Below are 65633 nucleotides of genomic sequence, written 5' to 3'. Positions count from 1 at the left end.
CTGCTTTCTGGAATGTTTAGTCCCAGAGAGGCCCTTTTCAAAAGAAGGTTGTGATCACAGAAAGGAATAACCAGAGCAGGGCACACTGGGAGCCGTGGCGTTACGGCGCTGAGGCCCGGAAAGCGGACACGCGATGCTTCCTGGGACTTGAAGTCCAAGGTTTTCCTCCGCGGTCGAACCAGAGTCCCGGGAGGCGAGTGCTGCAGAGAGCCTTGGCGCAGCCTGCTGGGAGTTGTAGTCTTCTTGTTCCCTAATGCCCCGCACGTTGCTGGGAAATCTGGCCATCCTTGGTACTACATGCCCCAGAAGCCCATGCGCAGCAGGGGGGCGGGGCAGGGCCGGAGGCTGGGGTGCCGCCTCCTCTGCAACGCCGGGGCCGGAGTCTTAGAACCCAGGGCCCGTAGGGGTCCCCGCGGCTGCCGCGATGCAGAAATACGAGAAACTCGAGAAGATTGGGGAAGGTAATGGGACTACGAGATGTTCCCGCAAGATCTTCCTCTACAGACCCTTCAGCATTCCTGCAGCCCTGGCTCCTCTCCCGTCAGCAATACCCACAGGCTCCGACCTCAGCCCTGGCTGCAGCCTTGGCCCCGAGCTCAACACTCCTTGCAGACACCTATCCTTCCCGTTAGCATTTCCCGCAGACGCCCCTTCCCAGCCTTAGCACTTCCTGGAGACCTCCTTGCCGACCTTAGCACTTCCTGCATCTCCTGCCCCTAGCCTCAGCACCACTTGCAGAGCCTCACCTACCCCACAGCCTCAGTTGTCGATGCAGACCTCCGACCTCATTTCTGCCGGCCCTCACTCTTCTCCCAGGCCTGCTCCCTATTTCCAGACCCTCCGGAAAGCACCGCCTTCCTTACAGATCTCCTTACCCCGGCAGCTGCAGCCTCTCCCTGCTGCAGACACCCTTGAGCCATTTGCAGGCACCTTCTCTGCCCCATCCTCCCTCAGAGCTCCTCCATGCTGAGCCTTCACCCTGAATCTCTCCCCTTATTCCTCCAGGCTTCACAAATAACACACTCCCACGCTGCCTGCTCGCCGGACAGGGACTTCCTGGGGTGGGAAGGGTGTCCCATCTTTTACCCTCACTCCTGACCTTCTTCCTCTAGGCACCTACGGAACAGTATTCAAGGCCAAAAACCGGGAGACCCATGAGATCGTGGCTCTGAAACGGGTGAGGCTGGATGACGATGATGAGGTAGGACTGGGACATTGGGGCCAGGGAGGGGGTTGAGGGCCCAGGTTGGGTGGGATGTGACTGTTGCCCGCCCGGCCCCCTCCCATGTGTAGGGAGTGCCGAGTTCAGCCCTTCGGGAAATCTGCCTACTCAAAGAGCTGAAGCACAAGAACATCGTCAGGTGTGTAGATGGGCAGGGTCCTCCTTGCCTGTGCGGTCAGTTGGAGGGGGGGGGGGCTTCAGAGATGGGCTGGGCTGATACTGGGATCAGGGTTGGGCTGATATAGGGACATGAGGCCGAAATTTGCAGCCCTGCCTGACTGAGTCCTTCCTCCTCCCTAGGCTTCATGATGTCCTGCATAGCGACAAGAAGCTGACTTTGGTTTTTGAGTTCTGTGACCAGGTGAAAGGGGGACTTGGGGGACAGTAGCCTTGGGAGGGCATAGGGGCCCACACTAGGTTAAACTCTGTCCCGTTTCCCACCCCCATCCCTTTTTAGGACCTTAAGAAGTATTTCGACAGCTGTAATGGTGACCTGGATCCTGAAATTGTGAAGGTGAGGGGCTGGTATCCCGGAGACTCAATGAGGCGGGGTGGGAGTCAGTCTTCAGTCTCTGCACTCTCTGAGCACCAAGTTCAGGCCCTGAGCGGGGATACGCTGGAATGTCAGGGAATGAAAAAACCCTGTTTCTGCCCTCCAGGAGCCTCCCTCTTTGCAAGCATCTTCACATGGTCTCTTTGATCTGACAGTGACACTCTGATATCAGTGATGTGATTTGCACTTGAGATATGAAAAATGAGATTCAAAGAGATACGTTCGTTCATTCATTCATTCATTCATTCATCCAACAAATACCTATTGGATGCTTTGCTGTGTGCCAGGCACTGTTCTAGGCCCAAGACCAAGTGCCTTGCGCCAGGTTCCAGGGGAAGCAGTGCTGATTAATGATATAGCACAGTATATATATTGATGGCTCCGAGGTGTGTGCTTACATGAGGCCAGGTAGGGGAGAGATCAGTGGGAAGGTAAGAAGGCCCACTAGGCTGTAAGTTCCAGAAAGATTCTGACCGGGGCCCCCGTGCATTGTTCACTTATTTATACCTAGCACAGTACAAAGCAGGTCCTCCATAGCGAATGAATGATGTTGTTGAAAGATGGGTGGGGTTTTGAGGCAAAGCAGAGGGTGAAGAGGGGAGTGTGGCCCACCGCAGGGGGCGGCTTCCCATCCAGAAGGTCTGATGCCCTCCCCTACTCCTCCCTCCCCCCACAGTCATTCCTCTTCCAGCTGCTGAAAGGCCTGGGATTCTGTCACAGTCGCAACGTGCTGCACAGGGACCTGAAGCCCCAGAACCTCCTAATAAACAGGGTACCTCCTGGGGAGAAGGTGGGAGACGGGGGAGGCTCAAGTCACAGGCTGGCTGGCACAAGTGATGAGGGGAGCTGGGCTGGGAGGCGGAGGCAGGGGGCCTGCCCTGAGACTGTTGAAAACCCCTCTCCGTGTCCCTTCCCATCCCCCCTCAGAATGGGGAGCTGAAATTGGCTGATTTTGGCTTGGCTCGAGCCTTTGGGATCCCTGTTCGCTGTTACTCAGCCGAGGTGAGCTGGGGGTGTGGTGAGGTGTGGGATATGGGGCGGAGGGAGAGGGTCCCCTCCCAGCATCTTTCCTCTCCTACTCCAGGACCCAAAACATTATTTCCCCTCCTGACTGAGCCCCTCCTCCCCAGTCCTTTAACTGCGGGGTTGCTGTGGGTGGGATCTTCTCCAGGTGGTCACGCTGTGGTACCGCCCACCGGATGTCCTCTTCGGGGCCAAGTTGTACTCCACATCCATCGACATGTGGTCAGCCGGCTGCATATTCGCAGGTGACGAGCTGGGGTTCTGCAGAGACACTTTCTCTCCCATTCAGGTGGACACATAGAGACTGGAGTATCTCCTCTGGGGAAGGCCTTTGGGGATGGGGATGGGAAGCACAGAGGGTGCGATGGGAACGAGGGGTTCTTCACGTGCCCCCTCCTCTCACACCCTGCTCCTCTCCCAGAACTGGCCAATGCCGGGCGGCCTCTTTTCCCTGGCAATGATGTCGATGACCAGTTGAAGAGGATCTTCCGATATCCTTCGACATTTCCCTTCCCCTCGAGCTCTCTGAAGGGGAGTATGGGGGGTGGGGGCACCTGGCTGGCTCTGTCGGTAGAGCATGTGACTCTTGATCTCAAGGGTCGTGAGTTTGAGCCCCACGTTGGGTCTAGAGTTTACTTTAAAAAAAAAAAAAAGCCCGTGGAGCTCCAGAGTGCAAGAAGCGAGGGTGATGATGGGCTGGGCCAGGATAGCACATGGCTTTGGGCGAGGGGATGGAGGGCAGAGGGTGGTGGACACCCCGATGTTCTCAGGCCTGATGGAGGCTGCCACTTGGAGAGCGTATGACCTGTAGACAAGGAGGGTTCCCTGGGGGAAGAAGCCAGGAGCATACTCCTCCAGCTGAGAAGTGAATCCTTGGGACAAAGGAGCCAAAATCAGCAGCAGGATTATTTGTGGGCATAGGAGAGGGCTGACTGGGTCATCAGGAGCAGACATCAGGGTTGAAGTCAGAGTAGCGTACATGTGTAAAGTGCCTGGCGCAGCGGGGACACCATGGGTGTGCTGGGCCCGGCCTCTGTCATGAGCTGTGGGATCAAGTGAGGGGTCTGGGGATGGGCATGAGGAACCCCCACCCCCAGGAGGAGAAGAGCCCCTTACCTGCCCCTTTCCACCTGAGTGATCCTTGACCCCATGGACACGCTTCTGGGGACACCAACTGAGGAGCAGTGGCCTGCCATGACCAAGCTGCCAGACTATAAGGTGTCATGGGGAATGTGGGGGTGGGGGGGTCCTTTTTACTTCACAGCTCTAGCAGCTCCAAGCCCCCATACCTCTGGTCTGACTCTCCCTGCCCTCCCACAGCCCTACCCGATGTACCCGGCCACAACGTCCCTGGTGAATGTCGTACCCAAGCTCAATGCCACGGGGAGGGACCTGCTACAGGTAACTGAGGGCAGGGGTAGAGGGTGGGGTCCAGACACTTGTCAGGGGGGCTGAGGGAGCATGGGGCTCCAGGTGGTCGACCCAGCCTGAACCCTCCATGCCTTTCTTCCGTGCCTTCAGAACCTCCTGAAGTGTAACCCCGTCCAGCGCATCTCAGCAGAAGAGGCCCTGCAGCACCCCTACTTCTCCGACTTCTGCCCCCCATAGGTGCCAGCACCTTGGCCAGGCTGGGGCCTGGCTGATTTAAGCCCCCTCCTGGGAGGGGAGGAAAAGCAGGGGATGCACGGGGTGCTGAGCCCTGGCTGTGCTGGGCCTGGCCAGGGTGGAGGTGCCCTGGCCCATGTTCTTCACTCCCTCCATGGACTTTATTTAATTTCATAAATTGGCTCCTTTCCCACAGTCTGGCTGATGTGGTGATAGAGTGGTTCTGAGAGGGGGCAGGCTGGGGCCGGGGTCTCTGCTCTGCCTTACCGCCCTCTACGGCCTTGCTTCCAGCTCAGACCCAGCCCAGCTCTCCAGTCCTTGCTCCACTACCCGAAGTGGGTGCTGGAGGCTCTGACCCTCACCCCGATGGCTGGGCTCGGAGGCAGCACCACCCCCACCCCCGTGTCTATGCTGGCACCTACCCCCCTTCCTCCCTCTGCCCAGGAGCACCAGTCCTGAGGGGTTCGGCAGCCAGTGTCAGAGTAAGGATGGGGAAAAGAGGACCAGGCCTTTGCATGGTTCTCCCTGTCTCACATGTACATCATCCCCAGCCCTTCCTTTTTCATCGGCCCCCCCATCCCCAGGCCTGCAGGCTGGGGCCAGGAGAGACCCAGAGAGGTGTGAGATTAGGAACCCCCTTTCCCCTGCCCCTAGTTTCCCAATATTTGGGATACAGAGAAAGAGCAGGGACAGTGGGCAGTAGTTGGGGCCGGGACATATTCTTCCTGGCAGGAGTGGGAAGGGAGGGCCCCCCGCCACCGTCTCGAGCTGGGCCCTCTGCTCTCTGGGGAGGTTGGGGAAACAGCCGTTCGCATGGAGACAGGTGGTATGCTGCCACTTGGTCTCAAATACGAGAAAAGAGTCCTGAACGTCTTCCCAGGCAGGACAGCAGCTTGCGTTCTTGGAAGTGGGTAGTTCCTCCTGTCCTCTCCCTGCCTGCTCCCCTACTTCTTGCCAGGCTCTGGGGCAGCGCCTTCTTCCAGCTGTTCCCTTGTGGTACCCCAACCATAACTGTCCTCCTGCTGACTCCTCTCTGCCATGACACCTGGCTTTGGGCTCCATTCTCTCTGAGATGCAGTTCTGATCAGCTCATTCACACGGAGCTGCAGATGACCGATACCCTCTTACTACTCTTTTTTCCCGGAGAGATTTGTGGTGGGTGACTGGGACCCACCTACATTTCAGACACTGCCCACTGGATGCTGGCTGGCAGAGGTCTTCTTCGGCCTGAGTAGGGCTGACCTTGGCCTGACCGGTCTGCCTGTGAGAGAACTAGCTGAGGCTGATGCACTAGAACTTTATTTGGGGTGAAGATGGCAGAGACACGAGCAGGCGAGGCATGTCCAGGATGTCAGGGTGCAACCCTGAAGACAGACGCCGGGTCTAGAGCCGTGTGACAAGGTAGCAGGTGCGGTGGGAGGCTGACAAAGTCTTGGTGACGGCACAGGGAGGGGTGGGAGGCCTGGGGGACCCAGACCACAGCGCTGGGACAGGAGGCCTCGTACCCACTGCCCTGCCACCCTGAACCTGAATGTCACCCTCTAGACGGGACCTGCCCCTCCTCCCTTGAAATAGGGGGCCATTTCTTGTTACCTGGGGCCCAGGCTGAGGTGGGGACCTGGGGTTCCGTGGCTGCCCAGCCCTTCCTGAAGCTGTGGGAGGGAAAGGGTCAGAGGTGGGGAGGAGTCCTCCCTCCCAGGACCAGCCAAGGTCACTGCATGCTCCTCCCCCACCAGTCTTTCCTCAGCTGGGTAGGGCTGGTGTTCTAGGCTTCAGGGGGAGGGCTGAGCATCCATGTTGGAGATGGCAAAGAAGGAAGAAGGGGTTGTTACCCGAATGGTGCTAGAATGCCTTTGGGAGTGCTTTCGGTTCCAGAAGTATCCCAGGACCCTGTCTCGGAACACCTGGGGGCAGGCAGTGGGGGGAAGTGGCCAGTGCACATCCTCCTCCTATGGCCTGATTCCTTTCCCCTCCCCCAGCTGGGGCCCAGGCCCACCTCACAGAGGTAGTCCAGGATCTCAAGGATGGTGAGCAGGCTGGCTCCAATGAACAGCCCCATCTGGCCTCCAATGTCACCTGCAGAGCCCAGGTTACCCATCAGCTCACAGCCACATGCCCTGCCCACACCTCCCCAGACTCCTGGGTGTCCTGTGTGGGCGCGCGTGCACACACACACACACACACACACACACACCAAGCAGTTCTGACACTTCATAGGCCTTCCTCTGCTCCACCGTCTCATAGTTGAGGGCCTCAAAGAAGATGTCCAGCACCAGCACATTGTCTCTGGAGGAAAAGAGGACAGGAAAGCTCGCTGGACCCCGGCTGGCTCCAGCTGCAGGCAGGAAACAGGTGCGCGATCCATCTCCCGTCTGTGACTCCTGAGAGCCCTGGGGCGGGCGTCATGGCCCCCGTTTGCAGGAGAGGTGGTGTCAGAAGGTTCGCGCGCTTGCCCAGAGGCCCGGGAGCCCTGCGGTGATGTGCAGCCTGGTGTCCCAGCCGGGTGTGCGCGCGAAGGCTCGCCCGCAGGAGGGTGCCCGCCCCGCCCCCGCCGGCTCGGCTCACGCGATGTAGGCCTCGCTGCGGTTGTGTTTCCGGGCCAGGTAGCGGGCGGAGGCGCGGCTCGGGATCCGCACCATGGAGAGCTCCTTGGCGTAGCGCGTGCTGGCGCACGGGTTGGGGCAGGTGCACGCGTCCTTCCGCAGCATGGCGTCTAGGGGCCACAGTCGCCTGGGTCAGGGCCACTCCGGGTCGCGGGCGGAGCCCAGCAGGGGCGGGGATGCGGGACAGGTTTGCGCCTTACCGAGCGCCGGATTGGCGCAGTCTTTGTACTGCTGAGGGCTGCACACTGGCGCGCCGCCTGGGGTGGTGGGGGAGGAGACAGCTTCAGGAAGGGCCCCCTAGGCTCCTTTGCCCCCACCCGGACCCCCTCCTCCGCCCCCACCAGCCCCTTACCAGGCATATGCATCATTCGGCAGCCGCACTTCCGAGCCACATAGCGCATCTCACAGGCTAGGCGACACCCCATTAGACTATAGGGAGGGTGGGGGCCTGCGCTGGGGCTGGGGGGACCCAGGGGACCCGAAGGTTCCGGCTCAAAGTCAGGGTCCACAGATGCGGAGCTGCAGTCGCCCCAGGGTGGGGGCAGGAAGCTCAGCTGTAGTTGGTTGGGTTAAGGAGGCACCCAGGTACAATGTGAGCTGTAATTGTGCGGGCATGTGGAGGGATGGGGCCCCCAGGACGGTCTGAGGTGTTGTGGGCTGAACGGGGGGTTGGGGGCCTTGGGGGGGTGGGGGTGGGGATACTTGCTGCTGCTGGCAGGACACAAAGGTCTGGTAGCCAGGTGCTGCCCCGAAGCCCAGCTGGTCGATGGTGGGCGGCTCCTCCTGGCTGTGGATCTGCACTCGGATCCCCACCTCAAACAGGGTCTCCTCTGAAGGGGAAAGGGGGACCCTGAGGCCTGTGTCTCAGGACACCCCCTGCTGCAGCCCTCTCTCCCCAGGACTGCGACCAACCAACCCTACCCCCTTCTCACAGGAAAGGATATGCTTTGGGGTCCTTCCTAGTGCCTCCTCTCCTTCCCAGAGCCTTTTGTACCCCATCTGTGCCACCCTTCCAGCCTGACCCGTGTGCCCCCATACCCATGTCCCTCCACACGGGCAGATACTCATCCTGCTGCACATCCAGCATGATCTCCAGCCCGTTGCCCATGCCGCCCTTGGGAGTGGTGAGAAGCTCTGCCCCATCGGCGCCCGAGTTAAAGGTGTAGCACTGACCCATCCGGGTGAAGATCTACGGGTGAGTAGACAGGGGACAGACCTCACCAGGGTAAAGGAGCCCAGCCAGCCTTTTTACCCAGGCAAACATGAGAACGACGAGACCTCTCCTCTCCCTGCCCTCCATTTGGTCTCTTTGACCACTGAACCCACATCTCAGTGCCCTCAGTCCGTCCCTCATACCGGCACATAGAGTCAGACCCTCATGGGCTCCCATCACTCCAGCCCCTCCTCCCCTTCCCAGACCCCCCAGCCCCCAGCCCAGGGCACAGCCTATGGGACAAGTGTTTCTTTGGAGAATGGCAAGAAAGGAAGGGGGTCTCGGTTGCCGTCCTCCAGGACTAGCAGAACGTTGAAGAGGTAGAGGGAAAGCAAGCCGACTCCCCCAGGCAGAGGGCTCTTCTGCCCTAGAGCAGTCCCACTGGATTCCCCCGAGCCCCCAGCAGCAGGGTCTCCACAGACCAGAACTTGAGCCCAGAGCCAGCCTGGGTGAGTGCCCTGTGCTGGGAATCACGACCTTGCACACTGCGGTCCAGCTGAGTGACCGGGAGGGGACCCCAAGGAGCACAGTCTCCTGGGCTGAACAGAAAGGCCCTGGTGGGGTGGGGAGCCCGTGGCCTGGCTGGGAAGGGAAGGGTCCCTGGCATGGGTGTTAAGGTCCCCTGGCTTTGGAGGAGCCTGGGCTGGCATGACTGGGGGATGGCGGGTCCTGGACAGGGACGAGCCGGGTGCCCGGCGGCCCCGGGCCGGCGACCAGCTCACCACGGTGAAGTTCTCAGGCCCGCACGGCCAGCCTCGGTAGCGACAGTCCAGCAGCATGTCCTCCAGGCTGTGCCCGGCCCTGGCGTACAGTCGAGCCATGTCAAAGGTGGGACTGGGCATGAAGCCGGGCGGCGCGGGGGGCTGGCCCAGGGCGCGCAGGAAGGCGGCATGCTCGGCGGGCTCCACGCCCAGCAGCGCGGGCCCGGCCCAGTGCAGGTCGTTGGGTGTGAGGCGGGAGCGGCGCAGCGGGTTGATGTTGCACAGGGTGACGGCGGGGAAGGTGAGCCGGTGGCTTTCGCGCTCGTCCAGGGCCGTCTCGTGGTGGAACTCCCCATAGTAGCGCACCCTCTCAGCCACTTGGTAGAGGAAGGCGGCCAGCGACAGGAGCACAGCGGTGGCCCACAGCCCTCGGCGAGGCGTCAGGCTCCCGGGGCCAAAGACGTGGCCCAGCCCATGCAGGGTGCAGCTGCTGGCGAACACGCGGATGTCCGAAGCTGGCCGCCGGGCCTCCTGCGGCCCGGGATGGGGCTTCATGGCTGAGGCCCAGGGTGGGGGACCCTGAGAGGGCCGGGGAGCGGTGACCAGGCTGCAGGGGCTTGGAAGGAGGAAAGAGGGTCAGTCTGAGGACCGGGAAGGGCTGACAGGATTCGGGTGGCCAGGTGGGGGTCACTGTGGGTGAGGCGAGGGGAGGAGAGGATGGGGGAGAGGAGCCCAGCCCGAGAGGTGGGGTGGCACTGGGGCAGCAGGTTTGGCTCGACGGTCTCCAGGAACAAGCTGGGGCTGGGGGCGCGGCCAGAGAGACCAGGTAGGGCGCAGCCGAGGTGGGAAGCAGGGGCCGCTATGCTGGAGGCTGCTCTGCTGAGCCGGAGCTGCCGCAGAGGATTGGGTTACAGCAGTGAGGGGGCCGGGGGCCCGCGGAGCAGTCTGGGGGGCAGGGAAGGTCCCTGGGGGCCCAGGCTGAGCCATTAGTGCAGTGTGTTGGGGGGGGCCGCGGCTGGGGAGACCAGAGGCGCCAGCAGGAAACCACAGCAATCCTGGGTAAGGCTTGAAGGGAGCCTGGAGAGAAATTGGGGCTGGGGGCGCCTTAATGGCCCTTTGGGCTCCCGGCTGCAGCCCTTGCGGTTGGGTTGAGGGTCGGTTGCCGACCCTCGGCCCAGTCTCTCCCTCCTTTTGTCTCTCTTCCCTTCCCACTAACCTCACTCGGGATAATCTGTTCCTTTACAAAGAGAGGAGTTGGCTGTTGACCAAGCTGGAAAGCAGTGGGAAGTTCGGCATCAGCAGACTCCTGGCCATCCAGCAGGGCACGCTGGATGGCCAGGGCTCTGCACGTCCCCTGCCCGGGGGTGGTCTGTCTCCGGTGACCCTCTTCCCACCTCCCCATGCTGAGTGAGGCCCTCCTGTCTGAGAGGCTGGCCTCTGCCGAGGTGGTTGTGGCTCACCTGCCCCCCTCCCAGGGAACACAGGTGCCCTACACATCCTTTTTCACTTACAAACATGTTCTGCGTACCAGGCAATACCTAGGACCTGGAAAACTTCCCCATTTTTTCAATGGCTGTATTTGATTCCATTGTGTGGATGTAACAACGTTCATCCAATCACATCCCTGTGATGAACACGGGGGGTTTCCAGTCTTCCAGTGCAAACAATGGTGCTCTCAATACCATTGCACAGATGTAAATTTCCAGAAATAGAGCCACTGGGTCAAGAGGCAACTGTATGTGTAATTTGGTAGATACCACAAAATTCCCCTCTGTGGGAGCTTTGCCCTCCTATCAGTAACACGGCAGGCAGTGTACCTGTTCTGCAGCAGGTGCTTTTTTTTTTTTTTTAAGATTTTATTTATTTGAGAGAGAGAATGAGATAGAGAGCATGAGGGGGGGAGGGTCAGAGAGAGAGGCAGACTCCCTGCTGAGCAGGGAGCCCGATGCGGGACTCGATCCCAGGACTCCAGGATCATGACCTGAGCTGAAGGCAGTTGCTTAACCAACTGAGCCACCCAGGCGCCCCTGTGCTTTTCTTTCTTTCTCTTTCTTTCCTTTTTTTTTTAAGTAGGCTCCACGACCAATGTGGGACTTGAACTCACAACCCTGAGATCCAGAGTTACACGCTCTACCTGCTGAGCCAGCCAGGGGCCCCTGCCGGGGGTGGGGGGGCTTTCCTAAAGGAAGAGATACAGTGTCCCTGACCCAGCGGGGTGCCCTGAGCCTAGCGTGGCAATGCTGGCCTCAAGAGGGCGGAGGGGGGCATCTGATTGAAGACACTGCAGATGATCCAGAGGGGATGATGGGCCGGGCGAGGGGAGGACTCCCAGCAGCTGGAGCAGACGCCTCCCCAAAGTAGAGTGGCAGTCTGCAAGGTCAGCACCAACTGGCCTGCAGCAGCCCGAGGGGGTCCTGCTGATCCAAGGCCCAGGGACGGAGGGCAGCAGCAGGAGGGGCCAGAGGGCTGAGGGCTGCGGGGGGTCAGCCCAGACCCCCCACGTGGAGGATGGCTGGGGCCTGGGCCTCGTCGTTGTCCAGCCCTGCATTCGGTTGAATGCTCACCTGCCTCCGTGTATCTGGGAGTGGGGAGATGCTACACTGTCGGCCTGAGAGAATGCGGGTTTATCTCCGTTAATTTATTTATTGAAGCTTATTTCTACTCCATCTCTTTCCACAAAGCCTGTGAGGCTGCCAGGTTCACGCTGGCGGGCTCTTGGCCGTGAGCGGAAGAAACACGGCTCGCCAGCTGACCACGATCACACCATGCTGCAATCACCCGTCCACCCGTCCGTCCTCCAAGACTGCAGCTCCACGGGGGCAGGGACACCCTCCTCCCTGTCGCAGGCCAGGCGTGGTGGCACACAGTAGGGGCTTAATGAACACGTTATCTTGGGAGGAGGAAGTAAATACGTTTATTGTACAGATGTGGCCGGCTTCTGAGGCCGTAGCATTGAGTTTGAAGTACTTTACCACAGATTATTCCATTTCTCATTTTTAAAAAGATTTATTAGGGAAAGAGAGGTCGTGCACGTGCGCACACGAGTGGGAGGCGCAGGAGAGGGAGAGAATCTCAAGCAGACTCTGCACTGAGTGTGGAGCCCGACATGGGGCTCGATCCCAGGACCCCGAGATCAGGACCTGAGCCGAAACCCAGAGTCAGACACTCAATCGACTGCGCCACCAGGCGCCCCGCTCTCAGGATGAAGTACTGCAGGCTTGTGACCCGCGGGGAACAGTGGCAGGAGGCAAGGTCGAGGCTGAGGCTGCAGGGCAAGTGTGAGGCTGGCTGCAGAGCCTTCCAACTCCAGGCTCCCACAGATCGCACTACTTCCCTAGCTGGGGGGGGGGGGCGCGAGGGCGGCAGGATTGGGAGAGGCCCCCTAAAGAGGTCAGCAGAGACCCAGAATTTTCTCTGGGCGGCTGGGGCTGGAGCTGGTGGAGCAGGAGCTCGCCTCTGCTGCCTCTCCCTCGAAGGAGGGGTGAGGCAGGCCGGTGCGGACTTGGCTAGGGAGCTGGGGAGGCGTTTGGTGGCAAAGCCCCCCAGAGCCCGCGCCCCACTTCCTGGCCTGTGGCTGCCCTGGCACGCGACCTCTGCTCAGTAAGGAAGCAGGATATCACACCAGGGGGGCTGCGGCCCTGGGACATTTCAGGTGCTTTGTCCCCAAAGTAGCATCTGGTCCTAAACCACACCCGGAAGAGGCTGCAGGGACTCGGCCCCGGCTCTGCACACCTGAGCCACTGCCGACTGCTCGTCCCACACATCGCGGCCGCCCCGGAAACATGGCCTTGCCCTCGGATAAATCCACAGGACAAAGCCACTTGATTTTGTATTTTGTCAGCCTGGGGGCTAAGTTTTAACTTCTCCCTTGCAGTTTGGTGACTGTTAGCACCATATGACCCGCGCGGCTGGAGTTTGGGCTATGTGTCAGCTTCGTCTCCTTCAGAGCGGGCGGGCTGTCCACAATCTCATGGGCGACAGAGTCCAGGTGCATGGGACCAGGGCAGTGGTAAGACAGCCTGGTAAGCCGGAAGCTCCTTGTGGAATAGACCATGGCATGCCCCGCCCCTCCTACCCCTTTCCCAAGGGCTGGGGGCAGGTGTCCCAAGCCACCTGTTCTGTTGGATGGGGGTGTGGGGGGTGGGGATGAAATCTAGAAAAAGGACCGTCTTAATGGAGTAGGGAGAAGGAAGGGAAGCTGTTCTCAGGATGGGGACTGTAGGCTCGAGGGGCTGGTCTCCTTCTCCCACGGCTCAGAGAGGCAGTGGGGACAGAGGAGAGTGGGGAGTCAGGGTCCAGGAAGGTGGGGTCTGGCATGGGTGTGGACCACTCTAGTGTGAACTCCCATTCCCCCTCCCTGAGCCTGACTGGAGCTGGGCCTGGACAGCTTTAGGCTATCAGGTAGAGGGGAGACTTGGCAAGGTTCCTGAGAGGGGTTGGGAGGGTCTGGGCAGAGGGAGGGAACAGAGCAGGGGCCTGGGGACTCTGCCTCCTCCTCCGTGCAGCCCAGTGATTCCTGGCTCTTGCAGGAGGGAGGCAGCCTGGCGGAAGGAGGGGGGCGTGGATGGGAGCAGTCCCAACCTCCCCCACTGCAGCGCTAGGCCCAGGGCTCATCGTGAGCAGGGGCGGGGCAGCAGCCTGCACAGGGGCACACTGGCCGTCCTGGGTGCTTGGTCCCCAGGTGTTCCCGGAGCTGAGCCTCGGCCCTGGGCACCAAAGCTCAGCAGCAACCAGACCTCAGACAGCGGCTCTCAGGACCTGGGGTGGCGGTTCCTGGGGCCTCTGGGCACCTCAGGAGCTGGGGCATCCAGGGCCTGTCTCCGGATGAGCTCTGCATACAGCCCGCCCTTCTTCAGGAGCTCTTCATGGGTCCCCACCTGGAGAGAGGAAGGAGGTGCAGGTGATCACTCCAACCCAGTTCAGAGCCCTAGGTGGGCTGGCTGCTTATCAGCCGTTGGGCTGTCTCCTAAGCTAGTGTCCCTTCTGAGGACGCTATGAACCCAAACACAGCTTGTTTCAGATAGCCACTGGCACGTCTGTATTCGTTAGCGCCACCTGTCTACGTAGCCGGGTTTTGGAAGAGCGTCTGAATCCTTCTATCTCCCTTACGGAGTCCAAAGACTCCAGCTTTTACTCGAATGGGGCCTCCCGGCCTTGCTGCAGACCCAGCGTCTGGAGAGCTGCTCCTGGCCGGCCCCTGACCAGCGTCCCTCATGCTGCCTCCTCTGCACCTCGGCCCCTAGGCCCTTCTGTTCGGCACTCTATACTTCCCTGAGTCCTTTCCCTTTGGTCCTGGGAGCCATGACGGAGCTCGACTATCCCCATGGGGCAGAGGAAGAAACGGGCCCTGAAAGACCAGGCCAGGAGCTCCTGAACCCACACAGGGTGCTGCTTCCAGAATACGGCCCCAGGCCCCTAGGGCCAGGCCAGAACCTCCCACGGCTCAGCTGAGCCATGCTTTCCGCTCTGTCCACGGCTGAAGCTGTCCCAACCCAGCGAGCCGCTGCCCGGCCCCCAGCTGACCTCGCAGACTCGGCCGTGGGCCATGACGACGATGTGGTGGGCCCCACGCACGGTGCTGAGCCGGTGGGCGATGACGAGCACCGTGCGGCCGGCGCTGGCGCGGTCCAGGGCCTCCTGCACCACCCGCTCGGACTCCGAGTCTAGAGCGCTGGTCGCCTCATCCAGGATCAGCACCGCGGGCTGCTTGATGAGGGCGCGGGCGATGGCTAGGCGCTGCTTCTGGCCGCCAGACAGGGTTGCGCCCCGCTCACCTGGGGGGAAGGGGACAGGGCAGGGCCTAAAGTGATCTTCACAAAGGGGGGCCAGGGCCACCTGAAACTTCCCATCCGGCCCCTCAGGCGCCCCCCACCCTGCACTGGCACCATGCACATTTGTCCTGCCTCTGATTCCTCAGCATCCTGATCCCATAACCCTGTGCAAATGCACGAATGCGCTCACACCAGACAGCAGGAGCTGTGCACGCGTGGGACTCAGTGCACCCCAGAGTCACCGCGTGCCCCCCCATACCAGGGCAGGGTTTCTGAGCCGGGCTGGGGCCTGCCCTACCCTGGCCCGCTGGGTCTCTGCTGCTGGGGGGATGTCCAGGACCCGGATGTGGGCCCTGGAGCGGGGTGATGGTCTGCCACGGCACATTTGGGCAAGACCACCCTTGGGGTCTACGATGTCCACAACAAACAGCAGAGGTGGCAGCCTGGGAGCTAAAGAGAGCACCACGATGACAGCAGTCGGAAACCAGTGGGGGCAGATGGGCCGCAGGTGGGCCTGGGAGTGTGCCAGGCTCAGAGGTACACGGAAGGTGCCGCTCTAGAGAGGTGTGGGGACGACTCCTCTCCTCAGGGTAGTGTGGAGTCTGAGCAGTGAGCAGAATCGGCTGGATCAGCAACAGAACATGAACAGTGGCTAAAGACGGGGTGGGGGGTGCCACTTGGCAGGGCTGAAGCTCCGCTAGACTGAGGCCTAAGTTTCAAGAAGAGTTGAAAACCCTAGCTATGCCTACACCTTGACACGTGCCGGAACATTCTGTAACAGAGCCAAGACTCTGGATGAAAAACCTGGCCCTGAAGGTTGAAAAGAAGACCCCTGAGATGAATGCACACAGCTGTAAGCTGCGACGTGAATATTCTAGTGTGAGGCTGTGATATTTCAATGTTTCCAGAACCACCGAAGCCCTTTCCTGGGAAGTCAGAAGGCAGACCCATTCAGCCACATCAAGCCCCATGGGTAACTAGACGGAAACATTTTCAAATTAAGGAATAAAAGGCAGGAATGACATGGGAGCCAGAAGCGCAAGGAATTTCGAGGCAATAATACCATGCTTCTGGCTGGGTCTCAGGACATGGGGGCCCCTGGCGAGCTCTGAAGAGTCCCAACACCATGGATCCTTTGTGTCCCTGGCCGGGTCTGGTACGTGTACTCCCTGCGGCGTCCCCGTCTCTGCAGCCTGTGTGTGACTGGACCACAGAACCATGTCCACCCGCCTAGGCCACGGGTCTAGTCTTCCCTGATGCCAGGTCTCTGTTCCTGCCCCCTGGATTCTCACACCGTGGGCCCTGCAGACCCGAGCAGGATGCCGTCCCCGGACTCACCGACGATGGTGTTGTAACCCTCTGGGAAGCTGGTGATGAACTCGTGGGCGTTGGCTTCCCGGGCAGCAGCATAAACCTCTTCATCTGTGGCTCCCAGCTTCCCAAAGCGGATGTTCTCCATGATTGTTGTTCCAAACAGGACTGGCTCCTGCAGGTGAGGGCTCCACATGGAACATTCTGACTTTGACCCAAACCCCAGAGGGGTACATTGGGAAAGGTGATTTTGGCCACACCAGAACTGCCCTCTTGGAGGACAAGTAGGGGCAGTTCAAAGTTACAAGTCAAATAAGAACGGAGATCTAACAAAGTGGGGAGAGGCCGAGCTCCCTGCAAGGCACAGGGTCCCTCAGGAGTGGGATGGGAAGGTGGCTGGGAGAGCAAGGCCAGCTGGCCTGGCAAAGCCCCTCCTCTCTGGAGAGATGGGGAGAGAGGGGGTCTGTATTCTGGCTTTCTCCTGCAGCGGTAGGAGGTAAGGGTGCCCTCTTTATCCACTCAGAGAGGGGAAGGCAGACACTCGCTCGGCAGCACCACCTCAAACAGAAGGAAAGGGGAAGGGCTGAGGGCTTCAGGGTGGGGCTGTGGGCCTTGCTTAGTGGGGGGCGGGGGTCTCTAGACCTCTGGACACCACAGGTTTGTCAGAGAACCCAGAGATCCTCAAACAGCCTCCCACCCCACCTGCTCGGATGGCTTTAGTTGAGGAGCAGAGTTCCTACCCTGTAGACAAGGACAGAGCTGCGGTGGGCTGGCATGGGGAAGCCTCAGGTCCCCTGACCACTGGGGGACCAGTGAAGAAGGCCAGAGCCCTCCCACCCCCGCCCCGCCAAAGAGAACAGGGGGTGATGGGGGTGGGAAGGAAAGGACAAGGTCTGGGAGGTTAAAGACACATGTCCCAGGTGAGCCTGTGCAGAGAGGTAAGCCTCTCCTCTCCCCACCTGGCTGATGAAGCCAATGACCTGGCCCCGGAGCCAGGAGGGATCAAGGGTACGCAGGTCCCGTCCATCCAGCGTCACTACGCCCGCCGTGGGGTCGTAGAAGCGCTCAAGCAGGGAAGCCACGGTGGTCTTTCCTGGGGAATTGGGGTCGGGGAGATGGGGTGGTTAGGGACATCATGCCAGGAAAGGGGGACCCCTGGTGCGGTCCCGTAAGTCATGGGGTGGGAGGGTGGTGGGTTCCTCTCACCTCCGCCGGACTGGCCCACGAGGGCCACAATCTTGCCAGGGGGCAGGGTGAGGGTGAAGTCCCGCAGCACCTGGAAGCTGGGGCGGCTGGGGTAACTGGGAGGAGCCAAGAGAGACCCTCAGTCAGACCAGGTTCCCGGCCCCTCCTCAAGTCTCACTGGACCCTGAGGGGGACTCGGTTACAGGGAGACACTGACCCGCAGGTCCTCAGCCCAAAGGGAACGACCCCGCCCCCACCCGCCAATGCTAACCTGAAGCAGACGTTGTGGAACGTGATGGCCCCGCGCAGGTGCTCTCGGGGGACGGAGCAGCCCCCAGACAGTGGGATGCATGGGCTCAGAGTCATGTACTCAAAGACCCGGCCCCCCGCGCTGAGCCCCCGCACCACCTGGGGAGGGGGTTGAAGTCTGCGGTGAGGGAGGGCTGGGGTCTGAGGGAAGGGCCGGCAGCGCCGCCCCATCTCCTGGACTCCCACACGCAGGCAGGGCAGGGGCTCGGGGCGTCCCCTCCACCTGACACCTGCTCCCCCCGCACACAGGTGACGTGGCTGACAGGGCTCCAGCCCAGATCCCATGTCCACACCCTGGGGCCCGCCCCCGACTGCCACTCACCTGGCCAAACAGGACAGAGAGGTTGGCCATGGACCTGTGGGGAGGAGAGAAAGGTTGAAAAAGCGGGGACAAGAGCCCAAGAGAAGACCGGCGCCAGAGAGGAGGGTGTGGGTCTCAGCTGCACTCCAGAGGGGGCGGCGGGAGACATGCTGGCTGAGGCTCGGGAACAGGCAGCCTGAAGGCGAAGCCCGACAACGCTCCTGCCATCTGGGCCGGCGGCAGCCCTGGGGTCCAGCAACGCTAGAGAGTCCGCTGGCAAGTCACTTCGCCCTGGAGCCACGCTATCTCCTTATTCTCTCCTCGGCCCCATGAAGCTGACGACTGTCAGGGGCCTCAGGACGGGGCTGCAGCAGGCAGGCACAGGGCCGCGGGGCTGGACTCTGCGCCGCCGCAGCGTGAAGGCTGGCTCCCGGAACATGAGGGGGTGCCCACGCCACAGGCCAAGGTCAGCTCTGGCGCGACGGACTCCTGGGGGAGCAAGGGCTAATTAAGGTGGAAACACGGACGTGAATCCCTTCACAGAAAGAAAACCGAAGCCACTGGACTGTGTGTGCGGTGGGGGTGGGGGAGGGAGAACTCTGGGGGGACCCCAAGACAAAACTCCAGAGACATCCCAGTGTGGGCCTGCCCCACGTAAGGCATGGCACGCGTGCTCTGTCCAGACAGAGGTCGCCTCCTCTGCCCTGCGGGGCCGTCGCTGCTGGAAGGTGAGTCATGCTTCTCAGTCACCAGCCCCTGACTGGGCGCGCGTCTGTGAGTGTGCCCGCAGGTCCTTCCCGAACAGGAAAGACGGACTCTCTTGAAGAGGAAAATCACTTCTTCCAGCCGCAGGGGTGAGGAGGGGGAGGAGCCTGCAAGGAAGTGGTCCTGGCGGGCGCAGCGAGCTAGCGGCATTGGCCAATGTGAGTGCAGAGGCATCGAGCAAGGAAGAGCCAGGACAGTGAGCTCCCCGCGGATAAGAAGGGAGAACATCCTCCACCGGAGATCTGGAAGCCAGTAAGGCCTGGCGGCGGTGCCCGGCAGCAACTAAAAACCAGATGCCCAGGACTCGGTGGTGTGTGATGCCCTTACTCTCAGAGATGGCTCAGAAGGCAGGCCTTGGCTCTCCTAAGAGGCCTGGCGGGGGGGCGGGCCACTCCCAGCAGGGCCCAGGCCTGGATGCAGACCAGGCGGCCTGACCCTGACTGGGGCCCATCTGGATGCCTCCCCGTCTCCTCCAGAGACCCGGTGCCACAACAAGAACACCTAGAATGGGGTCTACAGGTTGAGGCTCCCTCTCTCCCCTCCCTTCCCCTGCAGGACCCCAGAAGGAAATACACCAGCCTCCTTAATAAAATAGACCTAATTCCTCTAAAGTGGGTGGTGAAGAATGTCCAGGTGGTGATCGGCTCCTGAAGGACGGGCCCAAGGCCTGTCGCTGTGGGAGCAGCTCCCTCTAGCAGCCCGAGAGAGGTAGTACAGATGGACTCCCTAGGCTTTCCTGTTTGTAATAAAGCTCTGCTAACTCGCAAGGCAGTGCAGTGGGGAGGAAAGGAAAGGGTCTGAACTCGGGCCACAGGGGGACGTGGGGTCCCAGGGGAAGGCGGGCCTGAAGGAGGAGGGCCAGGCTTGGGAGGTGTAGGGAAAGGGAGACTTTCCCACCACTGCCCGTGGAGGGCCCACACCGTGGAGGGCCATGTGGGGACCGTATGAATAGAACCAGTGGGATTCATCAGGGTCTTCAGGACCAGAGCAAGAGGCCAGGGCTCAGTCTGGGGTTGGTGCCAAGTCCCATCTCTACAACAGTCAAGAGCTTCCTAGTCCCCAGACTGGAGGAGGGATGAGGCCGCCTAGGGTCTGAACTTCAGAGAAAGTCTGAATGGGCTCATATTAGGAAGCCCTGGACAAAAACGGGGCTGAGGGTGGGAGTCTTGGGATGGGCTCCACTCTGCCTGGGACAGTGATGAGGCTGGTGGTGAGGGATGCTGTAGGAAACGGGTGGTAAGACACGATGCACAGCCCGGCCACACATGCCATGAGACTCAGACACCATGGGGAAGGGGCACGGAGGGGTGTCTGGGGCGATACCGTACTTTCTTGACATGGTTGACAGTAATGCCGGGCTCTATTCTTCAGTGATTTATTATAGCATATTCGCTCTTCAGTTATTTATCATAACATCTATTCGTGCTTTATGTACTTTTACACACAGCGTGTGGGGGAGACAAAGGGATGAGAAACGGCAGCAGGAACTGCTCGTGGTTAGCTCCGAAGAGAAAGGGACGGGGAGGCCTTGGGGGTGTTGAACAAAGGGAACCGAGAGCTCTGGGCAGTCAGGCCCAGCGGAGCAGGCAGACCTCAGAGCCATGAACGCACTGAGCTCCAGGGTGGGCAGGGCAGGAGAGGGGGCGAGCTTCTCCTCCCTGGGAAGGTCAGGCAGAGGACAGCAGGGGAGCTCTTAAAGAGCAAGTCAAAGGTGGTCTATCCACACATGGAATCCTACTCAGCCTTAACAAGGCAGGCAATCCTGCTGCGGGCTGGGCCACGGATGCACCTGGGAGACATTACGCTGAGTGAACTAGGCCCGTCACAGAAGGACAGGCGCTGTGTGGTTGCACTTACGGGAGGGACCCAAAGTGGGCAGAACACAGAGCCAGAGGGTGTCAGGGGCCCTAGTGGTTAACGGGCCCAATGCTTCAGGTCTGCAGGATGAAGGAGTGCTGGCGACCGATGGCGGCGTGACGTGCGCAGAACGCGACTAACGTCTGCGCTAAAAACTGGTCAAGGTGGTACATTTTACATTACGTGTATTTTACCACAATTACCCATTTTTTAAAAAAGCTGTCACGGGCACTTCTGAGCTGTTTAGGCAGCCGAAGAGGACAGCCGCATTCCCGAGCTTCCGGTCGGTGCAGGAGGCTGCAGGGGGCCCTCCTCTCGGCGCCTGCTTCCCTGAGGAAACTGGGCGGCCAGGGGCTGGGCAGCAGTCCCCAGAGCAGGCTGCCACCCCCTGTCCCGTGACCCAGCAGGGCTCCTCCAGGATGGGAACAGCCTCACACTCACCTCTGCACCGTCTGGGAGGCCACCAGGAAGGACATGAGGTCTCCCCCTGTTAGCTGCTGTCCAGCCACGAGGGAGCCCCCAATAAACAGGGTGCCCAAGACCATGCCTGCACAGGGGAAAGGGCCAGGTGGTTAGCAAGAAGTGACTAGGAGCCGAGGACAGAGCCCAGCCCAGGTGTTAGACCCCAGTTCCAGTCCCTGCTGTGCCTCTGACTGTCACCAAGTCACTTCAGTGGTGTCTGCCTTTGTTTCTTCATTTGGAAATGAGGCATGGGGCGGGGGGGGGGGGGCAGCACTTGGGCAGATGGCACTGGGCAGATGTCTGAAGGACATCCCTCACCACCTCCCTCGTGGGAGCTGTTCCTTGCCTGCCTTGCTGGGACCGTCCTTCGCTGCTCCACGCTCATCCCCAGCCATGACTGGGTGCTCCCACGCCCCGGGGAGCGGGGGGGACTTGCTCACTCACAGTTGAAGGCGATGTTGGAGAGCCCTTGGAACAAGGCAATGCCTTGACCCAGCTCCTCCGCCTTACAGCGGGACTCCTCCAGCTCTGCTCCGTAGCGTCTGGGGAGAGAGGCCAAGCCCGGCCGTCAGGAAGCAGCCAGGGCGGGGTGCAGGGCTGGTGGGGTGCGTTCGGGGAGTCCTCCCTGCTTCAAGTCCTTCCCCGTCCGGGACTCACTCCTCTTCTCGGTGCTCCATGGCGAAGGCCCGCACAGTCCGAACATTGCCCAGGGCTTCATCCGCTACGCCCGTTGCCCTGGCGACCTGCAAGGAGTCCAGGAAGTAGAGAGCGAGGTCGAAGCTGGGGAGGGATGGCAGGGCAGAGAGAAATGGGGCCGGTGAGGAGGATGGGCAGGAAAGCCAGTACCTGCTCCTGACACTGGCGAGACAATTTTCGGAGAGCTGAGCCCATCAGGGTGCCAACTCCCATGAGGGTGGGTGTGGCCACCATCAGCAGCAGCGTGAGGCGGGGGGACAGCATGGACAGGGACACCAGGCAGCCAGCCACCTGGGTGCAGCTTCGCAGCCCCTGGGGAGAGGAGGAAGGCAGGAAGGTAGTTTGGCAATAGCAACCTGACAGGGGGGGACTTTACCAAGGGTCTGCTGGCTATTGCGTTACCCTCACAAGGCCAAGGCCATAGGTCTGAGCCCTGGGAGGCCAAATGGCAGTCCACCCAGTCATAAAATGGAACCCTTTCTCTACTAGCAGGCATGAAAGGGTTGGGTGAGAATGTCTAAGGACCACGGCATCCTTCCCCTAGATAAATCCCAGTTGGCTTTGTTTTTTGCTCAAGGAACTGAACAAAAAGAATTGAATAGGGATGTCATCCAGGGACTGCTATGGGCCAGTGTCCTGGCATGACCCAGCAGGCACGGGGACAGTGTGGGTGGATGAGGATGGGATATCAGTAATACAGTAAAAAGCCTTCACTCATTCTCCGTAACACTTGTCAGCATGCCAGGCATTCTGGGGGTACGGGAGGCCAGGGTGATTTTGCTTTTGGCAAGCTGGTCCAGGAAAGGCTCTTGTCTGAGTCCTTGGGAAGGTTTTCCGGGGAGGTAGAATTTCAGAACAGGAGAGAAACAGTCTGTCCTGACCTTGGACGATGCCACGGCACCTCCCTTCCGTGAACTTCCCCATTCCCTCACCCATACCCTCACAGGACGGCAGGCTTTTCACTTGGTGTGAGCCTAGGCTCAGGGCCCAGCAGCAAGGCAGGATGGGGCTGGCCTGGTGTGTCTACACTAGATGGTGTGCATGTGTGTGTGTGTACATACAGGGGGACCTGGGGAACTGACCTGGGAGATGACGAGTTTGAAAGATGATTTAAACTCCTGCACATCAGTTGTCAACCGGCTCACCAGCTGCCCTGTCTTTTTAGCATCAAAGAAAGCAATATCTTGTCTGATGGTAGGTCAAGGGCACAGGAGGTCAGGGAAAAGAGGGAGACATGAGTTCAGGATGAGCTGCCCCCCCTCCGGGCCATCAGTCAGCCGTACCCCCACCCTGTAGCTGGCAGTACCGGAGCAGGTTGCTGAAGAGGGTCCTCCTCATGTCCACGGCCATGCGCTCGCCGATGCGGGACAGCAGCACCAGGTACCCGAAGGTCAACAGCCCCTGGGAGAGAGGCCGAGGCACTCAGGGGCGCCTGGGAGGCTCCTCTGGGTGCCCCCAGGCCCTCCCTCCTGCCGTACCTGAACGCCATAGAGGATGAGCAGGGAGGTGCTGAGATGCCGGGACTCAGTCAGAAAGCTCCCCACGTGATCCCTCGTGTACTTGGCCACGATCTCCACCAGCTGGCCCAGAAGCAGGGGGATCTGCACATTCACCAGGGCCGCACCCAGTGCCAGCTTGGGGGGCGGGCAGACCTTTAGAAGGGGCCAGCTTCTTCCCCATCCCTGGCCCTGACCTTGGCCCTCCCTCCCCTACAGCAGTTCCTGCTTTGGCTACTTCTCTGTTTCTTTGAGACAGTTGAGTTAAAGGCCAGGCTGCCAGCCCCAGGGGACCCCTGTACCCTGCACACCAGCTGCTCTGTGCAGGATCTCCTGGTATCCCTTGGCTTCCAGTCCCCCCAAGCCAGCCAGCCCTTGCGCTTCCTGAGGCCTATTCTGAGACTTGGTGAGGCAGACAAGCCGTCCCCATGCAGCTTGCAAACCCCTGACTGGCTCCTCTCCTGTCCCTGAGGTGGGGGAAAGAAGAGGGGCATCTCACCACGATGGCTGCCCCCAGGACCAGCAGGTGGGGGCGCAGAAACTGCCAGAAGAGCTTCCAGTTAAAGTGGGACTCCCCAACATGAGGTCTGGAGCAGGCAGGAGGGGCCTCTTCCGCCTCACACAGTGCCACAAGGCCAAGGCGGGGGCACTTACTCCACACCACAGGGCCTAGAAGGATGCCCCCAACCCAGCGCCAGGCAGAGGGTCTTTGGCTGGGGGCTGGAGGCGCTCGAAGGAGGTGGGCCCGGAGCTGGGACCTCAGCTGGGCCACAGCCCTGAGGAGGGAGGAGCCATGGCGGCCGTGAGAGGACCTGCAGGGAGAGAACAGCATCGATGGCTCGAGGCCCCGACTGTCCCTCAAAGGAACAATACAGCTGCCCAGCTCCGGGCTGAGCCCTCCGGACAGCACCTCTTCCATAGGGTCCTGTGCTGCCTTTCCCAGGGCTGTTCTTTGGCAACCTCAGTTTCTGAGAGGAACGCAAACAGGCCAAAGAGTGGCGGAATGAGACAGCAGCCAGTAATCAGGCCGGAGACGTGTTCTCCCTGTGACGTCACACAGCGGGGCCTTCTCAGCCTCCACGGGCCCCTCTGGTCAGTGACCATCTCCAACCCATGGCTCCTTCTTAGAGCAGGACATCACTTTGGATGGCAGCTCGTCTACAGGTGCTCCTTTTCCAGATGAGGACGCAGAAGTCCCGAGGGAATCTGGCTCGGAGAGGCAAGAGAGGGCGAGCACCTCCCCTGAGCCTGGCTCCGTGCTTGCTTGCAGTGGCCGGCCTGGCAGGCGAGGCCCCCACCTCCCCAATCCATGGCCTGCTGCATTTGATCTTCCATTCCCTGGGAGGGAGATGCCCTTACTCTCACTTGATAAAAGAAAATGTCATGGGGGCTGAGAGAGCTGGAATACTTTGTCCCCCAGCAGCAGAATGGGGACAAGAGGAGACCCCCGATTCCAGAATCCAGGCTTGTTCTACTCTGCCATGTGTGCGGTGACCAAGGCCGTGTGCGGCAGGGCCTGGACAGGCCCCAAGTCTCCTGCCCGCCGGTCAGTGCTCCTTGCACCCCTCACCCTGGCTCCTCCCAGGCCTTGAGGGCTTATGTGACAACATACTCCCTATCAGCCAAAGGAGAAAAAAAGAAATAAAAATCCAAGTAATAGATCTTGTCACCTCAGATAGGCCAAAATCACCTTCTGTGTTCTGTGGTTTCCATATGGATCCATGGTTGGGTTGAGTGCTTACTGGCTGCCAGTGCTCTGCCGGGAGGCACTGGGAACACAGGCAAACGGGACAGACCCAGTAAGTACCCTCACGGAGGTTGGGTTTTAGTGCGGAGGACAAGCAGCTAACGACAAAGCTTGCTGAGTGTGGAAAGGGCACGGCAGGGCCCCCAGGGAGCACGGAGCAGGCGCTCCTCCTCCTGTCTGAGGGAGTCAGGAAGGGCCTTCCTGATGAGACTGAGGGTGAATGGGAAGGAGCTGGCCAAATGAAGGGGGTGTGTGTGTGTGTGTGTGTGTGTGTGTGTGTGTGAATTTACATCTTAAAGATCATAGCAGGGACGCCTGGGTGGCTCAGACGGTTAAGTGGTTAAGCGTCTGCCTTCGGCTCAGGTCATGATCCCAGAGTCCTGTGATCAAGTCCACATCGGACTCCCTGCTCAGAGAAAAGCCTTCTTCTCCCTCTCTCTCTGCTGCTCTCTCTGCCAAATAAATTAATAAAATTAAAAAAAAAAAAATCAGAGCAGAGAGGAGAAGGCTGGAGAGGGACAAGATTGGCTACAGGGAGCTTGTTAGAAGTAGAAGTTACCTGGCCAGGAGTATGTGGTGGGATGCTCAAAGATTCAAATGAGGTTGGGTGCCTGGGTGGCACAGTCAGTTAAGCGGCTGACTCTTGGTTTCGACTCAGGTCATGACCTCAAGGTCCTGGGATCAAGCCCCGTGCGTTGGGCCCTGTGCGTTGGGCCCCGCGAGTTGGGCTCCACGCTTGTTGGGGAGTCTGCTTGAGGATTCTCTCTCCTTCTCCCTCTGCCCCTCTCCCCACTCGCGCATGTGCTCTTTCAAATAAATAAATCTTAAAAAAAAAATACTCCCTTTGAAAAAAAAAGATTCAAATGACGTTACTGATGGGGAGGGACTTTTAAAAAACGAATAGAATGAGGTTTTCCCTTTACTCTGATAGTCTTCAGTATTTTCAGACGCTCCTAACTCATCTCCACCTCATCCTTCCCTAATTTCAGGGAGGCCTGGGTGGCTTCTTGCCACCTCTATGTTGTGCCTTCTTCCATCCCGTTCCACCTGCCTGGTTTTTATGTCTTGTTTTCCACTGTGTACTTTAGGTCTGTCTTAAATTTTAGACAGAGAAGCTCGCCCTGCTTCCAATTTCCCCATTAGACTTTATATTCCTTGAGGCAGGAAGCTCTATCCTATTCACATTGCATCCCCAGCACTTAGCAAAACTCTTGTACGTAACAGATGTTCAGCAAATGCTTATGTTTGTTGAGTGCATGCCCTCATTAGAAATGCAGAGGAGAAAAATTTGACCTGACCTGCTACTGCACTGTTTGCAAAGTTTTAGACTTACTGAGGCCAACAATAAGAGATATGTTGTGCACTGCCACCCAGTATGATAAACATGTCACACAAAGTTGAAATGTTTCACAAAACAATACTTTCCCTAATTTGTTACACATGTATTCTATTATATTCACTTTTCTTTTGGAACTTGAACTCATGACCCTGAGATCAAGTGTCACGTGCTCTATAGGCGCCCCCTATTATATTCACTTCTATTTTTTTTATTAATGATTTCATTCATTTATTTGAGAAAGAAAGTGTGTGAGAGAGAAAGCCCGAGGGGGGGAGGATCAGAGGGAGAAGCAGGCTCCCCGCTGAGCAGGAAGCCCCATGGGGGACTCGATCCGGGGACTCCAGGATCATGACCTGAGCCGAAGGCAGACGCTTAACCGACTGAGCCACCCAGGCACCCCTTATATGCGCTTCTAAATGATCTTGACCCACCAAATTCATTTTAAGATCTCTTGTTGTGACTTGCACGTTTGAAAGACACTGCACTTGTGAACACAGAAATACTTGGATATTATTTGATGTCTTTCCCTGGGTTTCTCTCTGGTTTAAATGATATCAACACCCTTACTCTTTTCCTAAGGACTGTTCTCAAGCTTTTTAATAATTCACCATGGCTACTTTCCAGCTTCTCTCATCTTCTCCAAACCAAGACTCTAAGCAGGGCTTGGTCACTGCCAAGAACTGGGGGATTACTTCCCAGCAACGGACCTTCTAGCTGCAGCCTGGCCCAGCTCTTGCCCTCTTTCAATCAGATGGGCTATCCAAATGACACAAGTTCACATCGACCCACCACTGCCAGTCTGCTGCCTGGCTGGCCTGCAGGTTATTCACTCCAGGATGAGAAAGGAATCAGTCCTTTCTCATAAAGCATTTACACTGGAGTCGCAGTTTCAGGGTCCACGTTCGTTTCCCACCCGCGTCTCTCTCTTTGAACCATGTGTAGAGTGAACACACAAAACACACATGTACGCGTTTCTAGATTGACTTTCTTTATCTCTGATGAAAGTATCCTTATCTAGGAACCATTTATGTTCAGCTCATATTGAATCTCAGGAGCAACACCAACACTAAATGTCTCTGGACACTAATAATTTTTGTCCAGATTGCCAGACCAATCCCAAGAACGAGGACAGGAAGAGGGGACAGGAACGGCGGCGACCGCAAGGCTCAACACCTGTGCGGCATGGCGCCCTCTGGTGGGAAGTACGGACCCGGTGTGGTCCCCGACCCAGAGCGCGCCCTCCGTCCAGCCCACACACAGATACAGACCAACCGAGTCTCCTGCTGGCCCCTGGGTCGTCGACATTCCCCCCCCCCCCCCCCCCCCGGGCCGGCCTACAACTTCCAGCAGGCCTCGCGCGAGCCCGAGACTCCATCTCCCGGCGGGCCCCACGCACGGCCAGCCGGTCAACGGCCCGCGCTCCCAGGAGGTTTGTCACTTTTTACCTGACGGCCGAGAATGTCTGGAAGCAGAGGGGTGGTAGCAGCCTGCCTGGGACAGGGCCACCCCGAATCCCGACCCGAAATAAGTGCACCAACATGATGGAACGGGACTACAGGAGCAGCCGGCAACGGCAGCTTCACCTTCATCCCATTGAGATCTCCATGTTGGCTCCGGCCCCCATCCCGACAACCCCCTCGCGCCTCGGCGACGATTGGCGGAAAGATGCATCAATCTCGTCGAAGGCTGTGATTGGAGAAAGCCTTTTCGGTCCTCCTCCTTCCGGAACTGTGATTGGAGACAGCCGCCTGCCCGCCCGCCCCCCAGGCCTGGGCGGGGCCGAGCAGGTGGGGCATTGCCTTCCGCCCACTGCCGGGGTCATCCCTGGGGTGACGTTACTAGGGTATGCTCAGTGCGTCCCTCCACCGTGGGGTATCCATAGTAACGTGCCAGCCGCTGACCTCGGGGCTGTTCTCCTATGGGTGCTGCCGGCGGACTCCAGATGTCTCGGGGTCTCCAAGGAGTGTAGAGTGCTGGTCCTCGGGGAGGAAGGGACAAAAATGACCTGGGGAATTTTTTCAAAACGTCTGCACGTTCCTTGTCACCCGCCCCTTTCTCCCAGACAGGTCAGAGTTCCAGGGACGGCAGGCACGTGTATTTGGGAACTTACTACCCTGGAGATTCTGATGCACTCCCCCTACTTAACGATTGAGAACCATTAACGTGGAGGTCCTGTATAGCTTATCGAGGCGCGACCCCAGATTCTTCTTCCCCATAGATGCCTTCCTCACCGCAGTCAAGGTGACTTGCCTAAGGCTCCCACTGCACAGCTCTTGCACCTGTGTTATTTATTTCTTCCGTGTAATTATTTGCATAGCTACCTCCCCCGTGGGCTGTGACTTCTTTCTGGGTAGTGGCTGTCTCATCCATCCATACCCCTTTCCCCTCCAAGTGCCTGGCAGAGAAAAGTGCCCTTTTTATAATAAATTCGCTTGAATTGTGGGTGGTGGTAGGGAGGCTGTCAATTGATGAATCTGGTGTGGAACTGGGTAGGAAGATGTGCCAGATTAGCTTGAAGTTGGGCTGGGAGTATGGGAGGGGTCCTAATGTGAGTATGGTGGAATATTGGGGTGAGTGAGGTTGAGGAGCGATCAGGCAAACCCTACATAACCCACCTTGGCAGATGTCTCAGAAAGATGGGAACTTCCTAGCCCCTCTGCAGTGTGGGATTCCATCTTGGGCACTAGGATGTCACCTCTAGAAGTAGTGAATCTCGTTTCGTAGCTCCGCCTCCTGCTGCTCAGGGATAAATTGATGTAATAATCCTTGTCCTGGAAGGCAGCACAGAAGGAGAAAAACAGGCATATCTGGACTCCCATTTTGTGGGCAGTTCTATGATTGCCTCCACATTCCTCCAATGAACACTCTGGACCCACTTTGTTCCTCTCTCTATTTCATGGATACTGTCCCCCTACAACAGCCCTCAGGCCTAAGCCCCTGAGGCCCTGACACCTGGTTGGCTGAGTCAGCACCTCAGGAATGGGGTTCAGTAGGAAACCTGGTGATTCAGGGCCTCAGGAATGGCATCGGACATGCCAACAAACCAGCTGCCTCCTCCTCTTCCTCCTCCTCCTCGTTGAAGTGGCAGCAAGGAACTCAACTCAGCCAGCTCAGGGTATTCAAATTACCCTTCCAAATCCCAGCCCCCCAACTGCCCTCTGCTGGCTCAGCTCTGATGCTTCTCAGGGGCCCCCCAAAACTTGATCAGGACTAGGGGAGAGGGTTTTTGACGTCTATGGGAATAAAGAAAAAAAAAACATAATAGAACTTCCAAGGGGCCCTTTTCTACTGTAAGTTCCCCAAACCGCTTCCCACATCCAGGACAGCTGCCTCTCCTTTCTTCACTGCCTTCCCCTCCTCAAGTTTCCTCCAACCTGGCCGCGGAGGCGCGCAGTCTCCCCTCTTCCCTTAGTACCATCAGGCAAACTGAACACCAGCCCTGTCTTGTCTTTTTCTTCTTGCTTTTGGTCTTAAAGCATTTCTCTGTTGATCTTTGGTGTGTGTGTGTGTGTGTGTGTAGGGAGAAGGGAGGCAAGATTTTAAGGAACCAAAGATTTAACATCTCGGCTTCATAGTCTTATAATCCTTTTATAGGAGTTTCTTTTTGCTGTGTTATTTTGGCTGCTACTCTCTGGCCTCCCCTTTAAACCCACTCGAGGTCTGAGGAGGAGACAATAGGTGTCTCTGGTCTGCATGCTCTTTAGTCCTCGCCTCTCCAGCTTGCACCCCTCCCAGGCACAGAGGCTTGGCCCTGAGAGGTTTGGCCACAGATTGCCCTGGAAGGGACGTGAGTGGTCAGACAGGTGACTGAGAGCTGGGACGCCTGAGGCCTGCCCTGACTGAGTCACTGCGCTGTTGTTGTCACCATCCTTGTTGAAGTCCCGGCTCAGCACCCCAGACCTCTGTGGAGGCAGCAGCAGCTCCTATTCTTCCAAGCTTTCCAGAGAAGCTAGTGGCCTGATGGTGAGGCGAGTGGGCTGGGCGGGGAGCAGAGGGCGGCTGGGGCCGTGGGGAGACCTGGGGCCTGGATCAGTGCCTCTCCTCCCCATGCCCCTGCCTCCTCTTCCTCCTCCTCCATGTCGGGGGCCTGGCGGAGGGAGGATTTCCATCTTCTCTCTGTCCCCTGCCCCTCGCACAAGAAGCTCCCCTTCCTCGGCTCCCCCTCTGGCCCTGGGACCCCCCTGCCCAGCGGTGCAGGCCCCAGGGGCCTCTCAGCCTCGCCACAGTGCCCTCCCCACCCCCACAACGCAGGCACAGCCCGCGATGACCCCCACCTCTGCTCCCCCCTCTTGGGACTGCCACTCCACCCCACCCCCAGCCTCAGTGACTCCCCCTGCCTCACACCGATGCCCCCAGGACCCTCCTGGGCTGCGGATAGGCCCTCTGATCCCTGAGCAGGATTATGAGCGGCTGGAAGACTGTGACCCTGAGGGGTCCCAAGACTCACCCCTCCATGGGGAGGATCAGCAGCCCCTGCTCCATGTGCCTGAAGGGCTCCGAGGTAAGTGTGGGTGTGGTGCTGTGAGGGGAGTGCATTGGGGAGGGCCTGGGGGCTCCTGAGGGTGTGAACTGGTTGCTCAGGTGAGAGCCAAGTCCCAACAGTCTCTCCTCTGTGCCCAGGCTCCTGGCACCACATCCAGAACCTGGACAGCTTCTTCACCAAGATATCCTTTGTGCTGGGCCCAGCAGCAGTGGCATTGGGCGGGGCGGGGGGCTCGGGGCTGGTGGCATTCTTGGCAGAGAGGCTCTGAGGGTGCAGTGGTTTGGGGGAGTGAGGGAGAGGGGTCCTCAAGAAAGGCCCATCCTGCCTCAGGCTTATTTCTTAACATGCTATCACATCTATAGCTACCACCAGAGGAATGGCTTTGCCTGCATCCTGCTGGAGGATGTCTTCCAATTGGGGTGAGATGCTTGTCCCAACCCCCAAACTCTGTCATCTTGCTTCCTCAGTAGTGCCTGCTGCTTCTAGTCCACCCAGCATGGCCACAGCCCCCCTCACTCCCAGCAGCCCAGGGGTTCAGCAGGGTGGGGAGGACCCCCCAGGGCTGGCCTGGAGGCTGACCACTGCACTCCCTGTCTCCCAGACAATTTGTCTTCATTGTCACCTTCACAACCTTCCTCCTTCGGTGCGTGGATTATAACATCCTCTTCGCCAACCAACCAAACAACCGGACGAGACCTGCGTTGCTCCACAACAAAGTAACCTTGGCGGATGCCATCTTATCCTCCTCCCAGTGTGCCCAGCGGTGAGTGACAGCTGGTTGGGGGAATGACTGGGGGAGATGAGCAGGCGAGAACCAGCCATCCTTTTGTCCCTTGGTCTGAGTCAGCGGTTCTCCAGGTTTTTGGTCTCGGGACACCTTTAATACACTTAAACTTGATCAGGAACACCCAAGAGCTTTTGTTTATGAGAATCATATCTATCTGTATTTACCTTATTAGAGATTAAAGCTGAGAATAACTTTAAAATCTAAGAATGCAGAAGCACACATTCCATCAGCTGCTGACATGATGTCACACACATAGCCTCTGGAAAAGTCCATTGTACCCTCATGAGAGAATGAGCGGGAAAATGGCAGAAAACCTGAGTGTTCCCTGAAAAAAATTTGGACCTTGCAGACTCTTGTAAGGGCCTCAGGGACTCCCAGGGCGTACACTTTGAGAACCACTGGTTTAGCTGGGTCCCCCTCTCTGTGACTTTTCCATTCTCTCCCCAAGTCTGGTCTCCCTTTCTATTGGGACCCCACTTTCTCGCTGCTATCTGTCCCGCCCCACACAGGATCCGCTCCAGCCCCCTGCTGGTCTTCCTGCTGATCCTGGCTGCAGCCTTCTGGCTGTTACAGCTGCTTCGCTCAGTCTGCAACCTCTTCAGCTACTGGGACATCCAGGTGTTTTACAGGGAGGCCCTGCACATCCCCCCGGTGAGCTGGGTGGGCGAGGCTGCGGACAGGGGCCCTGTCGGGGGGGCAGAGAATAGGGGAGGAGTGGGGGCTGTGCAGACAGGAGGACCCAGTGGAAGGCAGGCACCTGCCCAGGCCCTGAGTAATGTTAGGAGGTGGGGTACCACCACTTAGAAAACATGGTCTGGACCCTAGTGGAATTTTGTTGATTTAGTTAGGTTATAGAAGATGATTTATGGTCACATGCTTGTGGTCAAAACAGTAGGTACTTAGAGGAAAGGTGGCCATCAGGCTTTACAGCGCAGAAGGAATTTGGGTGGGGCTGGGAAGGATAGGAAATGGGAAGGCATTCCAAGCCCCAATGCAGGAAGTGGGGCAGCACTGAGATGGACCCCCTGGCCTGCAACTGAGTGGTCAGGCCCCATCGGGTGATCCCACCCCTGTGTCTGGCCTCACTTTCTATTACAGTGAGCCACTGTGATGGGCCCCTTCCCTGTCCCTGTTCATGCTTTGCCCTGTCTTTCCTTCACTGTCCTCATCTGGTCCATGCTCCTCCTTGCTCTGTTCCTAAGTTCTTTCTTTAAGGCCCAGCTCAAAGGCTACCTTCTGCAGCCAGCTTCCCTTGCTCCCCTCGGAAGTGCAGAACCTTCCACACAGCTCTCCTGCCCAGCCAAGGGGAGAGGTTTCAGAAAGCCCCCCAGGCAGAGCGCAGGGAGGATGGAGAGGGCCAGGGGAGCACAGGTCAGGGAGGGCAGGAGTTAGACCACTGCTCCTCCAGGAGGCTGCTGACCCTTCTCTTCCTCGTCCTCCCTTCTTTCTCCTCCTCCCCAATTCCTTCCAGGGGAAGGGGCGAGCCAGGGATGGACTGGAGAGGCCGGCCTGGAGGGACTTGACTAAGCTGGACTGGGGCAGCTGGGTGAAACTGGGCTAACGTGAGGTTTGCAGATGAGACCCAAGGGAGATCTGACAGGATCCCAACAGACACGGACACAGTATCTTAGGCAGGTTAATCTGGTGGTGGAGTGGGGTGGGGCTCGGGGGTCTCAAAGCATGCTGAGACGAGGAGGCTTCCGGCCCTGTGTTGGCCAGCACCCTAGGAATGGGAAGGAGAGTTTGCATTCCCTGCAGCCGTTCTGTGCTGTAGGTGAAGAACTCCCGCGCGGCTGGGGGAGGGTCCAGAATATCTGCTCTTAGGGAGCTGAAATCCGATACCTGAAGAAGTTAAATGATGAGGTGTCACCGGGAAGCACATGACTCACGGCCTCAGGAGAGGCAGGGGCAGGAGGAACACAATTCAGAAGAGGATGAAAGGAAGAAGTGTCCTAATTGTTTGTGACAAGGTCAGGGGAGGTCAGGGCTTTCATGCCTTGAAGGACAGTGGGAGACCAAGGTGGGGAGAGGGCAAATGAGGGATGTAGCTCTGCTCAAGGTGAGTTTGGGCATCACCATGCCGAGGAATCCAGCTTGCAGGCGCTCAACAGTGCCCTCTCCTCAGGAGGAGCTCAGCTCGGTGCCCTGGGCCGAGGTGCAGTCCCGCCTGCTGGCGCTGCAGAAGAGCGGGGGGCTGTGCGTGCAGCCGCGGCCGCTGACCGAGCTCGACGTCCACCACCGCATCCTGCGCTACACCAACTACAAGGTGGCGCTGGCCAACAAGGGCCTACTGCCGGCCCGCTGCGCGCTGCCCTGGGGAGGCAGTGCGGCCTTCCTCAGCCGCGGCCTGGCGCTCAACGTCGACCTGCTTCTCTTCCGCGGGCCCTTCTCGCTCTTCCGCGGGGGCTGGGAGCTGCCCGACGCCTACAAGCGCAGCGACCAGCGGGGCGCCCTGGCCGCGCGCTGGCGGCGCACGGTGCTGCTGCTGGCCGCCGTGAACCTGGCGCTGAGCCCGCTGGTGCTGGCCTGGCAGGTGCTGCACGCCTTCTACAGCCACGCGGAGCTGCTGCGGCGCGAGCCCGGGGCGCTGGGGGCGCGCCGCTGGTCCCGCCTGGCCCACCTGCAGCTGCGCCACTTCAACGAGCTGCCGCACGAGCTGCGCGCGCGCCTGGCCCGCGCCTACCGCCCAGCCGCCGCCTTCCTGCGCGCCGCCGCGCCCCCCGCGCCCCTGCTCGCGCTGCTGGCCCGCCAGCTCGTCTTCTTCGCCGGCGCGCTCTTCGCCGCGCTGCTCGTGCTCACCGTCTACGACGAGGACGTGCTGGCCGTGGAGCACGTGCTCACCGCCATGACCGCGCTCGGGGTCACGGCCACCGTGGCCAGGTGCTGGGGAGCTCGTCCGGAGGGGGGGGGCGCATTCCTCTGCCCCGGGGCCGAGCCTCCCGCGAATCCGCACCCTGCCCGCCGTCAGCGCCCCCCCAGCCCTGCCGCCCATCCGCAGTTCCTAACCGCAGGCCCCTTCTTCACCCCCATCCCGCCCTCCAGGTCTTTCATTCCGGAAGAGCAGGGCCGGAGTCGTTCCCCGCAGTTCCTGCTGCAGGCGGCTTTGGCGCACATGCACTACCTCCCAGAGGAGCCCGGTCCTGCGGGCAGGGCCAGCGCTTACCGGCAGATGGCGCGGCTGTTGCAGTACCGAGCGGTGAGGGTCCGGCCCGAAGGGGGGCTGCGGAGCCCGCGGGCGCCCGGGAGAGGGCTCGGGACAAACGGGCTCGGCTCGGACAAATGGGCTCGGCTCGGCGCTGGCCATCCCGGGAGCCGGGAGGTGACTGGCTTAGAGGTTTCCGGCCCCGGCGAGCGGCCCCGGGGGTCTCTTGGTCCTGATTGCGAGCGTGAGCCCCCTCAACAACCCCTTCTCAACCTCACCTTGCTTCCCCAGGTCTCCCTCCTGGAGGAGCTCCTGTCCCCTCTCCTCACTCCGCTGTTTTTGCTCTTCTGGTTCTCCCCTCGTTCCCTGGAGATCATTGACTTTTTTCATCACTTCACTGTGGATGTGGCTGGAGTTGGGGACATCTGTTCCTTCGCCCTTATGGATGTGAAGCGCCACGGCCACCCTCAGGTTAGAGCCCATCCCTGGCTGTGTGGGGTTGTGGTTGGGCAGGGCTTTTCTTGCCTCACTCGGAGCAGAGCTGGGTTCCACTCCAATCTTATCGTTGGCCACCAGTGACCTTGAGCTAGTCACTTCACTTCCTCACACCTTCGAGTCCTGATCTGTCAAATGAGGACGTTGACTGTAGCTAATGCACGGGCTGGGAGGATTACAGCAGATGATGTGTATAGAACCCTGACAGAGTTCTCAGCACATTGTAACTCCAGTAAGTGGGAGGAAAGACTGCCAGAGAGGCGGAGACGTGAGCTGGTGAGCAGGTGGGGCTGGAAGAAGGCGCCCAGGCCAGCCCTGGGGTCCAGTGTGCATAGGCTGGCAAAACATTAAGCCCACGCCCTCTGCTAGTGCAGGCTCTAGACCCAGGTCCTGCTTTACTGCTGTATTATTGGGTGATCTTGAGCAAGTCCCCATCGTGGCCTCTGTTCTTTGACCTGGAAAACGGGCCAGTGTTTCCTGTCCCGCTTACCCCACGAAGCTCCCACTGAAAGCTATAAAAGCAGTGTCCACAGCATCTGAATGACTGACTGTTCTTGTTCTCAGTGGCTCTCGGCAGGACAGACAGAGGCCTCACTGGCTCAGCGTGCGGAGGATGGAAAGACTGAGCTCTCCTTGATGAGGTTCTCCCTGGTGCATCCACAATGGCGCCCCCCAGGGCACAGCTCCAAATTCCTGGGACACCTTCGGGGCAGGGTACAACAAGATGCAGCAGCCTGGGGCGCCACCTCTGTTCGCAGCCCCCCCACGCCTGGGGTGCTCAGTGATTCTTCCTCACCTCTGGTGAGTTGCAGCCTGGCCTGGCCTTCTGCCGTCACCATCCCCAGTCCCTCCATTCCATCTCACTTTTTGTATTAACCTGCTCCCTGGTCTAGCTTGCTCCAGGCCTTTCCTAGGCTTCCCCCCTCCCCTTCTGTCCTCTCTTCTGATGCCCTCTTCTCTTGCTCCCAGCCGGAGGCCTTCCTGGCCAACCTCTTGGTGCAGCCCCTCCTGCCCCCACGGGACCTGAGCCCCACGGCCCCCTGCCCAGCTGCAGCCACAGCCAGCCTCCTGGCCTCCATTTCCCGCCTTGCCCAGGACCCGAGGTGAGGGTGGGGCACGGAGAGGCAGGGCAGTAGCTGGTGAGGGGGTTGCTGGTCCTCAGGAGGAGTACGTAGGGGCCCTGGGAAGGGGAGATCAAGTCTGGCCCTCGCTGTGCGGTGCAGGGGGGAGGGGCATGTCTTTGGTGTACTGTGTTCTCTGTTTCAGCTGTGTGTCCCCAGGAGGCACTGGGGGCCAGAAGCTGGCCCAGCTTCCAGAGCTTGCTTCTGCTGAGATGAGTCTTCATGCCATCTACCTGCACCAGGTGAGCAGGGGGATACCAGAAAGAGAAATGTGGGGAGAAAGCAGCTGAATGAAATGGAGATGGAGTGGGGGGCATAGAGTGTAAGGAAATACTCGGTAGGAGCTCAAAGAGGAGGTCTGAGAAGCCTCTGCACCTAGTCCAGGGTCTGGATTTCCCACTGTGGGGCACGAGAGAGCCCATCATTCCTCTTCCTTCCATTTAGCTCCATCAACAGCAGCAGCAGGAACTGTGGGGCGAGGCTTCAGCTTCTTCCCTGTCCAGGCCCTGGTCCAGCCCCTCCCAGACACTCTCGCCCGATGAGGAGAAGCCATCCTGGTCAAGTGATGGTAAGGTGGTCAGGGTATGCAGGGGACAGACCCTGGGTGGACAGCGGGCATCACCACACTGGCCAGCTGATGGCTTTTCTCACCAGGCTCCAGTCCTGCCTCCAGCCCCAGACAGCAGTGGAGAACCCAGAGGACCCAGAATCTGCTCCCTGGAAGGTTTCAGGAGACCACAGACACCCAGAAGGAGCCTAGTCAGGCCCCTGGCACTGACTGAGAGGGCTCCCCAGGGTCAGTGTTGTCTAATGGAGCGGGAGGGTAGGGGTGCGGGGGAGTTGGGGAATGAATAGAAAATTGGGTGGAGCCACACTTGGAGGGATGGGGGCAGTGGTGGGAATTCAGGGTGATATGGATGGTCATCTTTGGAACCTAAACCCCTGGAATGCTTGCCAAGAGCCTTCTCTTCCCCCAGGTTCCCTGGCTTCTCCAGCTATAGGAGATCAGACAAGGTGGAGTGGAAGGACGTGACACCGAGCCCTCTTTAGAGACCCACCCCCGCAGACTGTAGGCCTAAGGACGCTTTAGTTGGGCAGGAGTTGGGGGAGGTTAGTGATGAGCTCACCCAGAGAGCAGAGAAAGGGTAGGAGAGGAGATGCCAAAAGATCTGGAAACAAGTCTCGGAGATGATCCCCACCTGGAGGGCTAAGGGGACACCACCCCAACTAGCTGTCTCAGCAATTGCCTGGGAAGCAATCCCCAGGGATCCTCAGGGTGGAGGACAGGGCCAAGGCGGAGGCCTAGCTTAATGTTAGGGAAACAGTTAGGGACGGGACCTGAACCCCAGTGGGCCCTTCGAGCTGGCCTGGCCTTCAGGGTCCCACGGGACTTGTGGAGGGAGGGCCATGGGGACTTGTGAGTGGGAAGACTACGGAGGGCTGATGTTTTTGGAGTTCAGCACTGGTGTGATGTCGGAGAAAGTGGGTGTGGCTCCTCATCCTGTCTGAAACCAGCAGTAAAGGTTGCGCATGGCTGTGTTGCACATCTTTGTGACCTTAGTCGCTGGCATTCCCACTCCTGGTAGCTGAGGGCTGTACCTGTTTCTCAATCAGGAGCAAGGAAGCTACACAGAACTGTCTGTGATTGGCTGGAAACCACATTTCTAGAGCGCTGGGTCAGAGTGGAGTATGTAGGATAGGACCGCCTTTTAAAGAATCACTACGACCTTCAACTGCACAAATTAAAAGACAAAGCTTGTCATTCTGTAATTTTAATCAATGGGGCTGGGTTAGGCATCTTAGTAGCTCTCATAACACCTGGTCCAGTCTCTTATGGTGAATCTTCAATAATAAATATTTGATTTAGAGATTAGGTTTCAAGATAAGATACTCCTGGGGGAGGTAAAGGGAATCTAAAATTCACCTAAGGAACACAAAAAGGGTGACAGTAGGCCCTGGGAGGGGGCCTCCAGACCTGGGGCAAGTAAACAGACCTAGAGAGGGACATTCCGCTCATTCCCCGGAATAAGGCGATTTAGGGCAGACTCTGGACAAAGATGGGAAGCACCTCGGGAGGGGAGAGGTGGCTGGTCTGGTGGACTGACGGCCCCTCTCCTGGAACTGGGATGGAAAACAAGAGGACTCTCAGGGGCTGGGGGTGTCTGGGCCAGGCGGGTCGAACGCCCAGGGCACTGCGCCCCGCAGATGTCGCTCCTGCAAGGAAAAGCTCTGGGTGCGTATGCGGCTTGTCACCTCCTGAGTGCGCAGTGTGAGCCCGAAAATGTCCTCGTGATAGCGTTGCTGATCCTGCGGGGAAAGAAGGCCAGAACGGGGGTGGGATCCAAGTAGGAGTGGGCCCCGCCCCGGGCATGACCCCGCCCCGGCGTGGCACCGCCCTCCGCACCCGCAGCACGCCGATGACGTCGCCGGCCTCGTCCAGCTCCATGTCGCCCTCCGTCGCTAGGATTCGCTGCACCGTCTGCAGGACGCTGGTTGCCATGGTGACGTCGCCGCACACAAACATGTGGCCCCGCTCGAGGCACAGCACGCGGTGCACCTCAGCAGCCAGCTCGGTCCGCAGGATGTCCTGCACGTAGGTCTGAGGGGAGCCGGGGTTAGGGGCGCGCCCGGGGGGAGGGGTTCTTGGGGGGAGGGTCCGGCCCTGGGGGCGAACAGTTTCTGCGCGGCCCCGGCGGCGCCTATGTGCGTGGCGTTGGGCTCTAGAGAGGTGGAGCCAAGCAAGGGGCGGGGCTAGGGTGCAGGTGCGGGAGACCAAAAGGCACGCGGGAGGGGCCGAGTGGGGGCGGGTGCCTGAGTGACGCCGGGGGGGGCGGTGCTGAGGGGCGGGGTGGAGGGTGCGCACTCGAGGGGGCGGGGCCGGGCCTGGGTCTGCGCGCCCCTCTCCGCCCTTCCCCGGTGCCCAGCCTCAGGTTACCCCCGCGCCCTCAGGGTGTCGCACCTTAGGGCTGTCGGGCTCCCGGGAGAAGGCGGTGAGGACGCGCCCAAAAACTCCGCGCTGCTGGGCATCCCGCACCTCGTCGCGGTAAAGGTGGTCGAGCTGGGAGCATCGGCAGCCGAACACCAAAGTCATGGGGGCGGGCTGCAGCCCTGCAAGCAGCACTGGGGCTTGGGAGAGCCCTCTCCCCGGGGCGCAGCCCTAGCGACATCTCCTACTGGCTAACCTCGCCCAGGCGGACGGCCCAGCCGCCTTTCGAATAGAGACAACCACTCTCGGCTGTCTAGCCTCCAGGAGAGCGCAGGATGCTCTCACAGAGACCTTGCCTGACCCTGATTTACAGAGAAGACGCTCACAGAAAAGCAGATTACGATAGGTGGTGGCTCATTGGGTGGAATGACCAGTGGTGGCACTGCATGAGAACGTGGGGCTTCTGACTTAGAATTCCAAGCCCTTGGCACCATCTAACACGGAAGTTCCGGGATTCCATCTAGCCCTGTCCCTGCTCCAACCCCATATTCTTGCACATCCTCAGCTTCCACATTGTCTGCCTTCCTATCAGTCACAGCCCCCTTCTTTTGATTTACCAGCTGCCTTGCACACCCCGTGTCCAGCCTGAACATCCTGTAGCTTCTTTGAGTCTTGGACACACTTAGGTGAGCTCTGGCACAGTCCCAAGTACACTTTGGGCATTTCTGCCTTCTGAGTCCTAGTCCCATCCTCTCCAGACTTCCAGTTCCCCTCTCCCCTTGTCCTTAACCCAGTCCCACACCTACTTTGTGTCTGGCCCCAGGAAGCTGGAACAACAGGGCACTGTCCTCCCCTTGGTCTAATAAGCTTCTTTTCACCTCTGTGGCCCATTCCTTGCCCTCTTTCCTACCTGGCTTCTGTCTTCCAGCCCCCGTCCCTTTCCCCCTAGATTGTGTGACTCCCTCCTGTCTTCCGGTCATTCCCTTGGTCCCCAGTCTCACCTTTGCTGTCAATGTCGTGCAGCCGCTCCTGCCAAAATCCCCGGAAGGGGGCAATACCTGTGCCAGGGCCCACTAGGATGCAGGGCAAGCTGGGATCAGGCGGTAGTCGGAAAGAGGGAGCCCTAGTGGAGGAACACTCTGTCAGGGCCCTGTGCTTTCCCAGCTCCCACATTCTTACCAACTTCGACTCCAGTGGACAACTCAACTTCCACCGGTAAATGGGTTGTCGAGTGCTTACGACATAGTCTAGCTCAGAGTGGGCATGGTGTGTTATGAAAATAATTCTACTTGCAGGCAGAAACTCCCTGGACCTGTGTTTCTGGAGGTTGGGTCAAAGGGAATATGATTTAATTTGAATTGAAGAATGTTCTGATAGCTCAGTTAGGAGATTTACAACATATGGGAAGGGAAGGACAGCCTTTGGTTCATAACGAATTCACTGAGTGTTTATTTTAAATCCTAGCCTTAATATTGGTATTTGGTTTGTATTTAGTAGATTGGTACAGTTTGTGATTTGGCCTCCTGGATGTTTTTGGGTTACTGGACCTAACTGGTGCCCATTCCGGGAACTCTTTTAAGTCTCTCTGCGCCCCCCCCCCCCCCCCCGCCCCCTGAGGCTTTGGGTCCTGGCTGCTGGATGGGGCAAGGCTTCTGAACCCAGCACCAGGGAAGGGTATCCTGCAATCTTTTACTTTCTTTGAGTCCTCAGTGATACTGTGGTAACCTAACTAGTTCTCCCTGGACTAAGTGGGGACTTGGCCTTGAACAGGGCACCAGTTCCCAAGTGCCATGCCTCCCAATATCAGACTGACCCCAAGAATGTAGCGAGGGACATAGTTTACCTAAAAGCAGCAGGGCCTGCAGATTGAATCCCAGCCCTGTCTCTGGGAAGGGAAGCTTTGGGACAGGACCCTAAGTCCAAATTAGCGAAACACCCAAAGCTTAGTCAAAGTTCTGAAGTAGCTTAACCAGATACCCCATTCTCGAGATGTGTTAAGTGGGTCCTCCCTGCTCCCCATCACACCCCTCACCAAAACTCCCACCCTCACCCTGTGCAGCCACCTGCTGATTCCTCCATCTGTCCCTGACCATCCATGTGGCACTTTGTCCATCCCTGCTTGGACAGACGCTCTCTTCTTGATGTCCCTTCCACCCCCGTCCCCTGAAGTACTCACTTACCCCCTGATGAAGCAGGGTACGGGATCTCCGGCCTTCAGTTGGCTCAGCCATGTGGAGCAGACTCCATAATGAAGGGGGCCCAGTCCATCTGGGGGTTGGGGAGGAGAGGGTGCCCATGAGGGGCCCATCCCAGGGTCACTGTGTGGCCCTGCCCCTGACCCTTCAGCACCTCACCCTGCGTCCTGTATGCCAGCACGGCTACTGTGAGGTGGATCTCTCCTGGGTGGGCGCTGGGTGCTGAGCTGACCGAGTAGTACCGGGGCTGGAGCAGGGGCAGCTGGGTGAGGATCAGGGGGGCGGGCAGTGCCACCGATGGGAACTGCTCCAGCACCTCCAGCAGCGTGGGGCAGCGGAACCACTTCCACTCCTCGTAGCGCCGTGGGTCCTGGTGGGAGCAGGGTGCAATGGGCTCAGAACCTCCCAACCCTGCCTGCTGACCTCCCTTCTTGACTCCTCCTGAGCCGAGCCAACTGGGGTTTCTCCCTTTTCAGTTCAGGCCAACAAACATTTCTTGAGCATCGAGAATTCAGAGCTGAATTAGTGACTCCAGAGCTGGGTCTTAAACCCCAGGGTGTGCTAGCCAGGTGGACCCCCCTTTCCCGCCTGGCTCTTCCTGCTTCTCGAGCCCCTGCTGCCCACTGGGGCTGCCCGCACCTGGCTGAGGCTCTCGAGCTCCTGCTGTTCGCTGGACTCTTCGGCCAGGGTGCTGAGCAGTCGAAGGAGTTGAGGGCTGGGCGGGGAAGTGATGTCCAGGAAGAAGGTGAGAGCCTGGCGCAGCGTGCATGGGGGCAGCCGGGGGTCCCGAACCCAGCTGGGGGGTGGTCCACCTGTGGGTGATGTACAGGGGAGGTCTGAGGAAGGGGCCACCTGGAACTGCAGAGTCTGAGGTGGTCATTGCTTTGGGGGTATCCCAGGACCGACCACGCCTTGTGTTTTATCGGAGACCTTGCCCTTGAACAGTGGTGATGGGCCTGTCTGGGCAGCCCCTTTGTGTGTGTGTTTGGCGGTCTCTGCTTGGTTTGGGTTGGTCTGGGTTCTTATTTTAATGCCAGGCACCGGCGTGGCAGGAGATAGACTGAGGCCAGCTACAGAGTGGGCTAGGCTGTCAGGAGGAGACTTTGGGGGGAGCCCAGAGGGGTGCAGCCTTTTGGGGGGAAGGGGCAGGTACTGAGAAAGGAGCCACACTCTGTGGACCATCCAGCCACAAGGTCAGTCCGACAAGAGGGAGCACAGCCGGCTCTGAGCACAGGCGTTACGGCTGTGAGGGGAGGTGGCAGTCCTCTACCAGGTCCCTCAACTCACGGGGACCCTGAGGCCAGGGGGATGAGCAGGCTGTCACTCGTGCCCCAGATCGCTCGGCCTTACCAGGGCTGCCCTTCTCCAGCTGCTCCACGGCCACCGGCTCTCCTGGTGGAGGCGGGTCCTCCACGCGGCTCAGCAGTGCCTCCACGAGGCCGGGCCGGTTGGGTGGGCAGATGCCTATGTGGTCCCCTGGCTGGTACTGCAGCGCCTCCTGGCCTCCAGTGTCCAGACGCACCAGGATCGTGGCCCGGCTGTGGGTCAGGAGTTGGGGCAGTTAGAAGGGAGCGAGGAGGGCATGGGCGGGAGCATGCTGGGACAGAGGGAAGGAGAGGCCAGGACAGGTGTGTGTGTGTGGGGGAGGTGGTCCTCCTCACGTGGACTTGCTGCTTTGCAGGTTTTCCACTGAAAGGACCGTAGCCTGGAACATCTTCCTCCTGTGCACGTGGATCAGGCCTGGGGGGAGACTGAGACTGAGCTGGGAACCCAGCCGGGTCGCTGACAGTTAGTCCTGGGACCCTGGGAGCCCAGAGGGCCAGCGGGGTCAGGGGGAGGCCAGAGACTCACCTGGCAGTAGCTGGAGGCCCTCGGCCTGGGCACTCAGCCGGTACCTCTGGCGCTTCCAGCTCCGTTTGGGGCTGAATATGTCCCGGGCGGCGGCCTTGGCATCCTGTCCCACACAGAAAGTCTCACAGGAGGCCTGAGGGGCGAGATGGTGAGGGCTGAGGGCCTCGGGCCACCAGGGCGAGCGGAGCAGGGAGGAGCTCAGGGAGGCTGAGGTGGGAGGCTGAGCTGGGTTGTGGGGTCCCCAGAGGCCACCTTCCTTCTGTTCCTGGGACTGGGGGGGCCCTCTCGCCTGCGGCCTCGGCAGCCCCAGTAGCTGAGGCTGACAGTGCCTGTTCTTCGACCCATTTCATGGCTTGGCCACTGCACTGACTCTCCCTTTGCACGTATTTACTCGTGTCACACCCACTGGTTCCATAATCTGGTGAGTGGTACTCTCAGGGAGCGCGGCGCTCAGCACACGGTAGCACTCAGTGAACGCAGCTGTGCGCTCGGAGTGCATTCAGATTCTGACTCGTCTGCTTATATTCCACATGTCTCGCTGAGCCCTCTTTCCACCTCATTAGGTTCCGGGGAGGATGAAATGAGATGCTTTATGTAAAAACCCTACAGTGCTCCCGGAGGGGGACACCAAATTTGGGTGGCTGTGGGAGGGGTCTCTGGCCGCTCTGTCCTTCTTGCGTTGCTCATAAGGGCTAGAGGGGCCCCTGGGGCAGGACCCCTGGGAGGGTACATATCCTATTTGTCTCTGTTCAGGTAGGAGTCCTGCAGACTGCTGGTCCCGGCCCAGGCTTGAAATCCAGGGCTCACCCATGATTGGTTGCTCCTTCTCCTCCCAATGCGTATCACCAGTCCTGTTAATCTTTCTTTTGTGTGTGTAAGGTCTTATATCTCTTCCTTCCTTCCTTGGCCCCCTCCCTTCCTTCCTAGCCCCACTGCTACCACCCTAGTTCATTCAGCGTTTTCCTGCTTTCTAGTTGGATGTTCCTCTCGTTGACCCTGCGTCTCTAAAGCAGTATCCCTAAAACTTCACCTTGTGCTCCTTTTCCTGTTCTACTCTTAGCTTCCAGTCGCTTCCTTTCGTCCGGATTCTTGTTTTCCTTCCTGTTCTCCTCCTCCCAGCCTGAGCCTATCTATTTCTTCAGCTTGACTTTCTCCTTCCCAGCAAACCCTCCACCTGTGCCAGGTGCCCCCACAGCCCTCCTCCTTGCATGTACCCCTTGGCTCCATCAGGCCAGACCTGATAAACTCAAGCCTGGGAACCCTGGGTGGGGCGAGCACTGCCCTGAAAGAGTGTTAGGACGGGGAGAAGGAGCCTGTTCACCTCCAGGCATAATCCCCAGACCAGGCAGAGCTGCCTCTGGGGGAAGCCCCGGCTGAGAAAGTCACAGCCCTGGGATGCACCCCTCCTTGCACTTCCCTGAGCCAGGACACCATCTGTCCAGGCACCTCCCCAAGCCTGTCTGGCCTCTGACTTTCTGTAGGTTCTCCTGGCCTCAGTTTCAGCCCTCGCCTCTGTCCAGCCTTCTCTTGGGCCTTCCCCTCTCCCTCCACCCTGCCTGCCATGCATGCTCACCCTCTAGGCTCCCACTCAGGGGCCCCGTCTGTGCCTGGCTGAAGCTCTACCTGCGGGGGCCCTTTCTGCTCTCCTCTGCCTGGGCCAGCCACCTCCCGTGTTGTTAGGGCTGCGTCATCCACTGCTGCGGACTGAGCCAGAAGGGCTGGCTGTACAGTGGTGAAATGAGGACGGATTTTGGAAGGAACAGGATGGGACCAGAGAACCAAACAGAATCAGGACAGCAGCAAGGCCTCCAGCCTCAATATTGCATGTCTCAAAGGGGAGGGGTGCAGGTGGGAGGGAGCCAGAATTGGGGTGGGAGGCGAAGCCTGGGTCACACGTTTGAACAGGCCCAGGGGCTCACCTGGAAGGCGGCCTGGGCCCAGCCACGGAAGGCCTCCTCCTGGCCACACAACTCATCTCCCTGGCCCAGCTGCAGTAGCCGCTCCCCGCCCAGCTCTTCTAGCCGTGTGTCCACCGCACGAGCGAAGGCGCAGAAGTGGGGGTATGCCCGGGAGCCCAGGCCGAACACACAGAACCTGGGGTTCAGGGAGCCGTCACTGGAGCCCACACCTGTCCCTGCCCCCTGTATGCCCCGGCAGCCTGCCCTCCCTCCCATGCCTCCCCTCACTGCAGCTCCCACACCTGAGGGTACCCAGGGCCCCTGCGCTATCTGTATTACTGGACTCCTTTCTCTTCCGTCTCCAGGAGGACACCAGCGGGTCTGAGCAGGAGACGCTGTTGAAGCGGATTTTGTAACTCCTGGCAAGAGAAGACAGAGACAGGGCTGTCACAGAGAACTGGGAGCATGGCACAGGCCCAGACACAGCCTGGGGACAGCTCCGGGGTCTCTACATCTGGGATGGGAAAGACCCTGCCCTTGGGCTTGGCTTTGTCGCCCTGGGGATCTCTGTGCCTTCAGGCCCCATTGTGCCTCCCTTCCCTTCTCTGAAGGGGACCTCAGGACTGACCAGCCCTCAGAGTTCCGGGGGCTGTGAATGGCCAGGTCACAAGGAAGTAGGGCATCCTGAGCTGTGATGGGGGTCCAGGCCTCCTCACATCTGCCCTCTAGCTTGTTGGAGGCACAGAGGGAGACCATTTCAGCCCTCCTTTCCTCACTGTCTCCACATGCCTCACTGCCCTCCCTCCCACCTCCCCCTAAGCTCCGAGCCCCACTCACTTGTGCTGTTCTGGCCGAGGGGAACTGTTGTAGGGGCCGGACATCTCCATCAGGGCTGCCGCAAAACTCTGGGGAGGGGAAGTGTCGGTATCATGGTTAGTTTTGTTTTATTTCAAACCACACAGAAGTTTAAAACTGCGGTCGACTGATCCTTATTTATAAATTCTGATTTTAATTTGTTTTGAAAATTTTATTTATTTATTTATTTATTTTTAAGATTTTATTTATTTATTTGACAGAGAGAGACACAGCGAGAGAGGGGACACAAGCAGGGGGAGTGGGAGAGGGAGAACCAGGCCCCCCACTGAGCAGGAAGCCCGATTCGGGGCTCGATCCCAGGACCCCGGAACCATGACCCGGGCCGAAGGCAGATGCTTAACGACTGAACCACCCAGCCACCCCTGTTTTGAAAATTTTAAAACTGGTATTGGCTTTTTGAAAACATTACAGAACCATAAAGTAACAAAAGAGAAAAATCTGCCCTTACCTTTCCTCCAGTCCTCGCCCCCAAGGCATGTGCTCTATGGACAGGTGTTTAACCTCCTAGATCTGTTCAGTTGTACTTCCATATGTATCTACCTTTATAGTTTTTCCAAAAAGTAAAAATGGGGCTACACCATACTTAGCTGCTTTTTCCTCAGCAACCTATCATGGACCTCCTTCCAGGTCAACACACCAAGACTGACCTTCTTTTGAATGGCTGCATAGTGTCCCCACATTCTCATGGACCACATGCAGGAGACTTTCGTCTGACTCAGAATATCTGGGTGGCCTGTGACCAATGCTCAAACACTTGTATATACACACGTCCACCTCCTCTTTTGTGTATTTTGGTAGGGTAGTCCTTGCAAGGGGAGTTGCTGAATCAGGATTTGAAGGCAGGATGAGGTGGGTGGTCAGATCTGCCCGCAGCAAGAGAGCGCTCTTTGCTCACTCGTACCAACACTGGATGGGGCCAGTCCTTAATGTTTCAGCCAACTTGATAGGTGGAAAACAGCCCTGAGTCTCCCTGCATTGCCTCCATTGCTAGTCGGTGGCACTGACATCTTCTAGAAGGCTGAGCTATGTCATGTGCTGCCACGAAAATCGCTAAGAGCTACGCGGAACACCTTCACACAGCAAAACCCAAAATGTGGCAAGCCTGGAACACCCCAGTGTTAGCTCTAGGTGCGTCTGGGTGGCGGGCCTTTACATTCACCATAATTAGTGTGTACTACTTTAATTTTATTTTTTGAACTTTTTGTTGAAGTGTAATACATTCAGAAAAGCACACATATAAACGTATAGCTTTCTAGATTTTCACAAACTGAACATGCCTGTGTCAGCACCATCTCAGGAAATGTTGCCAGAACCCTAGAATTCAGCTTCGGACCCCTCCCAGTTACCACCTCCCACCCCAGCGGGGGGCAACCATTCTCCCGATTAAAACCAAGGATTCCTTGGGCGCCTGGGTGGCTCAATTGGTTAAGCGACTGCCTTCGGCTCAGGTCATGATCCTGGAGTCCTGGGATCGAGTCCCGCTTCGGGCTCCCTGCTCAGCAGGGAGTCTGCTTCTCCCTCTGACCCTCCCCACTCTCATGTGCTCTCTCTCATTCTCTCTGTCTCAAATAAATAAATAAAATCTTAAAAAAAAAACAAAAACCAAGGATTCCTTTTGCCTCTTTCTGGAGTTAATATAAAGTGAACCCTACAGTCCGATTCTGTTGTGTTTGGCTTCTTCCCCTCTCCTTTATATTTTCAGATTCACCTATGTTGTGTGGTTGTGATCCGTTCATCCTCATTGCTGCATAGAATTTGAATAGACCACAGTTTATTTATCCAGTCTACTGTGGACAGTCATTGGAATTGTTTCCAGTGTGGGGCTATTACGAACAATGCTGCTATAAACATTCTTGTTAGTGGCTTTGATGAATATTTTCTGTGAGCCATATTCCTAGGTTTGCTCCATTTAAAAAAAAAATGGAGTGAAATTTACATACGCTGAAATGTACAGAATTTAGAGGTGCAGTTCAATCCATGTGGCTGTTTGGCAGTTTTTTTGTTTTTTTGTTTTTTGTTTAAACATACATCTACCCGATGACCCAGCAATTCCACTCCTAGATATTTATTCAAGAGAAATGAAAACATAAGCCCACAAAAGCCTTGCCCAAGAATGTTCATAACAGCTTTATTCATAATAGCCAAACCCTGGAAACGACCCAAGCGCCCGTCAGCAGGAGAACAGAGAAACAGTGTGTTCACAGAGTGAACGCTGCTTGCTGCTAGGCAGTAGAAAGGAGCGAGGCACTGAATCGCTCACAGTGGGATGAGCCTCAGACACAGGCCGAGTCCTTACCGTGTGCTCCCCTTTCTGTGACATCCTAGAGCAGGCAAAACTAACCTGGCTGACCGGAAGGGATGGACTGGGGAGGGGCTGGCTGGGGGCACTGACAAGGGGACTGCCTAGGTGATGGAAATGTTCTGTGTCTTCACAGGGTAGTGTAAATACCACTTTTATACTAAAAAAGAAAGTGATTCTGTTATTCTTTACAAGGCAGATCAGAATGACGGCTGAAATGGGCAGCATGGTCGGCAGGGGGGCGGTGGGAACTTGCCTCAGAATTCTGCTTTGGGCTGCTTGAGGAGGTACCCAGCGCTCAGGAGGCATTTATCACCTAGAAGCTGCCGCAGCCAAGGGCATGAGGAATGACTGTAGCAGGGGCTGCCAGGAGAGAGAAGCTGGGAAGATAGTGGCTGATAATAAAGTGTTCAGTGGAGGTGCTCTAGTTTGTTTCTTTAAAGATTTGTGCAGAAAGTGAAGTTGCCTAATCTCTGTTGACATCTGAGCAGTGCTCTTTTCTTTTGTTAAGGAAAGAAGAAAAGAGAAAGCTGAAATTGAGTAGTAAGTGGAGTATCGCTGTTTTTCTAACTAGTCAGTGCTTGAGAGCAGTCTGACCTCGTCGGCCAGCCAAGTGCCTTCCACATATTAAACACTTGCATGGATAATGGAAATGACCTGGGGACACACTGTGAGGGCTGGGGCTGGAGTATGGCTTGTGCAGGCTCTCGGGTCCCAGTGAAATGTCCACACTTGCACTCTGGGGGACTCTCAAGGCATCTCCACTATCCATCATGGAGGTGGGGTTCCTGCCCAACCACCCCATTTTCCTGCCCCACCTCCCCTCATTTCCAGTGGCCCCTTTCCTGCTAGACCTCACCTCTCCATTCTCCGGGGGATCACCATTCCCAAATGTGCTGGTCACCACCAACACCAGCGTCTCATGCTCAAGGGACACCACATCGTACTCATCCATGCACAGGACCTGTGGACGAGGAGAAGACTGATGTCCCAGGGACTTGGCCCCTGCTTTCCTGGCACTTCTACCCTGACCCTCCCTGGCAGGGTACAGTTCAGACCCTGACTCGGGCCTGGACTCAATCCCTGAATCCATCTGGATCCCAGGCTTCCTCCTGGGCTCTGACTTGTGACCCTCTTCTGTCCTCCAGGGCACATCTGAAGTTATGGATGGGCCCCCTCCCCCTTCCCAGATCCCCACTCCACTGGGCTTAGCCCTACCCTGGGGTCGAAAGCCTTCCGGAAGAGTCTCCCCAGCTGCTGGGCGTAGCTCTGGGCCCGGCCGGTCTCGGAGCCATACAGGATGGTCGCCTTCACTCGCTTTGCCATCACGGTGCCCATGAGTGAGGCAGAGATCTTCACCGCACTGCAGGGGAGGGCAGGGTGAGGGCGGTCCCAGGCACACTGAGCCAGGGCCTCCCCAGGTGCATGGTCCAAGCAAGGTCTTGGGGCGCTGAGTGGTGGGTGTGGGGAGGTGGTGGGCCTCCCCATTGCTAGAGCTGGTCCCCTGGTGTGGGGGAAGGGCAGCACTCCTAGGGCACCTACTTGGCCACTTCCTTAAAGGTCTTCTTCCTGGTGATGCCGGCACCCTTGGATGCACTCCCCTTCCACGGGTCTGGCTGCAGGGGAGTGATGGGGGAGTGGAGGAGGAGATAAGTAAAACAAGCATTTGGAGGCCCCTGGGGGCTGCTTCGTTAGAGCTGGCCACAGTGGGCAAGAGCCAGCGGGGTGGGCACCTGATAGCGGAAGGCCGGGGACAGGACATAGTTGACCATCTCCTGATGGAAGACAGGGGTGAGGCTGCCAGAGATGGGGGGCACGATCCAGGCCCAGTCGGCAGGGCAGCCCCCCCTAGCCTTCTGCTCATTCTCCAGGTGCTTCATGAAGGAGGCGGTGGCAGCATGGTGGTCCACGATGGTCACTTTGGCCAGCTGGGGTTGGGGAGGCAGGGGCTTAGACTCAGCCTACAGACTCACACTTCTGTGACTCCAGTCACCGCTGTGCCCTGGGTCACCCCACATCTAACACATGCTGTGTTTTCCCACCATGCTGTCACCCCTAGCTGCAGCCTGTGTGGCGCGCCCAAAACTCAACAGTAGCAGCTCCAGTCTCCCACGTCTGTCTGTCCTGCCCCTGAACCAAAACATCCTGAACTCTGGCCAAGTTCTCAGCAGGTGCTAGTTTCCTCGACCAACAATGCTCAGCAGGCCTTCAGTCCTGGAGTTGGTGTTTCCAGGATCCAGGGGGTCCCACACATCACAATACCCCCTCTGCCCTGGGGGCCTGCATTACTGAGCATGTCCCAATCAGCAGGACTCCAGGCACACTCTACCCCCATACTGTGCGCCTGGAACAGTAGGTGCTGTGTCCCTAGAAGCGCAGGCCCAGTGTGCCCCATGGACCCTGGTACTCCTCCCAGCTGTGTCCAAGGCCTGCCCCCGTCTCTAGGTGCCGCCCTCTTTTCCAGCCCCAGCCCCTCCCCTCCTGGCCGGTGTGGGTCTGTACCTGGTAACTGTGCAGCACGGCCAAGTTGATTTCCACCGCTGCCTTGTCTTTCCACAGCGATGAGGTTGTCCTGGTATCCAAGTCCATGCAGACCGCCACATCCTGGGAGCGGGGGTGCAAGGCATTGGTAGGGACAAGTATGGGGGGAGTGGACGGAGAACATCTTTGTCTGGAACTCATGACTAGAACGAATGAGGGTAGGTAGGTGTCCATCGAGAGGCCAGACTGCTTAGTTTGGGGCCGGTTCAGGTTCTTCCCTGCAAAGGCACCCCTGAGCAGAGAGGGACCCTGGGCCAGTTACTTCTCTGCCCCGGATCTTAACTTCTCGTCTCTAAAATGACATTGTTTGCAAGATCTGCCTTGAGAATCTGAGGAAAGCTATAGAACTATAGATCCCAGAAAAATAACTGCATATTTGTACCCACGCATGTACACTCCTTTGCCCCAAATTCGCCATCCCGGAGCCTTCCAAAATTCTAATGTAGGAGGCAGCCTGGGCCTCACTCAGGTTCTCCCAGTTGCTGACAGGGTGGGGACCTATTTGCGAGTCACAGGCTCTGGCCCAAAGGGGATGCATCCCCTTCCCTACCCACGGGTCCTCACCTCCAGGACGTTATATCTGTGAGGGTCACACAGGTTCCGCGTGCCAATCTCAGTGCTCATGTACCAGCCGCTGAAAGGGGCCGCAGGGAACTCCAGTCCCCCGATTTCCAGCAGCATGTTGCTCACTGCCGGGAGGGCATACCAGCGCAGGCCCAGGGCTGCAAACCACTCCAGCCTGGGGGTGTCCGGGTGGGGGATCAGGCTGCCTGTGGAGCCTGGCCTGCCTGGCCACCCCAGGGCATCCCCTCCTCCACCTGACTCCAGTCCCTCTCATGCTCACGTGGGGTGTTCCAGGGGCACCTCGAGGACCAGCTCAGGGGGCAGAGCAAAGAGTTCTGGGGGCTCATCTGGGGCCTGGAGCAGTAGGGGCAGCACGTCAAAGCGGCCGTTTCCTGGGGTCCAGCCGTGCTGGATGCAGAGCTGTGGGGAGCAGGGTCAGAGGTAGGTCTGAGAGGCCCAGCCTCCTGCACTCCTTGGGGACCCCCTTCATTGGCATCTCCCTCCTTCATCTCAGAGTCCCCCCTCCCTGCTCCACTGGCCACTCTTTGGCTGGACCCCCACGCCCCCTCCCAGAGCCCTCATCGGCTGGCCTCCCCCTGCTCTGCCTCTCTGTGCCCACCTCAGTGATCTCCACGTTGGCTGGGTCCCCCCGCACCGAGCTGTCCTGCTGCCTGTAGCCCGCATAGCGCACCAGTTGGCTGTTCCAGATTCGGAAGTCTCCGCGGCCTGGGGCGCGCTGGGGGAACACTGTGATGGCCGAGCTGACATGAGAACGACAGGTGTCAGAGCCCCGCCTTCACTGCCACCGCGGGTAGGAGTGGCATCTGGCGCAGTGTAGAGGGCACTCACCGGAGGTTGCCCCGGTTCGTGGCATACTTGATGTGGTTGCAGATGTAGGTGAACATCTCTTGGGCAGAGCTGCAATCCCGGGCATCGAACACCTGAGCCAGCCGAGGCAGGGGGATGGGGGGCGGGGGGGAAGGGCTCTTGAGTCTCAGCTCTAGGAGAAGGTGAGGAGGCAGGGGAGGGAGTAGCCACCTCCTCTGCAGCCTCCAAAGGCTGCCGGGGTCACTTGTCATGGTTCTTTCCCTTCCGGGGAGCCTCCCTGACCATCTGCACCCACACTGACCCCGCCTTCCTCCCCTGCACACCACACACCCAACGTAGCCTGGTCTGCTCCTTATCTCCTTGCTGGGACATCTCCCCACCGCTGCAGAAGCTGACTCAGTACCTGATACAGAGGAGGGACCCAGTCACTGCTAAACTGATAATTGGGGAAGGGCACCAAGTGACAGGGAGGCCACCTAGGGGTGGGGGTGGTGAGTTCCCCATTACCCATGGTGCTCAAGCAAAGGCAGGTGACCCCAGCCAGTCAGCAGACTCTCCTTGAGCACACTGATGATGGGAAGGTGGTTGGCCGCACTAGGTGGCTGTCCGGGGAATCTGCCCATCCTGACATTCTGATACTAGGAGAAGCACCTTGACTGGCTGAGTGGGGCCACCAGCAGGGAGCTGGGAGGTCCCTTGCCTGCTTGTGTTAGTGACAGAAGCAGGGGTGGCAGTGGCTGGTCTGGGGCCAAGGAAGGGATGTAGCAGTGAGTGGGATCCAATATGGAAGCTCTGATGGGTTCAGAGTTGAGCTGGAGCTTTGAAAACTTCAAGGGGATGCGAGTATCAGACAGGATCGTTCTTTTATTGGAGACTCCTTTGGGGATTTACTGAGCATGTGGCTTCATTCCAAATTCTTTGGTGGCCAGCTACAGCTAAGGAGGCCCAGGTCATGGATTAAGTTCCCCTGTGGGTCAGCTTGCTTCTCTTAGGCCATTCCAGTGGTGGGAGTGTGAAGGAGGGTGTGAGGCCAAGGTGCTGGAGGATTGGGCTGGACAAGTGGGGCCACCAGGGAAGAAGCAGCAAGGGGCCTTTTCCAGAAGAATGCTTCTGTTGCTCAGACAACCCCCACCCTCCCTACCCGATCACTGCCCAGCTGTCCTCACTGACTCAGTATGTTTGGGTGTTTCTCTCTGCAGCCAGCCAAGGCATTGATATGGGGCTTAACAACCAGGTGTTAGCTATTGGGCTGAGGGCTCCCCAGGGGTACCAATCTCTGAGGGAACGGGCAAGGATCTCCCCGCTGCTTGGGACCCCATAGGGGGTCCTCAGGAGCTGCCCTCACTGCTCCTTTCCTTTTCTCTCCCCCAGTCCCGATCCTGGGTGCTTGCTGGCCAGCCACACCTGCAGCTTCCCCCACTGGATCCGGCCTACACAGCGGGGAGCATTTCGCCAGGCCTGCTTGGCCCCGAACACCAGCTCGCTCTCCCGAAGCTGGTAGGTGCCCGTGGCTGCTACCTCTGCTTCCACTTCCTGAAGCCTCTGCTCATGGGCCTGGGAGCCGCTCCTGGTGTGGAAAGGGGAGCAAAAGAAAGTCACATTGAGGGGAGAGGCTCCCCAGGCTTTGTGTGGGTGTTGGGGGGAGGTTGGTGGGTGCTGGTGTCAGGGTGGGGGATGGGAGTGGGTCCTGGGGAAGGTGATCATCCTTTCGAGGGCTTGGTAGGACCAGGGCCCCACGTCAAAGGACAAGGGTGGGCTGTGGGTCTCAAGGCATGGTCTCACCTCTTGATGGAGCTATAGTACTGGGTGATGAAGTCCCTGGCCTGGCTCAGCAGCTGCTCAGGGGGCGGAGGGTCCTGAGAGGGCCGGCTCTGCAGTTTCCGTGGAAATACCAGGGAGCCCAGGCAGCGTCTGGGGGTGCAGGGCCCATCCTGGGTTGGGGTGGAGGGCAGAGGCAGAGAGAGCAGGGAGCATGGAGGTCAGGACCAGGTCAGGGTGCAGAGGCAGCGTGGGGAGCCAGAGGGAGGGTGGGTCTGGGCAGGTGTGGGTTGAGGGCTGGGGCTGGGACTGGAAATCGGGGTGAGGTTGGGCTGGGTTGTGGCAGGACTTGGGGCAAGGGCTGGAGGCTAGGAGTCACCAGAGGCCCCTGTGTGTCCCTTAGCTCCTCTGGCTCTTCCCAGTGTCTCTTTGAGTTCAGGAGGGGACTGGCCGTAGCCATACTGACCCTGACGTGGGATGGAGAGGGCTCCTGGCCTTACCTGCTGTGACTGGGCACTCAGGGTGTCGTAGGTGATGCTCCCCACCTCCCAGTTCTTCACACGAGGGAACTTGGGCCCGTCCGGTGGCCGGGTGAGCGGGGGGCTGCTGGGACCCAGGGGAGGGGTCATGGGGGAGGAATGTATTTCCTTCTGGATGTGCCCCTAGAGACCCCTCCGGCAACATTAATAACCCCAGTGACTATTGCTCGCCTGCCTCACGCTTCCTTACGTTTCCTCTGTCAGCCCTCACAGCCACCTTAGGAGGTAGACGGTATTAGCATCCTCATTTACAGATGAGGGACCTGAGGCTCAGAAAAGTTAGGAATCTTGCCAGAGGCCCAATGGGCAGGATCAGGTCCCTTCAAAACCCAGGCCCGCCTGTCTCTTGTGTCTCCAGAGCCTGGGCTGCCCAGGGCAGCAGCGGCAGACAAGCGCCTGAGCCCCTGACCCAAGGCTGGGTCCTCATCCCTGTTCAGGGCCCACCTCGCCTCCTCTGGATGCGGGGTGTCCCGCCCCCTGGAGTTGTGGTGAACCCTACTTTGAGGGGGACGGAGCCCGTGGCTGAGCTGAGGGAAGCCCCCGCAGGGATTCCTCAGCCCAGATTTCCCTCCCCACTCATACCCCTCCTGACAGTAACCATCGTGTGAAGGGAAGCCTCAGAGGCCTTATCACTTCCTCCCAGAGGCTGAGGCCTGCGTCGGGGAGGAAGGGAGGGACTCGGACCTCGGGTGCGCCGGTGCGGAGCCTTCCCTGCAGAGCTACCTCCAGCCCCTGGCCACCCTGCCTGGCCTGGCACCCCACCTGGCCTCCAGCTGCCCTTTCTCTCTTCTGGGGGCTGAGGATGCCAGGTTAGTTTCGGGGTTGACGGCCACTAGGAGGTGGGGCCAGGAGTCGAGGAAAAAGGCCTGTTTGCTCTGTCTTTTCAGCCTCCCACCCCAAGGGCCTGAGTCTCCTGGGCCAACTCTCTCCCCTTTCTGTGAGCGGGTCTTCTCACTCTCCCGTAACTATCCTCCGCAGCCTCTTTTTTCTGTTAAGTAATCATCAGTGTCTGTTGAAGGCTTGCCATGAGCTAGAAACTTATAACAGTTCCATGGAGTAATCACTGCTCTGTCCTTATTCTATATACATGAAGGCTCAGAGAGGTTAAGTGACTTGCTCAAAGTCAAACAGCTCTTGGCAGCAGAGCAGCACTCAAACCTGGTCAACTGGCACCCTTACCCCCTGCTTTCACCTGTTGCCTGCTGGTCCTGATCCTGGTTTCTTATCTGAGCCTCCCTGATTGTCCTGTTCTTTCTGTACTGAGCCCTTTTGTGTGGGGGCCCCGGACCTCCTGGCTGAGCTACAGGCTCCAGCCCTTGCCAGCCCGGGGCTCCTGGGCCTGACGCCCTCCCTCTTGCCCCCTGCCTCTAGCCGCCCGGGCCCTTACCTGAGGTCTGGTGCTGGTGGGGGCGCGGGTGCTGGTGCCCTGCTGGGCTCTGAGGAGGTCGGGGAGGCAGGGCCCTGCTTGCCGCACAGCCCCAGGCCCAGGCCCAGCCCCAGGCCACATGGGGGCCTGGGCTCCTGGCCCACACTCTTCAAGTTGCCCATGTTCAGCCTTGCCTCAGCTCTGGCCCTCCAAGCAGAGCCCAGACCTTTTCCTTAGGAAGGGGAGGGGGCAGTGGGAGGGGGCTCTCTGGTGCTGGCCCTTGCCCCGCCCCTGCCCCACACACAATGGGACAGGAACAAGGCAGGCTGGGAGGCTCTAAAGGCTCGGCTCCATGCCCGCCCAGAGGGTGGGGGCCGGACGCCTGGGTTCCGCTCGGAGGACTAGGACTGATAAGTGGGAAGCCAGGTGTTCTTGGAGCCCTGGGGCTGGAGCGCAGGAGCAGGGGTGTGTGTGGGGGGGTGTAGGTGGGGGTAGGGGGCAGGGGTGGAGTTGGCAGGGTGGACAATCAGAGGGTCAGAGAGGTCCTTGCGTGTTGTCTGGCCGGAGCAGAGGACTTCCACCTTGCCCTGGCTGGCCTTGCTCTGAGGGGTTGGGGGGGGAGGTGAGCACTGTGTCAACATCAGGGGATGGTTCCCATACTCTGAGTGACCACAGGGACCTCTAGGGTCACTGCAGGTGCTCTCCTTCCCTGCCCTGTCTACAGCTAAGCACTCCTGGACCCCCACCTTGGAATGCTTTGGAGATCTTGTGGATACAGTTCAGCAAGGATGCAGTGACCCTTTGTCCTTGAGTCTGGCATTAGGGTATCCCTTCCCCTCCCAGCCCCAATTTCCTGGAACCCCCGCCCCCCATGACTCAAGTGGGGGACACAAAAGAGCAGGAAGCTGCCATCCAGGGCCTCCACCCCCACCCTGTCATCCAGTGACGCATGCTTCCCTGGGGGTGGTAGGTCAGCAGATAGACCCAGCAGTCAGTGCTGAGCAGGGACTGCCCACTGGGAAGATCTTGGAGTCCTAGCAAGAGCATGGGGCTAGGGAAACTACAATTCCCAGAGTGCAGATGGTGCACACCAGCTCTCTTCACGTACCTTGGGCAGTCGTGCAAACTGGGGTTTGTAGTTCTAAGCCATTGGGGGGCTGGAGAAAGGTGAGCAGGGGCATCTGGGTCTGCAGGAGTCTGAGCCTCGTGGATTTGAGACCACAGAGACTAAGAGAAACTGTGGGCAAGAAACGGAAGTTGAGAGACTGGGATAGGCAGAGACTGGGAGAGGCAGACAGGCAGACAAACAAACACGTAGATTTGTGTTGGCTGGACTCCTTTGAAAAGCAGTGGAGGATAAGATTGGGGTGGGCCTGGGTGGGAGCCGGGCAGGCGGATCAGCCGGAAGGAACAGGCTGTGCTGCGAGCTCTGGGGTCATACCAAGAAGTTAGGGTCGGCCAGTTTGGAGGGAGGAGGGCGAGGGGACCTTGTAACCATGGAGAAGCCTGAGCTCCTGGACACCTGGAGAGCTTTGCTGCCCCTCTTTCACAAAGGGGCAGGTGGGAGTCAGAAGCACAATGCCTATGCTCAGTCCAGACCTCTCCCTACGCCCCGGAGCCTGAGGCTCCGCCCCACTCACCCCCCTTTCCCAGCAAGGCAGGAGGCGGATCCAGGCCCCTACCTCTCAGACATCTTCACCAGACCCCATTTCTGGTTCCCATTCAGCCACTACCTAAAATGCACATGACCGGGAAGGACTCTACCTACACTCCAGGTAATGGAGCAGTGGCTGGCCTCCTCAGGGACAAGGTGACAATAAGCATCAGATGCTGAGTTCTCCTGAGCAGTTGCCTGCACCATTTACCAAAGCCACTCCCTGTGGTCTCCTGACCTTGGGACCTCCCCTCCCCTCTGTGCTTCCCACTGCTGCTAGAATCATCTCAAAAGCAGGGCTCACCTCTTGCCCTGGCCCTCCCTGAAACCTTCCACCCAAGGCCAAGGCCCAGTACCACCCTGGCCCAGCCGTCGATTTCCCAAGTATGCTGCTCACACCTTCTGTTCTGGACAAAGGGGTTTCCTCATGGATCCCCAGACAGTTTTCAGGCCCTTGCCTGTTGCTGTCCCTTGATCTCACCCTTTGCCCTCTGACTAAAGAGAATCTTTCTTCCTCTTCCTCATGGCTCAGCCCTGGCAGCTCTGGAGGTAACCTGCCTAGGTCTCCCTTCCAGAGAGAACCTGCTACAGGAACTGCCTGCCTTCGGAATCTGCCCAGGGCTCAAGGCCACATGCTCCCCTGGAAGCTTCCCTGAGCCATGGGGAGTCTGTGGGCTCGCCAGTTCTGCCCAGCCGGCACTCCTCTGTGGCCAGTCTTGATGTGGAGCCCCTGTTGGCCTGCCAGAGAGCTTCTCAGAGCTCACTGTGCTCTGAGCCTCTTCTTCGCTGTTTCTTCTTCCTTCTCTCCTTCCATAAATATGAGACCTGCCTCCCCATTATCTTTCGCAGACACGACCCCCAGTCAATCTCTTATGAGATGTCCAAGATGGGGCACTTTCTGGCCACAGGGAGATCGGGGACAGTTCCATACAGCACTGGTGGCTGTATTGATGTTGATCTGGGCCAAGGGAGCCATGGCAGAGGTTTTAGGAAGAGGAGAAAGAGTCAAAGGAGAGACAGAAAGGCTTTGTCTGGGAAGGTTTTCTTCTCCCACTTTTCCTAGGGCTGTGGCTGGCATTGGCCCCGGTGTCCTAACTTCCATTGAGGGACTCTAGCCTTCCCAAATCTTCCAGATGGGGAGATGGGGCCTTTCTCTTTCCTCCCCAGGGCCCTTCCCAGTCTTGTCTCTCTCCACCTTGCTCTTTGTCTGTCATCCCTACTAGGGCATTAAGGCTTATGCGGCTCAGTGGCCCACTGCTCTTACTAGCAACCGCACTTTGAAGAGTAATTTCTGAAAAGACAAAATTTTCAAGACCCACAGACTTGAAGTTCCACTGAGAGGCAAGCAATTTTAGCTTTGAATTGTGGGATTTTAAGCTGGAAGGTCTTTGGGAGCCCAGCCCCTGGGTCTCAGGGATTGGCTGTGTTCTTTGCCATTGGGAAGGCTGGTCCAGACCCCACCCCCATCTGCCTTGGTCAGTGCAGGTGACAGACCCTTTTGTGGGTAAGTAGCCAGGCCCATGGCTCCTCCTTTAGAAGGAGGTAAATCTTTTTCCTGTCTTCCCTTCAAAGCAGAGCTCTGGGCAGGGCTTGAGATGGGATGCCCTGACCTTGGGGGAGGGAAAGCTCTGGCCTTGAAGGGGGTGCGTGGGGCTGTGGGGGCTGTGGAGGGTGGCGGGTGACGGGAGCGGAAGGCCCTGACTCTTTATAGCCCAGCCCGGAGTTGTTCAGTGTGAGCTGGAAGTGCCCCACCCTCCCCACTATGAGCAGCTTCCTTCCTGCCTGCTGGCAAGGCCTGGGTGGGGAGCTGAGGGAAAAGGAGGCAAGGGAAGGGGGGGAAGCCAGCAGAGGGAGGGGAGCAGCCCTTCTTTAGTTTAGGAGCCTCTGTCTGATGTAACTCATGCTGTGCTGGGAGGTTGGGTTGGGAGCTGAGAGGTTTGCCCAGCTTCCCGATTGCAAGGTGGAACTGGATATTTCGGGAAGGGCTTTGGGCAGGGTCTGGGGTATTTAGGACTCAGGCAGTGGGAGATGTTGCCCTTCTAAAAGGGGCTCCTGAGCGGGCACTGGGGAGCCATCATGCAGCCCCAACCCTTCTTAAGGAAGCCACATGAGGGCAGCAGAGAGCTGAAGAGAAGAGGTTGGAGCAAAGGCCTGGGATCAGGCGTCCCTAAACAATGATACCCAGAATGAGCAAGGGCCCAGCGGCACGTGCCTCTGGGCTCAGCTGGGGTGGGGGTCCACATTAATCCTCTGGGACCCTGAAGTGGTTCATTTGCATAAGCCTGGAGGTCCTGATGATGACTCTGGGACCAGCCCACTCCAGGAGAACAGGGGTGTCTTCTCTTGGGAAACCTCTCTGCTGCTGCACAGACCATGCCAGGTAGGGTGAATCGAAGGCACAGCGAGTGATGTTCAGCACAGCCGGAGGCGTGAGCACCAGGGGCCATGGCTCCTGAGGGAGGAGGCAGTTGCAGCCGCTGCTGGGGAGTTGTGGGAAAGAGTGCAGGGGCCTCACTCTGGAGCTTGTAACTGCCGCCCCTGTCCCACAGGTGGGCTCCCAAGGGCACGCTGACCCTTTTCTGGATACTCTTCTGTCTCCTGGCTTTCAGATTGGTAGGAAAGTGAGGGGGCAGGGAGACCTCTGAGAATCTTAAGACCTTGCCCTGAGTGACCTGTGACTATCAGCCTTTGGGGACTCCTGGGGAGTTTGCACTAACTTCCTGAGAGAGACCTGGGTATCTCCAGGCCTTGATTCTCCTGGAGGTTTAGACTCTTTCTGCTGAGCCAGAGCCCTGAGCAGATTTTGTGCCCATGCCTGTGTGTGTGTGTGTGTGTCTGTTTGTAAGTAGGAACATGTGTGAGTGTGTATGGATGTGTGTGAATGTGTGTATATATGAGTGAATATGTATGTGTATGTGTGCATATGTGTAAGCACACATATCACACATATGTATGTGCCCTTGGGCAGTGTTTCCTGGAGCTCCCTCCTTGACCTGCCTCCTCTTTTAGTTCCTGTCCCTTCAAAGCTAATTTGAACTGAGAACATCAGGATGGATATGAATGTTTTCACATCCATGGGGACTTGAAACTGCCCTTTGTTCCTGGGATCCAGAGTGAAAATGGGGAGTTTTTAGGGTCAAGCTGGGGTCTCCTGAATGATGATCATGGGGGCCCCTGATGTAGGCAGTGGAGGCTCCTCAAAGAAGGCCACAGTCGTCAGGGATCAGTCTCACAGGCCTGCCCCCGTTCCCCCTCCGGCCTCCCCTCTTTTCTCCTCCAGCCCTTCAGCCTGGCCCAGTTTCCTGGTGTGGTGCTGGGTCTCTTGGGAACTGGGCCTTTGAGCATCAAGTGTGCCCAGCCTGGTGATTCCATAGCAACCATCATGGGACTGGCTGGGCAGAACCCCTTCTGCCTGCTTCTCAGGTGCCCTGGGGAGGGACCAGGCCCTCTCTCTAACCCAGGGGGAGAGGAGAAGCCTATAGATAGATCCTCTAGATTGATTTGTGAAATACAGAGACCCTGATCCCAAACCCTGATAGACCTTTAGCCATTGTGTTGTCTTCCTGCCCTCCCAATCGGATTATAAACCCCTTGACTCCCAGTGACCAGCAAACTAGATGTTCCTGGTACATTTGCTGTTGATGATGATGTGGGCCTTTCTTGGGGTTCCCATTCTGTTCTCTGGCTTCCGAAATTCCAGCCTAGGCTGCCGTAGGAACTGGCCAACCTCAGTGCCTAGAGGAGCCTGATTTAGCTGCTGTTCTGCCTCGTACATCCAGAAGAGGGAGCGCCTGAGCTCTTTCTTTTTCAGGGGAGAAAAATTGTATCCTCTCTTCTTGGACATTCTGGGCCCCTGCACATAATCTGCTTCTGCTATCACCTTCACACCCTCACCAGCTCTGTCTTCCTACAAGAAGGCCTCAGTCTGGACTGCTATTATCCAGAGGGACAGAGATGAGGTGTCCTGGCCACTCAGCTAAATTTTCCCTAAACCCTGCTTTATAAAGCCTTGCCTTCCCTTCCCTTCCAGGCTTAAAATTATCTCTTCCTACTCTGAAGTCAAAGCATTTATGGTTTGCACCACTTCTTGCCACTTGGGATCCAGGACCCTGTGACATCTCTTGTTGGCTGCCATTCGTTGTATTTAGCCCCTGCAATACATTATCTATTCACATGTGAGCACTTTTTCTTCCCAACTAAGTGCGAACTTTTCAAGGTCCAGAGGCTGGATTATATGTCCTTATTTCTCTAGGGCTCTCTTACAGTATGGGACACATACAGAGTGATGGATAATCATTTGTGAGTAGATTGGGAAGACGATGGAGTGGAAGACCTGGTAGGACCTGAGTTCTCTTTTCTGGTCCTTCATGTTGGTCGATGATTCATGGGGTGGGATAGCTACCCTTCAAGATGTGGAGCTAGTTTGGGGTTAGCATTCCCATGCTCATCCTCCCTCCCAAGCTGGGGGAGGCTCTGAATTCTGCCTGATGAGTTTAGCAGAATGAACAGGGAATAGTTCTGGAGAGCTGACATAGCTACCTCTGTATTTAGAATTCTCTGGGTCTTGTATCTTTTTTTTCTCTCTCTCTCTCTCATATATACACCTTGAAATCCTGTTTTCTTTTTTTTTTTTTTTAAAGATTTTATTTATTTATTTGAGAGAGAACTAGCATAGGGGAGAGGCAGAGCAAGAGGGAGAAGCAGGCTCTGAGCAGGGAGCCCGATGTGGGGCTCGATCCAGGACCCTGAGATCATGACCTGAGCTGAAGGTAGATGCTTAACCAACTGAGCCACCCAGGCACCCCTAATTCCTGATTTCTTTCAACTCTTGTTATATGTGGTATATAATCCCTGACCTGGTCTGGTGTGTGGGGTGGGAAATCACTTAACTAAGAACCAGGAGAGCTGCTTCTTGTGCAGCTCTGTTTCTAACCTCTGGCACAAACTTGAGGAAGGATCTGCACTGCTCTGAATCTGTTTTCTCATCTAAAATATGAAAGTGCTCCCTTCTGGCTCTAATATTTCATAAAGCAACACAAACCCCCAAGGAAAAGCCAAGGAATTTCAAATGTAAAGTTCAGGGGAGGATTCATATTTTTTCCTTGATGACTTGGGTGGGGGTGAGGGATTAAGGCACTTTTGGGGCATAGGGAAGTGAGACCTGAGGCTTTGTAGCACCAATTGGCAAAACCAGCTCTTGCTTCCCCGTATGCTGCCTCCTGGAGCTACTGTCCAGTTACAGATGCATTTTCATGGTTTGAGGTGACTGTATAATTCACTGTGTCGGGAGGAGGGCCCCTCTCTTGCTCACCTGAGCTGCCCTCCCTGGTTTCCTGCCGATCCTGGCATGGAAGGCTTTCAGCACCTTGGACAGAGACAGCCTCCCGCCCTGCTGGACCTGAGCAGCCAAGAGAGCTTGGGATCTCCTGCCAGGCCAGCTTCCCTGGCAGGGTGACACCAAAGCGTGATTTGCTCCTTAATATTTTTTAGTCTGTCAGAACACCCAAAAATAACTCCCTAGTCTATGTCAAACAGTGCACTGGTTTTGCAAGCTCTGAGGGCATTATTTAAGAACAACAACAACAACAACAACAACAACTATATCTTAGAACAGTGTCAGGTCCATAGTAGGTGCTTAGTAAATAATTATTTCAAAGGAACACATGCAAATTCAGCCTCTAGAAAGTGCCCTAGTTCTCCCTTTATAATCAGGTTCTCTCTCCCCATCAGTGCCTCCTATATCGTAATTCTGGAACTTCTACTACTCACTAAGTTCTGGAGCCTCACCAAAGCCCTGCTTGTGTCTGAGGAGGCCGAGCTCCATCCTTAAATCATCCTTAGGGACAGATGGCTGTTAAGTTCCCAAGCAGAGGAGATTTAAACTGACCTCCCTTCTTTGTCGTTTGGGGGTAAATAGATCGGTGGGGAGACTCCACATCTGACTCCCGTTGGGATTTTGCTTAATGAAAATGTTCACGCCCTTCTTCTGTGTCCAAGAAAACCCTGCCCATACAGGAGGATGCAGCCTTCCCAGGAAGCCCTCCTGGCTGCCCTAACCCACTCAGAGCCCTCCGTCCTCTGAACTCCCCTGAACCTATTATCAGCAGCACAATGTCACACCAGATTGTTTTCATAACATTCATGCTCATTAGTTCTCCCCAGTTAAATGATGAACTCCTTGCAGGTGGAGTCTGTACCAATGTCTGTTTGTTTTCAGGAGACCCTATGGTGATGAGCACACAGCAGGCTTCAGTGGGAGACTGATGGGTCTGAGGGTGTTCTCACCTACCCTTATGGGTCCCCCACTCCAGTTATTTTGGTCTGAAATAAATATGTAGGATGGACCAGGGTGCTAGCTGTGGAGTAATCATTGGCCTCAAGGTCACCTGGATTAGAGGGCAGAGGCAAGAGTTGGAGATGGAGGTGGAGATGGGTACTGAGGGAAAATGAATGGGTGGGGAATGTGGTTGTGTAGAATTAAGGGAATCATTCACTGTTGGGGCTGGAAGGGATCTCAGAGATCAGCTTTTTTGGTCTTCTCATTTTACAGGTAAGGAAAGTGAGATTTAGTGATCCTCCTAAAGTTACACAACAAACAGGCCCCTTTCCATCACCTCTGACCTGGTTCAAGTTTTTGACATCCCTCTCCTGGACTACTGCATATCTCGCTGTGGCAGATTATATTTTTCCAAGATGGTCATGCCAATAGATACCATTGCACTTGTTTTTCTCATGTCAGTGACACTCCTCCATTGAGAAGTGGGGGTCTTTGGACCTCTCTTTGCGTATGATGGGCCATGATTATGGCAGACGTTATTTTCTGTGACTTTTGAGGCTACGTTGTTAAAGGTGGTACAGCTGTTGCCTGGACCTCTCTTGGGACACTTGCCCTTCAACCCAGCCACCATGCTAGGAGGAAGCGAGGCCAGCCACAAGAAAAGGCGTTTAGAAAAATAAGGCCAGGGCACCTGGGTGGCTCAGTTGGTTAAGCAACTGCCTTCGGCTCAGGTCATGATCCTGGAGTCCCTGGATCGAGTCCCGCATCGGGCTCCCTGCTCAGCAGGGGGTCTGCTTCTCCCTCTGACCCTTCCCCTCTCATGCTCTCTGTCTCCCATTCTCTCAGATAAATAAATAAAATCTTGAAAAAAAAAAATAAAATAAAGAGAACGTTTAAAAAAAAAAAAAAGAAAAAGAGAAACAAGGCCAGCCACAAGAAAAGTCCTAGCGGATAGCTAGCATCAACCACCAAACGTGAGCGAATGAGCTTTTCAGTCCTGATATGAGTGGCAGAGACACAAATGGTCCTGGTTGAACGTACCCAAATGACAGGGACATGGGCAAAATAAATACTGTCATCGATTTAAGTCACTGGGGTTTGGGACGGCTCTTATGCAGCAATAAGGTATTGAAACACCTCATTTTTTGCCTCAGTTTCTCCAAGCTAATATGCACATTTCATTCATTCAACAGACCTTTACTAGATACTGACTCTGTACTAGGATCTATGCAAAGACGAATATGATTTCTGTATTCGTGGACAGTATGTTTCAGCTTCCACCACGGTTCCTATACACACACGGTAAAATCCATACTCCCCAGTGCTCTATTAATGCTCTAGCCTATTGCTCCAGTGGCACCACACCAGACTGTTCTGTCCCCAGACCTGATCTTCATTCTCCAGTCCCGATGCCTTTGCTCATTGTTGTCCCCCTTCCTCCTGCCGTGCTTCTGCCCTGTCCCATCTTGACCTTCAGAGACCTGCTCTGAAATCTCCCTTTGCAGGGCCTTCCCAGACTCTTCCAGTTGAAAGTAAACGACACATCCTTGTAATAACCCCACAGCACATCACACAGGCTACACCATGTCTTTCTGTCCTCCGCCTTTCTCAAGCCTTAGTGGACTGTGAATCCCCAGAGGAAGGATCCTGGCTTATCTCTTCTATTCCCACCCCCCATGGGGTCTGGCACACAGGAAGCCCCCGGTAAACGTATGTTGATGTCACTGGTAGAAGAACCGGAATTAGAAGTCAGGTCTCCTGAATCCTAGTGTCCAGCACCTTACTTGCCTCTTTTGACATCACCACGGCAGGGTGATGTCACCAACAGTGGGTAGCAGCTTGCCGGGAGACCTTGATTATGGGCTGGGGGTTGA

The 65633-nt window shown here is 57.7% G+C and overlaps 5 protein-coding genes across 9 annotated transcripts; 2 read left to right on the top strand and 3 right to left on the bottom strand.

Annotated features, from left to right (window-relative positions):
- The first annotated feature begins 333 nt into the window (after positions 1-333).
- Positions 334-4598, top strand: CDK5 (cyclin dependent kinase 5). Its single transcript, XM_035029787.1, has 12 exons — positions 334-461; positions 1113-1201; positions 1294-1361; positions 1523-1583; positions 1680-1736; positions 2452-2547; positions 2703-2777; positions 2947-3043; positions 3220-3289; positions 3956-4016; positions 4119-4199; positions 4320-4598. The coding sequence occupies exons 1-12, from the start codon at positions 425-427 to the stop codon at positions 4404-4406; spliced, it is 879 nt and encodes a 292-aa protein (XP_034885678.1). The 5' UTR covers positions 334-424; the 3' UTR covers positions 4407-4598.
- Positions 4599-5754: 1156 nt separating this feature from the next.
- On the bottom strand, positions 5755-9475 carry ASIC3 (acid sensing ion channel subunit 3). Of its 2 annotated transcripts, XM_035029785.1 has the most exons (11): positions 8942-9475; positions 8045-8195; positions 7709-7836; positions 7359-7560; positions 7207-7263; positions 6969-7116; positions 6598-6689; positions 6400-6479; positions 6236-6307; positions 5997-6055; positions 5787-5865 (listed from the first exon to the last, which is right to left on the bottom strand). In XM_035029785.1, exons 1-11 carry the CDS (start codon positions 9473-9475, stop codon positions 5787-5789), a joined length of 1602 nt encoding a protein of 533 aa, XP_034885676.1. The 2 variants fall into 2 exon arrangements, with proteins under 2 accessions (XP_034885677.1, XP_034885676.1); XM_035029786.1 differs by lacking the exon at positions 5997-6055 and having other exon boundaries at positions 5755-5865.
- Positions 9476-11910: 2435 nt separating this feature from the next.
- ABCB8 (ATP binding cassette subfamily B member 8) lies at positions 11911-27797 on the bottom strand. Of its 3 annotated transcripts, XM_035029808.1 has the most exons (16): positions 27605-27797; positions 23573-23885; positions 23056-23211; positions 22884-22978; positions 22660-22765; positions 21728-21889; positions 21539-21624; positions 21326-21423; positions 20861-20966; positions 17819-17852; positions 17459-17595; positions 17209-17303; positions 16962-17095; positions 16030-16177; positions 14444-14694; positions 11911-13797 (listed from the first exon to the last, which is right to left on the bottom strand). In XM_035029808.1, exons 1-16 carry the CDS (start codon positions 27697-27699, stop codon positions 13672-13674), a joined length of 2142 nt encoding a protein of 713 aa, XP_034885699.1. In that variant the 5' UTR covers positions 27700-27797; the 3' UTR covers positions 11911-13671. The 3 variants fall into 3 exon arrangements, with proteins under 3 accessions (XP_034885699.1, XP_034885700.1, XP_034885697.1); XM_035029809.1 differs by lacking the exon at positions 23573-23885 and having other exon boundaries at positions 27605-27763; XM_035029806.1 differs by lacking the exon at positions 27605-27797 and having other exon boundaries at positions 23573-25131.
- A 2207-nt stretch (positions 27798-30004) lies between these two features.
- Positions 30005-37284, top strand: ATG9B (autophagy related 9B). The gene is made up of 14 exons (XM_035029784.1): positions 30005-30660; positions 30780-30823; positions 30997-31061; positions 31244-31405; positions 31939-32080; positions 33555-34309; positions 34472-34625; positions 34863-35042; positions 35631-35867; positions 36036-36169; positions 36333-36429; positions 36632-36755; positions 36842-36983; positions 37165-37284. The coding sequence occupies exons 1-13, from the start codon at positions 30120-30122 to the stop codon at positions 36967-36969; spliced, it is 2763 nt and encodes a 920-aa protein (XP_034885675.1). The 5' UTR covers positions 30005-30119; the 3' UTR covers positions 36970-36983; positions 37165-37284.
- A 659-nt stretch (positions 37285-37943) lies between these two features.
- Positions 37944-57262, bottom strand: NOS3 (nitric oxide synthase 3). 2 transcript variants are annotated; one of them, XM_035029804.1, is made up of 26 exons: positions 55850-57262; positions 54424-54529; positions 53948-54096; positions 53570-53732; positions 52187-52278; positions 51957-52098; positions 51618-51757; positions 51338-51512; positions 50735-50836; positions 49966-50160; positions 49775-49848; positions 49451-49595; positions 49092-49196; positions 45895-45962; positions 45360-45476; positions 45079-45253; positions 43160-43292; positions 42970-43048; positions 42659-42846; positions 41948-42120; positions 41468-41678; positions 41294-41381; positions 40115-40236; positions 39147-39295; positions 38592-38786; positions 37944-38494 (listed from the first exon to the last, which is right to left on the bottom strand). In XM_035029804.1, exons 1-26 carry the CDS (start codon positions 56008-56010, stop codon positions 38333-38335), a joined length of 3609 nt encoding a protein of 1202 aa, XP_034885695.1. In that variant the 5' UTR covers positions 56011-57262; the 3' UTR covers positions 37944-38332. The 2 variants fall into 2 exon arrangements, with proteins under 2 accessions (XP_034885695.1, XP_034885696.1); XM_035029805.1 differs by having other exon boundaries at positions 54424-54526; positions 55850-56083.
- Between the last annotated feature and the right edge of the window lie 8371 nt (positions 57263-65633).

Source organism: Mirounga leonina, unplaced genomic scaffold (genome assembly GCF_011800145.1).
Source record: "Mirounga leonina isolate KUSES-001 unplaced genomic scaffold, KU_Mleo_1.0 Mir_321, whole genome shotgun sequence".
NCBI lineage: Eukaryota > Metazoa > Chordata > Mammalia > Carnivora > Phocidae > Mirounga > Mirounga leonina.
This window is presented reverse-complemented; position numbering and strand designations above follow the sequence as displayed.

Coding starts and splice junctions, on each gene's coding strand:
- NOS3 (XM_035029804.1), bottom strand. CDS start 56,010: ATGGGCAACTTGAAGAGTGTGGGCCAGGAGCCCAGGCCCCCATGTGGC. Junction 52,099..52,186: donor ACGAACCGGGGCAACCTCCG/GTGAGTGCCCTC, acceptor TTCTCATGTCAG/CTCGGCCATCACAGTGTTCC. Junction 45,254..45,359: donor GGGGCCCTGGGTACCCTCAG/GTGTGGGAGCTG, acceptor CCTGAACCCCAG/GTTCTGTGTGTTCGGCCTGG.
- ASIC3 (XM_035029785.1), bottom strand. CDS start 9,475: ATGAAGCCCCATCCCGGGCCGCAGGAGGCCCGGCGGCCAGCTTCGGAC. Junction 6,690..6,968: donor CGCAGCGAGGCCTACATCGC/GTGAGCCGAGCC, acceptor CTTTTCCTCCAG/AGACAATGTGCTGGTGCTGG. Junction 6,308..6,399: donor TCCTGGACTACCTCTGTGAG/GTGGGCCTGGGC, acceptor GCCTGCCCCCAG/GTGTTCCGAGACAGGGTCCT.
- ATG9B (XM_035029784.1), top strand. CDS start 30,120: ATGGTGAGGCGAGTGGGCTGGGCGGGGAGCAGAGGGCGGCTGGGGCCG. Junction 35,868..36,035: donor GTGATTCTTCCTCACCTCTG/GTGAGTTGCAGC, acceptor TCTTGCTCCCAG/CCGGAGGCCTTCCTGGCCAA. Junction 36,756..36,841: donor GCCATCCTGGTCAAGTGATG/GTAAGGTGGTCA, acceptor TTTTCTCACCAG/GCTCCAGTCCTGCCTCCAGC.
- ABCB8 (XM_035029806.1), bottom strand. CDS start 23,992: ATGGAAGAGGTGCTGTCCGGAGGGCTCAGCCCGGAGCTGGGCAGCTGT. Junction 23,212..23,572: donor TCCTGGGGGCAGCCATCGTG/GTGAGATGCCCC, acceptor CCGCCCCCCAAG/CTGGCACTGGGTGCGGCCCT. Junction 17,853..20,860: donor GCCTCCCAGACGGTGCAGAG/GTGAGTGTGAGG, acceptor TCCTCCCCACAG/GTCCATGGCCAACCTCTCTG.
- CDK5 (XM_035029787.1), top strand. CDS start 425: ATGCAGAAATACGAGAAACTCGAGAAGATTGGGGAAG. Junction 2,548..2,702: donor AGAACCTCCTAATAAACAGG/GTACCTCCTGGG, acceptor ATCCCCCCTCAG/AATGGGGAGCTGAAATTGGC. Junction 4,017..4,118: donor CCAAGCTGCCAGACTATAAG/GTGTCATGGGGA, acceptor GCCCTCCCACAG/CCCTACCCGATGTACCCGGC.